The sequence below is a fragment of the Bos indicus genome, chromosome 1, assembly GCF_029378745.1.
Source record: "Bos indicus isolate NIAB-ARS_2022 breed Sahiwal x Tharparkar chromosome 1, NIAB-ARS_B.indTharparkar_mat_pri_1.0, whole genome shotgun sequence".
Lineage (NCBI taxonomy): Eukaryota > Metazoa > Chordata > Mammalia > Artiodactyla > Bovidae > Bos > Bos indicus.
Genome location: NC_091760.1, coordinates 55,139,487 through 55,211,575, shown reverse-complemented (window position 1 = coordinate 55,211,575; position 72,089 = coordinate 55,139,487). Strand labels below are relative to the sequence as shown.

The 72,089-nt window shown below is 39.5% G+C and overlaps 1 long non-coding RNA gene across 1 annotated transcript; it reads right to left on the bottom strand.

The window, feature by feature from the left end:
* Positions 1–12,289: 12,289 nt before the first annotated feature.
* Positions 12,290–68,534, bottom strand: LOC139178924 (uncharacterized). The gene is made up of 3 exons (XR_011563334.1): positions 68,454–68,534; positions 16,924–17,016; positions 12,290–16,370 (listed from the first exon to the last, which is right to left on the bottom strand). It is a non-coding gene; the product is annotated as an uncharacterized lncRNA (long non-coding RNA).
* Positions 68,535–72,089: the final 3,555 nt, after the last annotated feature.

Sequence of the window (72,089 nt, the reverse complement as noted above, 5' to 3'; positions counted from 1 at the left end):
TGACCTTGGCCCAATGCCATGGTAGATCCTAAAGGTGCCAGAGTTGGTTGATGCTTGATAACTACATCTCACAGCTTAAAAATAAGTCCCTTCTTGAAGGGAAAAACAATCAGGGCCTCTCTCGGACTCTCACACCCACAGAGACCTTGCCTTAAGAGCAGCAAAGTTAAGAGAATTTAATGAGACTGATCCCCTAATTGTAAAATTCAAGGCATGGTTTTCTTGTTTGAACTTTCTGATTTGGATACTGTTAACCAATCCCTTCTAGCTAATCCTGACTGGTACCCAGCATATATATATTACTGCATAGCAGTAACCTTGGCAGGGAAAAAAAAAAATGGCTGAAATTATTTAGAGGCCATTTCAAAATAAAATCCAGAGATATGCATAGCTAAAGAACCAAAAGTTTTCATTCTCTTTGGACCAGTTCAGCAACACAGAGCAGGTGATAGACAGGAACCTGTTCCAAGATGAGAAATGGTGATGAATGGCAGGACTGACTGATGCGGGTGAAAAAAAAAAAAAAAAAAACACCTAATTTGCACAGAAGTTAGTCTTTGTGGTTACTGAGAAAGATCAAATAAGTCTGTAAACACTTGGCATGTAAAATACTAAGGAAGAAAACACGATATGTAGAAATGCAAGAGATATCAGGCAATGTAAATCTTCTAAAAATAAATATTTTTTGTTGAATGGCAAGGAAAAAAACTTGCTGACCTAAAGAAGCTTATGAAATTTTATTTAAAAGTAGACTAGAAAGAAACAGTATACAATTTTGTGCCATTCCATAGGGGAATCAAGTTATTGGATTTTTCCCACTTCTCGTTTATCTCCTTCTGTGTCTATACCACAACTTTCCAGAGACTTTATTAGTGCTCTTGGCAACTCTGGGCACAAATGGATAACTAATGATTTCCCTGTGGAAGGGTCAAATATTCTGGGAGAGAAAGCTGAACTGGAATTTTTCAGGCAACCACCATATTCTCTCCTAATGGGGCAGCTGGTCTGCTGGAGAGAAGTACAGAAAGTTCTGTAGAGTAGTCTGTGTTCTAAAAGCTGAAAAGTGAAAACTCCTGCATTCCAGTTCCCATGGAAAATGTAACCATTAACAATTAACTATCGTAGGGAAGAATCACCTAAATCAAGTCTGCTTAACTCCTACTCTACCCGAAGTGTGGGGTTCCAAAAGGTGGCGCTAGTGGTAAAGGACCTGCCTGCCAACACAGGAGATGCAAGAGAGGTGGGTGTGATCCATGGGAGGATATGGCAACCCACTCCAGTATTCTTGCCTGGAAATTCCATGGACAGAGGAGGCTGGAGGACTATAGTCCAAGGGGCTGCAAAGAGTCAGACACAACTTAAGGACTGAGCACTACCAGAAATGCGGTGATAACTGACCTCCTGTGCACTTGTATCATTCCTAAACACCTGCTTCTATGGGGAAATGAGTTACAAACAAACAGAACATCAAAAAGACAAAACTATCTTGCTACCCAATAAGGGTGGACACTCTCTCAATTCTTAGAGCTGCAGTAGGACAAGTGGAGCAAGGAGAGGTATCCTGTACTATTATAAACACTCAGGGCTGGCTATGTGGGCATACAGTTTACGTAGTCACACAGGGATCTGTTCTTAGAAGAACCCTGTCTTTGATTTAAGGCTCTGCTATCAACGTCCTTTGAAATTTTTAATAGTTTTTGAACAGGGGACCAGTATTTTTATTTTGCACTGGACTCCACAGATTATGCAGCCAGTTATGTTAGCTCTATCTTACAATTAACAAAGTGAATTTCCATATATTACCTGTACCTCAGTTTATTCTTACAAATGCCTGTGAAGAAGGTAAGGTATGCTTTACTGTCTCTGTCTTGCTGTTGTTGTTCAGTTGCCAAGTCATGTCGGACTCTCTGCAACCCCATGGACTGCAGCACTCCAGGCTCCTCTGTCCTTCACTATCTCCCAGAGTTTGCTTAAATTCGTGTCCATTGAGTCAGTGATGCTTTCTAATCATCTCATCCTCTACTGCCCCCTTCTCCTTTTGCCTTCAATCTTTCCCAGCATTGTCTCTGTCTTGTGATTGATTGTTAGTCACTCAGACAAGTCCAACTCTTTGTCATCCCATAGACTGTATCCCACCAGGCTCCTATGTCCATGGAATTATCCAGACAAGAAAACTGGAGTGGGTTGCCATCCCCTTCTCCAGGGAAACTTCCCAACCCAGGGATCAAACCCAGGTCTCCTACACTGCAGGCAGATTCTTTACCATATAAGCCACCAGGAAAGTTCTGTCTTACAGCTATGTAAATGGAGTCTCAAAGGAAATAAGGCATTTGTTTCACAAAGTTAAATACATGATAGAGCTAAGACCTAAACCTGTGAACTCAGACTTCAAGGCAATAGCTCTTTCCATTAGCCAGTACTGCCTCCAGACATCCTGACCTGTGGTTCATCAACAGAACAATATAATATAAGGGCTTGGGCAGGTGAAAATAACCTCCTCTTCTCAGTAGATTTACATCACTGGTATTACTTCATCTCAAACTCTTTCTCTGTAAGTGACAAGATCTTGCTCTTTTTTGACAAGTTCAGGTTCTTTGTATTTCAATTTCTTATAGACCTTGAAATTTGGCTATTCAGTCATCATCTAGATTCCACAGATCGTTGTGTATAAATGGCTTTTCTCTAATAGGCAGGGTTATATCTGGGTTTCGTGTGCTTGTTTGACCCTTGACAGTACACAGAAATGATCTACGGTTTTGCTAGCTGAGTGTGTGGGATTTCTTGTAACTTTTTCTTAGCTTTATATAGTAAGAAGGGGAGTTCTAATTAGGAATCCCATGAGGTATAGCTGAAAGATGTTGAATAGCATGTGATAAAGTGCATCTATCCCTGCTAAAAAATGCCTAGGGCTATCAGATGAGGAAAAGGAGCAGCAATGAAAGATAGCAGGTGATGAGGATTACAGAAATCCCTTGAAGATATACAACGTGGCAGGAATGACCAAGGCTTCAGATCTGAAGACAGGAGATTTCTCAAGACTTCTATTTTTAAGTATAAAAACAGGCTTAAAGCTCCTGATGACAAAAAGGTTACTTTTCTCTCTAAGGTGCTTAAGACAGACAGGATCATATCTAACTCAGAAGGCCTTTGGTCTCGGGAGACAGTAATAGCAATCCTAAAGGAGAATATGAATAAACATCAAGGCTGAAGGCAAGTGAGATATTTAGTATACTATACTATATGAGAGAACAAGAAAAATCATTATAAAAATTATATACCAATAGTACCCCTCAGTTTCAGAAAACTAGTGGGTGTAAAAACAACATTTAGCTTAATATATTCTAAATCTCAGCACCATGTACACAGTACACAGTACAGAGGAAAAAGCCAGCGTTCTTGAGTCATACAGACACAGGATAGATTCCCAGTATACTTATCTCATAGTTCTGTGAGCTAGGACAATTTATTCAACTTCAATGAATTGTTCTGACTTGATAAGAAAAGGGGAGACAATAATATCCACATAAGTTTGTTGGAAATAATAAACCCTATTTCACAGTGCTTGACACAGAGTCTGTGTTCAAAAGGGGGAACTGTTATAATTATTTATTCCACTCCAAGAAAATGGCAGCCCACTCCAGTACTCTTGCCCAGAAAACCCTATGGACAGAGGAGCCTGGTGGGCTACAGTCTATGAGGTCGCAAGAGTCAAACACAACTTAGCAACTAAACCACCACCAACCACCAACCAAGTTTAGTCAGAACACTTGGCTTGCCTGAGAGACATTCTTTTCTATTCTGAGATGATTCTTTGCCTAGTAGCACAGAATCTATCATTGCTAATGGCAAAAGAGATAGGCAGATCCTCCATTTTCAGGTAACAGAATCTTAAAACTAGAGAGGAGGGAAATACAGTCTTCTTCTTATGTTTGCTCAAGTTCTGGCACTCCCACACAAAAAGTAAATTTAAAATTATTCTGCCACATCCTCCTTGTCATCCATCACTGATCCCAGCTGAATACTGGCATGGCCAGATTCCAAGACCAACTTTATTCTCAGAGGATCTGTTATTTAAGACACCACTGTGCATTACAAGAGGGAAAGCATTTTAGTACTCTGATTACATGCTGCTTCCAAAACAGAGTCATTTTGTGTAAGCTGCAATTAAACATTTACAATTCATTTAAGAGCAGTAAAAGAGACATGGTTTTAAAACATAATTGTGATGTTGGCTTTACGGGGTTTTTCTTTATATCTAAATATTTGCAATCATGTAGTGTTGATACACATGTAGAAACTACCTAAGGAAGAAGAAAATACTCCATAATTTTATAAAGAGGCATTCTGAACTTTTTACTATTGCCACATTATAAGCAATATTTAAAACATTTTAATATAGTCTAAGGATTGTATGAGTTTTTCATATTTTGAATTATGATAATTTTTATTTTTATGTGTAAATGGTAACAATCAACATCTTATTTTTCTAAAAGAACTATCATTTTCTAACTATAAACTGATGAAACTGTTTAACAATTGCTTGAGTCACTTTGTGGTTAATTAACTCTTAATTCTCAATAATTATAACTAAAGATTTTTTCCTTACAGTATAAACTTTAATAATTCTATCAAGTTTCGCTAAATCTGTCTAAAGATAAAGTTACCATATGTATGATTTGTGTCCCTTGCTTACATACTTGGCTGTTAATGTACTATACTGTTTTCAATATACAAAAAAAGCCAGCACAGTAGGACATAAGGACATCACACAGTTAGAATGTCCCAACTATGACAGAGGAATGAGTATGGTGTATGGAAAGTCTGTCTTTAAAGAAGTTGAGTTTCAAACAAATATTGTGAATGAATGTAAGAATAAAAATGGTGCTGACACTGATTTGGGTTTGTGATAATGTGTAATATTTTATGCCTTTACTGTTTGTTGCTTTATTACTAACAGAAATAATGTTTTCTTTATTGAAAAAAACCTAAAAAGTTTATCACTTCAAGTTTTTATTCAAAACCAGACCCTGACTTACCTATCCACAGTCAGCTGGATTGGAACATGTCAAAATGCAGACAGTAAGCAAGGTAGGTAACGGAGGATGTGGTTTAAATTTTGGACATTTGATATTTTAGAACCCCCTTTTTCTTTTGGTCTGCTGATTTCCACCAGATGAATTTTTTTGTAATACATAAATAATAGCAACATGAATAATAATTGATAAACTTTCACTATCAATGGTGACTCCACTTTTCATTTCATTATGGTAGCAACTGTGTTTTCTTTCATGCCTGTACTCCCTCCTCTCCCCAGTATTCAGCATAGAACTCTGACCAATAACAATCAAGTAATGAAGAAGATGGCTAGCTGGTTCAAGTGTTAAAGGGCTCTCCAAAGGGTTCACTGGTCTCATATGTGCTCTTGATCTATTAAAGACATTTTAAAAAAAGAAAGACAGACATCACAAAATTCATAGTTTAAAAACATGGGCTCTATTTCCTACTTGCTATAGGCTAAATATTTGTGTTTCCCCTAAATTCTCATGAAGAAATTCTAATGCACGGGGTGATGGCATTGGGATGGGGCTTCAGTGAGGTGATTAAGCTGTGAGGCAGAGTTCTCATGAGTGGAATTAGTGCTCTTATATGAAGGCCCACTTGACAGAAAACAACAAAATCCTGTAAAGCAATTATCCTTCGATTTAAAAAGAAGTAAATTAAAAAAAAAAGAGAAGGCCTGAAACAACTCTCTCATCCGTCCCACCATGTGAGGGTACAAGGAGAAATCTGGAACCCAAAAAATGGTCATCACTAGACCATACTGGCACCTGATCTCAGACGTTCAGCCTTCGGAACTCTGAGAAATAAATCAGTTTCACTTATAAGTCACCCAACCTAGGGTATTTTGCTATAGCAGCCTGAACACATAAGACACTGCTCTTAAGACAATGTGAATATGTGTTTTTTTAATTAATTTTTATTGGCGTACAATTGCTTTACAATGTTGTGTTAGTTTCTACTGTACAGCAAGGTGAATCAGCTCTACATACACATATATCCCCTCTTTTTTGGATTTCCTTCCCACTTAGGCCACCACAGAACACTGAGAATGTGAATATATATATAACATCACTCAATGTCATATATAAAATTTTTAAAATAGTAAATTTTATGTTATGTACATTTTACCACAATAAAAAGAGGAACTCAAAAAAATAAAAAATAAAAAAGAATGGAATGGATACTGCTATTGAGTTTGCCAGTATTTAACTTTAAACTAGTGACTTCACTTTTCTGAGTCACTTTTTCCTTACTTGAATCTTACAATATGGCCAAGATGAACCAAGATGAACTCTTGTGACCCAGCTTTCCAGGCACATTATTCTGATGTAAGAAGGACAGACCCACCCACTGCTTCATCCTCTCACCTGGTCCTGTGGCCATATTGTGAGAAAATATATATATATATATCCTTCCAGAATGAATGAAAGAAAATCATGAAAGAGACAAATGGGAGAAGACGTATGACTTGAGTTTTTTTCCCCTAATTTTGCATTAGTGAATTGTTAGTTCACATCACAGATCATATGGGCCTTTAAAAGCATCTATATCATATGCCTAAGTTAATACACAGAAACTGTCCAAGCTTGGTGAAGTGGTGGCAAAGTCAGGACTAAGGCTGGGCTTCCATCATCTGTGATAGTTACTGATCTGTAAATGGGTCAGAGTTCTAATGTTAATGTGACAATGGGTGAGATGACTTCAAGAAATTCTGCAAAGTGATATTAAAAGCCACATTGCTCAGTTTTGTGTACTTTCCAGTCATTTCTGTTCCAGTAGCATGCAAAAGTGGGGAAGAAAGAACAGCCTGAATAAAGAGAAGATAAGATGGGTCTCTCACTTTCTTGTGGCCTCCATAGATGCTATAAACCACCTTCTTATCAGTTTTTAGTAGTAACCAGAACATGTGTCAATTAACATGGCTGGGAAAAAACCTGGTCTTTAAAAAGTAACCTCACAGAGACTGGCAGTATATTGAATAACTTGCTTATGGTCACACTTAGGCTTGCCTCCATTTCTTCTCTGTATTTCTCCCTAATTTGCCCTGCATTGTTTCTGAAATATGTATCTGACCTCTAGCACTTGATTTCTCCTTTGTAATTGGGCCTATATTACTCAAGATCTTGCCTAAAGTGCCTCAAAGATTAGAATGGGGTGGTGTTGGCCTGGCAGCCACACATAGGCAGGCACTGGTAGACAAGAAGTGGTTGAGCTTCACCATCTCAAATGATCAGCAAAAAAACCCTAAGACAACCTGGTCCAGTCACACTGAGAAAAGCCAGAACTAAATCAGAGCACGATCACCACATGGCCCCAAGATAAGTGCCTCACTAGTCCTTCAGGGGTTGAGATATCTGAAGGAAATTTTAGCTTTCAAGAGCTCTAAAGGTGCAAGAAAACATTTTCAGAAACAGAAGGTAAAAGATCACAATCCCTCTGGACATTGGCATTTGGTTTCTTTTGGATTCTTATACAACTTGTTTCACAGTGACTGTTGCTTTCCCAGGTTATTTCATATATAAATTGTAATCTGAAGGATTGACTGATTTATTCAACTTAAGTTTTAAAAGCATATTTACCATGCTGCTGCTGCTGCTAAGTCACTTCAATCGTGTCCGACTCTGTGCGACCCCATAGATGGCAGCCCACCAGGCTCCCCCATCCCTGGGATTCTCTAGGCAAGAACACTGGAGTGGGTTGCCATTTCCTTCTCCAATGCATGAAAGAGAAAAGTGAAAGTGAAGTCCTCAGTCATGTCCGACTCTTCGCAACCCCATGGACTGCAGCCTACCAGGATCCTCCGTCCATGGGTTGCAGAAATTTATAGTTCCTCATCAAAATCTGTGTTCCTCTTCTTCCTGGTCTCAATTTCAGTGTGACATCTCTTTTCTAGTGAGAATCTGACTGACACAAATGGTGAAAAGAGGACACCAGTGGTCCTTCAGATGCCCTCTCAGTGCCCCCAGTCAGAAGAGTCAGGCTTTGCAAAGAGACAGGAAGGATGTCAAGGACAAAGACAAACACCTCATCCTCTCTGGGGCAAGGGAGATGGAGAGAATAAAGAGATTAGAAGAGGCCCATGTATAAATATAATATGAACTTTTAAAACAGCAAAGAAATGAAGACTATTAAATAATGAATAGTGTTGGAAGGATGAATCAATATAGAAAATATGCAAGGGATGGGAAATCGAAGGGAAGGTTTCAAGTAGTATTAGGAAAACAAATTGGCTAAGATGACTTTACAATTACTAGTTCACTAATCAGAGATTGTTTAAGTGTGTTTCTTACTTCATGTGGGTGTTCAGTTGTTCAGTCGTGTCTGCCTCTTTGTGACCCTATGGATTTAGCCTGTCAGGCTTCCCTGCTCATGGATTTTCCAGGCAAGAATACTGGAATGGGTTGCCATTTCCTCCTCCAGGGGATATACCCGACCCAGATATGAAATCCACAGCTCCTGCATCTCCTGAATTGGCAGGCAGATTCTTTACCACTGCCCCACATGGGAAGTCTGTTTCTTAGTTTACCTGTAGTCATAAAGAACCCAGGGGCAGAAGTAGCCTTAGATTTTTACTTGACTCTTTAGTCCATTACCTCTAGGATGTGATCTTTCACATATAATTTCCTTTTAAAAAATATTAGTGACTGAAAACCACAAACAAGGCAGGCATGATTCCTGTAAGAGAATGAAAAAGTTACCAAAGGGTTTTCTGAACACAAAAGAATACAAAAAAGCCAACCTTCTGTGTTTAAAAGCAATATAACAGCATTTATTATAAAGCTAAAGATTTCTTTATAAGTGACATTTTATAAATATATGCTTCTGCTAAGTCACTTCAGTCGTGTCCGACTCTGCGTGACCACAGAGACAGCAGCCCACCAGGCTCCCATCCTTGGGATTCTCCAGGCAAGAACACTGGAGTGGGTTGCCATTTCCTTCTCCAATGCATGAAAGTGAAAAGTGAAAGTGAAGTCGCTCAGTCGCGTCTGACTCTTAGCGACCCCATGGACTGCAGCCTACCAGGCTCCTCCATCCATGGGATTTTCCAGGCAATAGTACTGGAGTGGGGTGCCTACAAGGGCACAAATCTAGGTTTCATTTTTTATAATAGGTATAACTCATTAACAAACATCAATTCTAATATCTATTAACTCTCTAGCTAATATCCACAGCCCAAATGTAATTTAATGACCACAAAAGAAGACAATATTTTTGGTTAATTATATACAAAGTGAAACATGAAGTATACTCTAATAATATATATAATGCATATAATAATATTGAAGGCAGGACAATTTAGAGCCTCTCTTATTCTTAGGTATTAAATTAATTAGGTTAATCACTTTTTTTTAAGAGCTTAGAAACCTCATCAACTAGTAGACAAGCTGGAATTCTACTGTGAAGTATGTTCATTTTCAAAATTATAGTAACATTTGAAAGCACTTTTTAAAATTTAGCACATATCACTGCTTGATGATTATTACATGAAACATATCACATCCTACTGCTGCTTAGGATGTGCTGGCATTAGACGGATATCTGAGGCCATCGTGATTTTGGTCAACACCCATCCATCATTTTTTAAGATGGTTCCAGTTCACTTCATCAGTGAAAAATAACTATTCTGGTCCTCTGAAACATGGGTGGTGGCAGCTCATGTTGAATTACTATCAGATCAGATCAGATCAGATCAGTCGTTCAGTCGTGTCTGACTCTTTGCGACCCCATGAATCACAGCACGCCAGGCCTCCCTGTCCATCACCAACTCCCGGAGTTCACCCAGACTCACGTCCATCTAGTCAGTGATGCCATCCAGCCATCTCATCCCCTGTCATCCCCTTCTCCTCCTGCCCCCAATTCCCTCCAGAATCAGAGTCTTTTCCAATGAGTCAACTCTTCCCATGAGGTGGCCAAAGTACTGGAGTTTCAGCTTTAGTATCATTCCTTCCAAAGAAATCCCGGGGCTGATCTCCTTCAGAATGGACTGGTGGGATCTCCTTGCAGTCCAAGGGACTCTCAGGAGTCTTCTCCAACACCACAGTTCAAAAGCATCAATTCTTCGGTGCTCAGCCTTCTTCATAGTACAACTCTTATAGCAATAACCAATATGTGCATCCTTGTGCTTGTGAACATGTGTGTATACTTACATGTTTAGGAAAAGTTGTCTTTAAATTGGCAATAAGGGTATTACATTCATAAATGTTTGGCTTCTTCAGAAAAGCTATATCCTAATTCCTAAACTGGAATTAAGACCCTCCAAAAGCATGACTCATACTCTTCCAATTTCATTTCTAAATACTAATCTTCTCCATTCTGTGCTGCTCATCTATTTATCTCTCTGTTGGCCTTTTCTTTCTCCACACTTTTGTTCATGCTGTTCTCATTTGTCTTTTCCTAACCAAATTCTATCCATTATTTATTGCTCAGTTAAAACTCTGCCTCTTCTATAAAATGGTCCTAAAATATTTCAGCCAATATTCATCCTCATCTAGCATTGAGTTCATCTTACTAATTTTAGAATTAATTATTCACTACCATATCATAGATATATTAATATTGAAGCTAGCCTCTTAAGATGGAGAAGGCAATGGCACCTCACTCCAGTTCTCTTGCCTGGAAAATCCCATGGACGGAGGAGCCTGGTAGGCTGCAGTCCATGGGGTCACTAAGAGTTGGACACGACTGAGCGACTTCACTTTCAATTTTCACTTTCCACTTTCATGTATTGGAGAAGGAAGTGGCAACCCACTCCAGTGTTCTTGCCTGGAGAATCCCAGGGATGGGGGAGCCTGGTGGGCTGCCATCTATGGGGTCGCACAGAGTCGGACACGACTGAAGTGACTTAGCAGTAGCAGTAGCAGTAAGTGCTACCAGAAACCTAAAAAAAAAAAAAAAAATCTCTTCTTAGAGAACTGGAAAAACAAAGCAATAAGGAATGATAATTTATTTACAAAATTATAAAGAAATATACATCTTTGCATGATTAAAATGTCCCATTTCATCTCTTTCCTTCCTTTATACACAGATATACAGAGTCACTCAGGAAAGTTCCAGTAATTAAAGACATAGTAAAAACAATAAAACTCTTAAGAGGCTGCTGCTAAGTCACTTCAGTCGTGTCTGACTCTGTGCAACCCCATAGATGGCAGCCCACCAGGCTCCCCCGTCCCTGGGATTCTCCAGGCAAGAACACTGGAGTGGGTTGCCATTTCCTTCTCCAATGCACGAAAGTGAAAAGTGAAAGTGAAGTCGCTCAGTCGTGTCTGACTCTTAGTGACCCCATGGACTGCAGCCCACCAGGTTCCTCTGTCCATGGGATTTTCCAGGCAAGAGTACTGGAGTGGGGTGCCATTGCCTTCTCCAGGTAGCACTTAACACATCAATAAATACCTACTGGGCAATCAACATTAATTTAACAGATCTACAGAACCAGAATACTGATTAATACACTTAAGCCTAGTGTTGGCGCAGGTATCAGGAAAGAAATGAAGTCAAAACCATAACAATAATGAAAACCTATGTTATTTTTGGTTGTCATATCTCTCTGTCTTAAACCCACATCCAGCAATCCCACTGCTGGGCATACACACTGAGGAAACCAGAATTGAAAGAGACACGTGTACCTCAATGTTCATTGCAGCACTGTTTATAATAGCCAGGACATGGAAGCAACCTAGATGTCCATCAGCAGATGAATGCATAAGAAAGCCATGGTACATATACACAATGGAGTATTACTCAGCCATTAAAAAGAATACATTTGAATCAGTTCTAATGAGGTGGATGAAACTGGAGCCTATTATACAGAGTGAAGTAAGCCAGAAAGAAAAACACCAATACAGTATACTAACGCATATATATGGAATTTAGAAAGATGGTAACAATAACCCTGTATGCTAGACAGCAAAAGAGACACAGATGTATAGAACAGTCATTTGGACTCTGTGGGAGAGGGAGAGGGTAGGATGATTTGGGAGAATGACATTGAAATATGTATAATATCATATATGAAACGAGTCGCCAGTCCAGGTTTGATGCATGATACTGGATGCTTGGGGCTGGTGCACTGGGACGACCCAGAGAGATGGTATGGGGAGGGAGGAGGGAGGAGGGTTCAGGATAGGGAACACATGTATCCCTGTGGCAGATTCATTTTGATATATGGCAAAACCAATACAATATTGTAAAGTTAAATTAAATAAAATTTTAAAAAAAAGACCCAGAAAAACTTCTTTGGATAGTGAAATAAATACAAACCAAGCAGCCCTTGCAAGCACAATTCCAAAAAGAAGGGAAAGTAACTGACAAACATCAAAACTAAAGTAGGCAAAAAGCTCACAATGTCCCCATGCCTTAAACATATTAGGAGTATTCCCTGAGGTTAGCTCCTTGAAACTCCCCTCAGGTCTGTTTCACCTCCTTCTGGAGGGGCAGCCCTGGTGGTCTGGTCACCTCTTGGCTGGTATCACCCCCTACCTGTGCTCTCCCTATCCAAAGATCATCTCTGGATACTCCAGTGTAAGTAAGAGGCACTGGTAGAAGACTGAATATGCCAGATCAATTACAGCTCCCCTGCAGATCCTCTAGCTCAGACTATAAAGCTTCCCTCTTAATGTGTGTCCTCTGTTTGGAGAGCTATTGCCTTTGCATAAAAATTCTCACTTGAAATGAGGTCATTCTGTTTCTTCCCTGTTTTTTCTTTGTAGTTAAAATTATGCCTGAGCTTCAAGAATAACTTAAAACCTGTTCTGCCCTGGCATTCATTTTTCTCTAAGCTTTAGGCATTTACTTCTCAAACTATGGCTAAATCCTGGCACCCTACACACACACTGTAGAGGATTGGGGGGCAGCAACTTACTTTCCAATTTCTCTCATTAAACTCCATGTGGGAGCAGTCCAATGTTCCTCAGCTAGGTGAAAAACTTTCTTCTTTTGGACTGTTTCATGACAGTGTGAGAGTGTGCACTCAAAATGGACATTGAGAGAGACAAGTAAGACAAAACAGTATCACTGATCATAAGATAAATCCTTTCTAGTCATGTGATAAACATATGAACAATAACTATTTGTTATTTTATAATACTCAAAGCTTTTTCAAATATATTACTTGTGAGTTCTTCATAACTTATATCGTCATCGGGTAATAGAAGAAAAGGGGAGGATTAAGTGGGAATGATTGACTCGGCCAAGACTGCAGAGTAAGAGGAAAGGAAGGTCCTAATCCACTTTCTTTTCACTTGTTCCTTCTCTGCCATGTTGATAACTGGACTTCTGCCTCATTACCAAGAACTAAGCTCCATCTTTTGGCCAAGTTCTGATATCTAAGCTCAACCTCTGTTCTAGTACCATGTTCTTGTAAAATCTTCAGATTCCAAACTCTAGGATCCATAGTTGCCTCCCAAAGATGGGACTCTACCCCCAGATTACAATCTCTGTGGCTGAGCGTCTTACTCAAGGCAGCCCTCCCTGATTGACGTTGCCTACAACTTCCTGGAAGCTGTTCCAAGTCCTTGGGGGCATGTTCATATTCATAAACCTCCCATCCCAGGCTTCATATCACCCAGTACTAACTGCTTGCCTCCTCTGGTATGTGTTGTCTCTCAGAATCTGTGCAGTAACGTGGAGTTTGGGGGCAGGAGCGGGTGTTGTTTTGGTTTTTGCAAGATCAAACAGTCTTGAGTAGCTGCAGACATACATATCCCTCCTCCTGCCCCAGATGAGAACTGCTCCTCCTGTTCCTCAGCCTTCTGATGCTCACTGAGCCATGTCCAGTCTTGTCTGGAAATACTACAATAGTTATATTAAAGGCTTTTCTCTTAAAATTCCAGCTCTGAGGCAAGGGCCATTCCAAGCCACTTCAAAGCAGTAAAAGAGTGAGTCACAGGAGACTTTTTCAGAAGTAAAGATGGTCACCCTATAGTGCAATCCCTTAGGATTTTTTAAAACTCTTTTCATAACATTATTTCTTTCTGAGTAAATTTAGAATTTGCCTGATAATAATGTGGTAGCTGCTGCAGGATCCTACAAATATCAGTGAACAACCTTTAATAAGACATAAAAATTCTCCATATGTGTTGGGACTGGTTTCCCATAAGAACAGATATTTCACAAGAAAAAGGGCAGAGCCGCCAGCTAATCTTTAGATTAGAAGCAGGCACTAGAAGTGTTCCGGCAACTGCACAAAGAGATATCAAAGCCAGCACTTTGTCTTTTGATGAAGTCTTGCCCTTTTCCCCAAGTAATATCTAATTATTAATGCTCTTACCAAGAATAGTAACACCCGTGCCCATGTGCTCATTGTCAGGGGCCTGGAGTACAGAGCAGACACTGGCTAATAATTATAAGGGCTTCTCTATACTGTGCATAAGAAAAAAAGGTTATTAGCAGGGATTTGTTATTAGGACGCCATTTCCAGATGTGCTAAATAAGACTAGCTCTCACCCAAAAGCCACCTTTTCTAATGAACTGACATGAGCAAAAATGAGCAACAGTGTGGGTAGAGAAGAGACAGGAAATCTAAAACTGAAATACGAATCTAACTCCATCACTTATATTATTATTGAAATGAACTTGGTTTAAAAATATCTCTAAGCCTCAGTTTTCTCACCCTTAAAATGAATCCATCAGTACTTCTTAATTTATGGTTATGAGGATCAGATTAGTATATAGCATTTTGAACAATACAAAGCCATATACAAATACAAGTAACTATCGTTCTTATATGCTGGGAGGGATTGGGGGCAGGAGGAGAAGGGGACAACAGAGGATGAGATGGCTGGATGGCATCACTGACTCGATGGACGTGAGTCTGAGTGAACTCCAGGAGTTGGTGTTGGACAGGGAGGCCTGGCATGCTGCGATTCATGGGGTCGCAAAGAGTCGGACACGACTGAGCGAATGATCTGATCTGATCTGATCTGATACTAACACTTTCAGATAGGGCTTACCAAAGAAGGCCAGCTAGACAGGACACTGCTGGCAGAGAATAACAACTATACTCTTCCTGTCAGTCACAAAGAGGAAGGAGATAGATGATGGTTCTAGTAACTTCCTGTCCAAAAATAACATCATCACAGCAGGGATATTTGGGTAGCTGAGATGGTTCACATGTTTAAAGAAATACTTGAAGAGCCCTACAAAGTATCTCCATCCACACTAAAGAGTTTGAAATCTGTTTCAATAAAATTTAAATATGAATGAAATCCATGTACTTCTTTTACTGCATCGGTGTATGTGTCCTAAGTGGCTTCAGGTATGTCCAACTTTTTGGGACCATAGGGTCTGCAGCCCGCTAGGCTCCTCTATTCATGGGATTCTCCAGGCAAGAACACTGGAGTGGGTTGCCATGCCCTCCTCCAGGTGATCCTCCTGACCCAGGGATAAAATCCACATCTCCTGCAGCTCCTGCATTGCAGGCAGATTCTTTACCACTGAGCCACCAGGGAAGCCCATTTCTTTTATTATTACCAAGTAGATGTACCTGTTGGACTACAGTCAGAAATACATACTTTTCTGGCCATAAAAAGAGAGAAATTCTAACTGATTACTTTTCTGTTCCTTCTGTGTAAAACAGTAAAGAAGCACGGTGAGCATCCAGACTGAGCCACACATTTCAAGTGAAGGCATGTCTGTGATGCACAGATTTCTATCCAAAGACATTCAAATCATCTAAGGAAGCAGGTCTGGCTATGAGTTCCTCCCTAGTTTCCAAAGACATCTCAATTCAGTCACCATTGTTCTTATTTGCACCTTTTACCCCAAAAGTTATGAACAGTTCCAGATAACACATTAACTCAAGACTGAAGCTTGCCAATATGAAAATAAACAGTGGAGATTTGATCCCTTGCAAGGCACTTGCTCTACACCAGGCAGAGTGCCAATCACTGAGAAGAGACAGGGGAACAATGCAGTCATGTACCCTGACCTCAGCTAATCTCCCAGTCAACCAATTCACAAGGTTCATCCTCCATCAGTGCCACCATCATGGGTGCCGTAAGGGAGGGAGAATAAATTTATGTATTAAGAACAAACAAAGTATATGTGCATTTAAATTCCTTTGGTTGAAATAAAATCAACAACAGGAAAAAAAAAATAGAAAAGGCATCACAGCCTGCAGCCTGATTTCTGTCCAGTTACATTCTTCCCTTGGGAAGATTTTTAGCTTCTTTGAGTATGCTCTTGTAATAGAATACTCACATATGTAAGACAAGAACCCCACAGATTATGGCTATGATGGTGGAACCCAAGGGTTTCCCAGGTGGCTCCGTGGTAAAGAATCCTCCTGGTGTCTCAGTCAGTAAAGAATCCACCTGCAATGTGAGAAACCTGGGTTCGATCTTTGGGTTGGGAAGATCCCCTGGTGGAGGGCATGGCAACTCACTCCAGTATTCTTGCCTGGAGAATCCCCAAGGACAGAGGAGCCTGGTGGGCTGCAGTCCACCGGGTCAGAAAGAGTCGGACACGACTGAGCAACTAAGCACAGCCAAGGCAGGAGACATGGGTTCGATACCTGGGCTGGAAAGATTCCCTGGAATAGAAAATGGCAACCCACTCCAATATTCTTGCCTGGAAAAATCCCACCAGGCTCCATGGGGTCACAAAGAGCTGGACACAACCAAGCATTCATGCATGGAATACAAAAGTCACCTTTTTTCATGAATTGATTGATATAGCAAAAATGAACAGTATGGACTTTAAAAAAAAAAAGATGGGTCATTTGTAAATTAAAATCTGAACCTAAATTCATTGTTTACTTAATTATTATGTCTATGGAAAAGGTGTGACACTAGGGGACCCCTTTGGGCTTCTGGGCTTTAGTGATTCCCGCTATGGCCCAATCTCCCAGCTCTTCCTAAAACTTACTTTTTCCAGGATGGTGTCTTCTCTGTGTCTTGAAGAATATCTCCAGATATTCCTTTTCCTTTCTTTCTCATATGAAATTATTCACAAATGCAACTGAAAGAGAAAAAAAGAACAGGAAAAGACCTTTCTTGCCTTCTGGAAAAGATGCAGAGGAAGTCAAATTTTGTTCATTTTTCCATTTATTAAAACGAGTTATTGAGCACCTAAAACAGACATCCAAAGACTTAATCAAGTTCCTGGAGACACAAAGATGGAAAACAACACTACCTGCTGGAAAGCAAGTCTCAGTTCAGTGGTGGCGTGCAGACATATAAATAAGCTCAACCCATTAGACAAACATTATAATGAACGTGTGTACAATGGATGTGCATACAGAGAGAGTACTGAGGAGGAAATCTGCTTCTTAAAGCTTTATGGAAGGAAAAGAAAATGCTTTACTACAAGTATATGAAGATGGGAAATTAGAGGCCAACAGGGAGGATACAGCATTTCTAGGACAAAGTGCATGTGAAAAGGGACACAGTCATGAGAGTCCATGGCTCCAACAGGGACTCTGAACACTCCACAGGGCTGTGTGGCAGGGAGGAGCCAGAAAGAGGCTGGCAAGTACAGTGGAGCCATAACCTAAAGGTTTTTGAACAGTAGAATAAGGGGTTTGGAGTTTATTCTCTAAGAAATATTTCAAGCCAGGAAATGACTAGTTCACATCTAAATTTAGACAAGATTCTTCTCTAGGATATGTGGACAGTGAACTGCAAAATGGAAAACAGACTTCAGTTAGGGATTTATCACAGGAATGAAAACAATGAGGAGGTGATAGAATAAAAAGAAACAAGTGCATTTGTAAGACATTTCAGAGGCAAAACCAACAGTACCTCAAGGCAAAGTGAATACGAGGAGTGAGCAGTAGGTGAAAATCAGCAACTCAGAGATTTTTCTTCAAAACAACTGATGAAGGTGCAACACCATTAATTGAAATAAGAAGAAAAACATTTCAAGGGAAGTTGTCAAGATGAAAGATTATGAGTCTGGTTTGAAGTTTAAGTTTCAAGGGCCAAAAGCCATCTCTCTGCTATCTAAAAGCAGTTGGAAGTATAGGTCTGGAGGTCTAGAGATTACTTGGTGAAGGTATTAACTGGAACAGTATTAGCATAAACGCTTCACAGTTGAAGTCACAGGAGTGAATGAAATCATATTTTAAGAGGGCAAGAAGAAAACATTCCAGGGAACCCCAAGTAAGGAGTAGGGAGAAGAAGGAGAAGGAGGAATCTGTTCCACTATGCAGACATGACCTGTGGGTCTCCTGTCTTACACATATGAGTACTCCATGTCACAAGACTGTTCTCAAAGAAGCTAAAAATCTTCCCAATGAAAAATGTAACTGAACAAAAAGCAGGCTGCAGGACCTGATTCCTTTTCAGTTTCTTTCACTGTTGGTCTTTTCAACCAAAAGAATCTTAAATGCACATACATTTTATGTGTGTCTTTAACACATTAATTTATTCTTTAAAACCTTTGTCAAACAGAAAACTCATTGTTTCAAGGTATTGATATACAGCCACCATCTAGTGGTCAAAATTGGTAACCACAGGCTTGCACAGTTGGGGGTGAGGGGAACATTTTTTATCATTGTTTCCAGGGGATTTTAAGGATTATGTTAAGTGAAAAATAGCCATCAGTCAATGATGGAGAGCGTGGAAAAAGCATCTCTCTATTTTTTCCTGAGAATGAATTGTGGAAAACAGGAACAATTCTCATGCTATGACTGTCCTTTCGAGCACTAAAGGGAACTGTGGAATAAGACACACCTTATGCAGGGTTATCTGGCCTCAGGTAAGATGGCAACACCTGATGAGACAAATGAAAACACGGTCAGTAGCCACAACCAGTATTTAAAATCCAAACTCTTTTTATCTTGTTCTCCAGATTCTTACAGGACCTAGCCACTGACCTCTCTCTCTGGCCTCACCTCTTACCACTTTGACCCATGACCATAATGATGCAGCCACAGTGGGCTCCGTGCTATTACATGAACTTCTAAGTTCATTACTATCACAGAGCCTTTGTACTTACTGTTTCATCTCTTCCACCAATCCTTTCTACCATCCTCTCCATCTCATCTTACAACTCTGTTTAAATATTTCCTTTTCAGAGAGACAATCCCAGACAATTCTAACTCTAAACCCCTCTTCCTCCAGTTTATTTTATTCTTGGCCCTTAGCACTATCTGAAATCATATTACTTAGTTACTTGTCCAGAGAAGGCAATGGCACCCCACTCCAGTACTGTTGCCCGGAAAATCCCATGGATGGAGGAGCCTGGTAGGCTGCAGTCCATGGGGTCGCTAAGAGTTGGACACGACAGAAGCGACTTAGTAGTAGTAGTTGTTACTTGTCCAAAGAATATCTCTAATTCTACAGAGCAAATTACATGAGAGAAGGAATTTTAATGTATTGTTTGCTAGCACCTAGAGGAATGCTGTTACAGAAAAGGTGTTCAACAAAGAATTGAGGCTGAATGAACCCCAGGAGAAGTCTGGGTAGTGTCTGAACAAAAGGTGTAGCTGGGCAGAATTCAGTAATGGTGAGACCGAAGCAAAAGATTGATACACAAGCAAGAAGGCCCAGCATGGAATGGACAAATCCTGTTTATGATTCAGAAACCAAGAGGGGCCAAGCAGGGAGAGCAGAGAGCATGAACTTGAGGTTGACACAACAGTTAGAAATCAGGGTTCAAGTAACAAACTGCAAGTGGGGGAGGGGTAGCATAGAGCTTGCCGGGCTTTGTAGAAAACAGATCCTGAACCCCACTAGAAGCAATTTCTCCATCCACTAAAAAGCCCTTAGAAATGTCAGGAAGGATTTGTAAGGTATGTATTTTTCAAATTTCATAATATAGGAGCATCATCTGAGATGGGAAGTAGAAAGGACTAATCAAAAATGGAGATTCCTCTGAGATTCACTGCCATCATGTCTGATTCCATAGGTCAATGAACTCTGAAACTATATTTTTAATCAGTATACAAGATGAGTCTGGTATATTCACCTTGGAGATATATTTTTTGAGATATACCTGGTTCTAGTGATTTACTATTCACAAAACACTTCTACATAATGTCACCTATGATTCTCACCTGTAACTCTGCTGAGAAGTAGGTAGGGCAGATTTTTATTTTCAATTACTACACAGTTTTAAATATTTTATTACAGAATACATTAAACAAATATACACATGGAGACTACCATAACGAACCCTCATATACCAATCACCTAACTTCAATAGCTGTCAGCAAGTCAATTCCACTCCCCTCCACAGACTGTATAAGTTTTAATCAAATCTCAAAAATATTTCAGGTCAATGTGGATCAGAGGAGAGGTTTTACTTTTTATTTTAGTCATAGGACTGTGTGTCTTTCAGGGATGATGACTTGCCCAAGAATATATACCCGGTTCTTATAACTAAGGCCAGAACTTACCTACCTATGAGAGTGCAGATGGGGACAATTACACCCTTCAGTACACAGACTTTGAGGCTATGGCAATTCTCTAGATTTCTGTGTGTGTGTGTGTGTGTGTGTGTGTGTGTGTGTTTTATAAGAGGGTAAGCAGCTATCTCTTTAGAATGTTTTCTGTTCAATTCTGCCTAGGGGCCTTTTCAGGTCTTACTATTCTTGCGCAACTAAATATTTTATCAGCATAAATTCTCACTGTGCTTGGAAACTCTAAGCTATGCAGAAATGACTGTGAAGATGCACTAGAGAGAAGTGATGAGCCAGCCCAGGGCAAGCAAGCTGAGGCTGGCCCGTGGAACCTTACACCACCTGAAGTGTCAGGAAAACAAATGCAATTGAAACACATGCTTCCATCTGAAAATGTGGCTGGCAAAACAGCTCTGCCTTGGGCTGTTGAGACAGTGACAAATGAAATGCTGGTTGATCCCCCATTTATTTCCTTTTTAAAGTGTTTGCCGATATTGGAACAACCCTGGTTGTGTTGGAGTGCCACACCTCCAGCAGCACTGAGGTTCCCTTCACTGTACTCAGGGTCCCTCTGATCTCCATTACACTGTTTTCTACCTTTCCCAGTAATGGCCAAATTAGGAGACTGTCTAAAAGTGATTAGACAAGGATTCAGATTGGCTAAGCTGCAGGCATTACAGTGAATCCATCTGGAAAACGTGGCATGAGAGTTCTTCATTCATGGGCACATGGTCAGACTCTGTCAGGGCTTTTCTGAAGTTCTAGACTTCTCTTTTTTGGTCAGGTCCTCTTCAATATACAGATGTTTTCAGTGGCTGAAGCAAAGTCACATGTACTTCCTGGTTCAAATTTTTCCCTAACACAGCCCACAAAAATCATTGCTATGCCAAGAAGAATGAAAGCACTTAGAAAAATATTTAGCCCTTCTAACACAAAGTATTGTGTGAATCTCTACTTGCCAAACCTGTCTTGAGAGGAGGTCAGTAATTTTCTCATTAGCCTGCTAAGGAAACAAGCATACTCTTGTTCCCAAAGTAACACATGGTCAATCAATATTTGGAATTAGAACACAAACCATTTTATTCCACAAACCACACTGAGCCAAGAACAAATCTGGGTGTAAGAGTACTGTAAGTTTTGGAGGCAATCAATATGATGAGATCACTCCCTGCTGACAGGATACACATATGCATAAAGTCCAGAAAAAAAACAGGAATTCTCATTTGCGTTTAAAGCCAGACATTTGTTCATTTGAACTTTGTAAGTTTCCTAATAATGTATGAGTTGAAGGAAGAAATATGCAGAGGGGGAAAGAGAGTGGAAAACACCATGGTAAAGAAATTTCAAAGTAAAAATGCATTTGGAACATATATGAAATTAGTTTAGTCATTTTTTTAGCTCTTTCACCATTTCAGAAGAAAAGGTAAAGGTTTCAGAACACCTCATTCCAAAAATTCTTAATAAAACAGGATAATGAATGTCATGCCATAAATTTAGTCTCCAAAAAGAATATGTCAAATAAATAAAACCAGGCTATTTCGTTACTCTGACAGAGAAGATTCTCAAGATATTAGGTCAATACAGAGTCATGATAAAAATTCTATTCTTATTTGCCGTTTAGGTTCAGGAAAACATCTCTCCACCAAACACAGACACTCTAAGCCATGGCTTAGAACCATTCTTGACCACTTCACCACACTGTTGCTCATGCTACTCTTGAGTGCATTTTTATTCTTTCCCTGGCTTGTATCTTGTCAGTCTAACGAATTTTGACTGTCATTTCATCTGGCTAAGATCCAGTGAAGTCCTACTTTCCATGAAACTTTTAACACATTATATGCATTTTTTTAAGTACTTGAATACAAAACAAAATCCAAAAAGGGACGTTTGAAAAACAACCATACTCTATTCCTTAAATAGGTGTTTTTTAAAAAATCAAGTGCTCCAAAATCGTTACATACATTAAATATGTACTGCTTTTTATAGTTCAATCATATCTCAATAAAGTGGTTTAAAATGTTTTAATTCTAATAACACAGCTCAAAAATTAAAAACAATAATAAAAGTCAACTGTGATGACCTGGAGGAATGGGAGGGGAGGAAAGCGAGGGAGGGAGGGAGGAAGGGGATAGGTGTATGTTTATGGCTGATTCATGCTGCTGTATGGCAGAAACCAACACAATATTGTAAAAATCAGAAAAAAAAAAATAAGCTCAAAAAAAATCAAATGGCCTCTATCATGTCAGGGGATGGTTATTTTAAGTGACTCCTCTAATAACTTATTGCATTACCCTAAAACAAACTCATATCACCTAATTCATTATTTTTTAAGGACTTATATTCTTTTTAGAAATCACCAAGTTGATTTTTTGCACCAATATCTTTTAATTTATTTGGGGATTAGACTATCTTAATATTTATATTAATATAAAATATTAACATCTTAATATTTCTTGATGTATAATAATTTATCCAAACTTAAAGTGGTATTGATAGGGACAGAGTAAAGGGGCAAAGAAGGTGTTTAAATAGTTAATCTCACCAAGGGATCATAAGTAAAGAAAAAAATATGAGAAACCCCTGTACATTAATGAAAGCAGTCAAGAAAGCAGGTTGGCTTAACCACAAAACCAAGCAGGCTTGCTTAGCAACAAAACTATGCAACAGAAGCAGGAAACATGCCCCAAAACAATAAAACAATGGTGACATGATACCCACACCCTGTCCTGTGAGCTCAGTAAGTTAATGATTCCCAGGACCTGATTCTCTGCCCACACTAAAACCAAAAATATAAGGAAAAAGTGACATTATACTGAAAACTGAGATGATTTATCATATTTCAGTATATGTTACCACCTCTTTGCTCATTTTCAATGCACCATGCCAGCCCCAGTTGGACATGTAAGGACAAGAAAATTCCCCCACCTGATGTGGAGGAGCTGATGATGGAACCTTGACATCTACTCAAGAATGAGGAATAAAGTGGTTTTCTCTCCCTCCACACTTTTCCTTTGATTATAAAACTGTAGCCCACTAAGTGCCTGGGCGGCATCCTCTCACCCGCCCACTTGTAAACCTCACAAGTGTCTTCTAATAAATCACTTCTTTTCTATCCCTGTGCCTTTTGCTGAATTTTTTATGTGCTGAGACATAAAAGACTGAAGACCTCAGAGACACATTTCTGCAGTTTCAGTATCTCTATAACATCTTGTATAATTAACTTAGACCACCACCAATAACAACTCCCCATTTTTAAAAAATCTTGGTTAATGGAATCTCTTTCAGTCTTAATAGTTGAGGTGGAGGGATGTCTCACATCCAGGGAAGATCTGTGAGTGGTGAAAATAAGAAATGAATATTTTTTTCTTTTGAAAACTAAGTAGTATCTCTCCTGAGATCTGCTCTCTGCTCTCTGCTTGCTGGTTCTGTGCACACTGTCATTCTTGAAGATCCCAGAAGACTGTGTGCATGATCCTGGATGCAAATAACAGCTCTGAAGTTGGTTCCTAATCTCAGTAAAGACTGACTCTGAGTCTTCAGTACCAAACACATACAACCCAAAGACTTCAGAGGAATTCTTTTACAAAATGTATATTCTGCAAATAAGGGCCCATCACTGCACTATTTTTTGTAAATACACCCACAGGGGGACTAGATATTGGTCTTCAGTTAGTTTTTTGTTTTTTTTTTTTTTCTTTCTTTCAATATGGTCTGATAAGCTCTTTGATGACAGGGAAATTGCTATGGGAGATCCTGCTATGGGTGTGCCTGGGTATCAATAATGGGTTATAAATTCATGCATCAGAGGCCCAACTGTTTAAAAACATCTATGAAATAAATTGTTTATCTTCAGTTATCCATTTGCTTTAAGTCTACTTAGAGTGAAATCTTTGAAACATGAGGAAATTAGGCAATTCAGAATTTATTCTCCAAAGCAAACATGTCAAATTAATAGAAGCTTACTATTCCTTAACACTGACTTGGAATAGCCCGGTATTTTTTGAAGTCAATACAAAGAGAGACATGAAAAATTCTATTTTAAAAAAAAACTCTATTTTTATTTGTCACTTTGTTTCAGGACAACATATAAGGGGTTAAGCAGTTACTCTGGGGCTGAGCACAAAATAATAAACACAGTTTACCTTATAAAGTGTCTGCCAAGACCTTGGGCCAAGTCACCTTCTCTGAGAGTAACCCCATGAATAAAATGAGGTGAGCCTCTGGCAGCTCTGTTTTACTACATGACCTTAATGTCCCTCACCTCTGCCCATAGCTGTCTGGACCAAAGGTGGACACTGTTTTGAACCACTTAACTTCTCTCCCAGATTCCTAATTCAGCAGCCACTCCCAAATGCAAGCACGCAGAAGCAGAGGAGCTTCTAGGGTGGCCTATTCTGCCATGTAATGGAGAAGCAGAGATGAGCATGAGCACAGACAGGAGCAGTGAAGTCAGAGAAGCAGGCTCTGCACTGACCCTGAAGCTTCCCAGTGTTCTCTGGAGCCCAGCTTCATTCCTGCCCTTAGTGTTCATGCATTGTCTCTGCTTTCTTATAATAAACCTCTTTGTTTCTTAATCTAGCTTAAGTTGGTTTCTGATACTCTTACCTAATACAAAGGAGGCCAGTGGATATTGAAAAGAAAAGGGTCTTCAATATGTGTAATAAGCACGAAATTAACCCAGACACCTTCACTAAGTCACATCTTTTGGGGGTTGCAGATTCTCCCCCATCTTCACCCACAAGCTCTTTTCACTTTCAGACAATCTCCAGTCTCCATTTTATTTTACAAAGGGTAAAACTGGGAAACACATATTAAATTCTCAGTAGTTTTCTGAGCATAGAAGAATAGGGTTGCCCTGTTTTACCCTCCATAATGGAAAAGTAAACACAATGATTTCTATTAGCTAATGACTTGCATCATGTTTATGCTTTCTCTTCCTGTTTATACTATTTTTCTAAGTTCTTAAATGCTCACTGGAACTCCCTCATTGCACATTGATTCTGAAGAGAAGCTTGTTAGAGGAGGCATCACTATTTTTCCTTGCTGCTGCAGCTGCTAAGTCACTTCAGTCATGTCCGACTCTGTGTGACCCCATAAATGGCAGCCCACCAGGCTCCCCCAACCCTGGGATTCTCCAGGCAAGAACACTGGAGTGGGTTGCCATTTCCTTCTCCAATGCATGAAAGTGAAAAGTGAAAGTGAAGTCGCTCAGTCGTATCCGACTCCTAACGACCCCATGGACTGCAGCCTACCAGGCTCCTCTGTCCATGGGATTTTCCAGGCAGGAGTACTGGAGTGGGGTGCCATTGGCTTCTCCAATTTTTCCTTAAGTCTAAACAAACAAACTGACCTTCACAAGAGATTATGAAAACAGTTTCTTTCCTCTGGAACATGGCTGCGTATATGCACCATGCGGGCACTCAGTGTTAAAAACCTTTCACAGATAGTGCACTAAGGAAATTCTCATTAATAAAAAATAAAAAAAAAAAAAAAAAAACCCTAATAGCCATCAACAGCCTACTCAAGAGAAGTGATAGGGAGACAGGCAAAGCTTATGAAGGGTCTGGTCCCTTTCACATCAAGCATCCTAACATCTGGGCCAGTGCCCTAATGCTGTGCTCCAAGCACTCCACTCCACCCTGTCTCACACATCAGGTGTTAAGACTTTAGTTCTTACGTATCTCCCTGCCCTCTCTCCCCATTAACATTTAGTTTCTCAGTCCTAATTCCATTTTCTATGGTTATCCTCCCACCTTGGTCCACCCATGATTTAAGGAGGCTTGTGAAAGTATGTTTTTAAAAGTAGAAAAAAATTAATAATCAGACCCCCCCCCCCAAAAAATGTACTTAATTGTAAGAATGACACCCCTGCAGCAATTTGCCCACAGACTGAGGAAAAAGTGTCCAAATATCTGTCCAAAAATCTCATCAAATTCTTTAAGAGTGGCTACACTAAGCCTTGGATGAAAGAGAAACAAATGGTTGTCTTTTTTAAGCTCTGTGTTATTTTGGGTCTTTATCACTTGAAGCTTAACTTAGCCCTTCCAATCTCAAAGACTGGTCTCTCGCCAGATCCACCTTCTATTCCTCTCCAGCATATTTCTCCAAATCTGAGCCAGCCGATCTATCTAGTAGAATGCCCTGGAACTGACACCAGAGCAGTGCAGTGGATATGGTCTTTCCAAGTCTGGTTCCTTTTGAGTGCAAGCCTTGATTCTTCTATCAAATAGGTAAATGTCAGAAAATACACACACAAACACATGGTCCTTCCACAGAAGTCAGAGTTCAATCTAAATTGAAAACAACATATATGTTTACTGAGTAATTTTTAATGTGACTAACACCACCTAATACATTCTTTTCTTTATTCTTAATATCCATCTTTTGAGAGAGGTACTATTTTATTATTGCTATGGATCATCCCACTGTCCATGATGACTACTAAAATTCCCCAACGTTACAACAATATTCTAACAAGAAGAAAGCAATGAAGAAGAGCATGCCTGTTCCAGGAATACTTCTATGAACTGCACACACAACATCTGCTTACATCCCACTGTCTAGGATTTAATCACGAGTATACTTGCAGCAGGGAAGTCCAGTAAATTATTCTTTATTATACACAGACAGTTCAGTTCAGTTCAGTCGCTCAGTCTGTCCAACTCTTTGCAACCCCATGAATCGCACCACGTCAGGCCTCCCTGTCCATCACCAACTCCTGGAGTTCACCCAGACTCACGTCCATTGAGTCAGTGATGACATCCAGCCAGCTCATCCTCTGTCGTCCCCTTCTCCTCCTGCCCCCAATTCCTACCAGCATCAGAGTCTTTTCCAATGAGTCAACTCTTCGAATGAGGTGGCCAACGTACTGGAGTTTCAGCTTTAGCATCATTCCTTCCAAAGAAATCCCAGGGCTGATCTCCTTCAGAATGGACTGGTTGGATCTCCTTGCAGTCCAAGGGACTCTCAAGAGTCTTTTCCAATGCCACAGTTCAAAAGCATCAATTCTTTGGCACTCAGCCTTCTTCACATTCCAACTCTCACATCCATACATGACCACTGGAAAAACCATAGCCTTGACTAGACAGACATTTGTTGGCAAAGTAATGTCTCTGCTTTTGAATATGCTATCTATGTTGGACATAACTTTCCTCCCAAGGAGTAAGCATCTTTTAATTTCATGGCTGCAGTCACCATCTGCAGTGATTTTGGAGCCCAAAAAAATAAAGTCTGACACTGTTTCCACTGTTTCCCCATCCATTTCCCATGAAGTGATGGGAACAGATGCCATGATCTTCATTTTCTGAATGTTGAGCTTTAAGCCAACTTTTTCACTCTCCTCTTTCACTTTCATCAAGAGGCTTTTGAGTTCCTCTTCACTTTCTGCCATAAGGGTGGTGTCATCTGCATATCTGAGGTTATTGATATTTCTCCCGGCAATCTTGATTCCAGCTTGTGTTTCTTCCAGTCCAGCATTTCTCATGATGTACTCTGCATAGAAGTTAAATAAGCAGGGTGACAATATACAGCCTTGAGGAACTCCTTTTCCTATTTGGAACCAGTCTTTTGTTCCATGTCTAGTTCTAACTGTTGCTTCCTGACCTGCATGCAAATTTCTCAAGAGGCAGATCAGGTGGTCTGGTATTCCCATCTCTTTCAGAATTTTCCACAGTTTATTGTGATCCACACAGTCAAAGGCTTTGGCATAGTCAATAAAGCAGAAATAGATGTTTTTCTGGAACTCTCTTGCTTTTTCCATGATCCAGCAGATGTTGGCAATTTGATCTCTGGTTCCTCTGCCTTTTCTAAAACCAGCTTGAACATCAGGAAGTTCACAGTTCACATTTGCTGAAGCCTGGCTTGGAGAAGTTTGAGTATTACTTTACTAGCGTGTGTGATGAGTGCAATTGTGCAGTAGTTTGAGCATTCTTTGGCATTGCCTTTCTTTGCGATTGGAAAGAAAACTGACCTTTTCCAGTCCTGTGGCCACTGCTGAGTTTTCCAAATTTGCTGGCATATTGAGTGCAGCACTTTCACAGCATCATCTTTCAGAATTTGAAAGAGCTCAACTGGAATTCCAACACCTCCACTAGCTTTGTTCGTAGTGATGCTTTCTAAGGCCCACTTGACTTCACATTCCAGGATGTCTGGCTCTAGGTCACCACATAGCTAAAACCCAAAGGCTTTACTACTGAGAAAGGAGAGGAAACAAAGAAGGGACAACCACCAGTCTTTATCATGAGCAGATCAAAATTGATCCCGAGAAAAGCACGATGGTAAGGATGCCTGGATGACTCAGAGGAATAATGAGACTAATTTTCCCTTCAGCTCTATGTACCATAAGATGGTGAACCTGGAAATGAATAAGAGGAGTTTGAAGTTTGGGTTGTATATACATAGGAGGCCAAAATGTACAGAAAATTTAGAAGGAAAAGATGCAAGCCAAAATTTCCACCGCTACTAAACTAATCAGATATTGTTTTCTCTTTCTCTTAAGGAGAAAAAACAGCTTATCTTAGAAAACCAAGTGTTCCAATCACTGAGTCTTAGAACATAAAAACAAACCTCTTGATAGACCTTTATATAGAAGACACTAAAACATGGGACATAAGTCCTTGTGATGCTACAATCAAGTATTAAGTGGAAAGAAATTATCTTAACTGTATTTAGCCAAGGTATAAGTGAAAAGTAACCTGTCCTGATGTATTTAAACTGCCCCATATATTTATATTTTAGAAGACAAACATTCCATTATATCTAAGACAGACTCTTCTCATATACGATGAGACAGAGAACTGTTCGCCTTTCAAATTATATTCCCTATGATTGCACAGCAAGTCATTCAAGTTACTATAATAGAAAGATCAAGAACAGGGACCTCCCCCTCATCTTCTTCTTTCTGCCAACTGAAATGACACCTACCTTTAAAGATCCAGCTCAAGTTTCATCTCCCCCAAAGTCCTATTTGACTTTACTAGCTCTCATTTCTCTTCCTCTTCTTTAAAATTCCCACTACACTTAACAGCCTGTGTCCAACATTTTAAGCATTAATTATATGGTGCCTGTTAATGTTTTATGTGTATTAAGATCCTAGAGGACATGGGTGTATTGAAGTTTCTTTGTAAACACTCACGGGATACTGCATACTAGAGTAATAAGTACTAAATAAATACTTGTCGTATAATTGATTTGCTTTGTTAGAGCTTAGAGCAGACACCCAAGTGCTTCATTCCTGAACTCAAATAGGGTGGGTCCACCTGCCAAGTATCATGGAAAAGGAAGGTGGTATCATGAGCTGGTAGAGACAAAAGTGTATGTGTGTGTGCATGTACATGCATTTACATTTGTGTGTACATCTTTGTTGCTGCTGCTGCTGCTGCTAAGTCACTTCAGTCGTGTCCGACTCTGCGCGACGCCATAGACGGCAGCCCACCAGGCTCCCCCGTCCCTGGGATTCTCCAGGCAAGAACACTGGAGTGGGTTGCCATTTCCTTCTCCAATGCATGAAAGTGAAAAGTGAAAGTGAAGTCATTCATTCGTGTCCAACTCTTGGCGACCCCATGGACTGCAGCCCACCAGGCTCCTCTGTCCATGGGATTTTCCAGGCAAGAGTACTGGAGTGGGGTGCCATTGCCTTCTCTGACATCTTTGTTAATATGAATAAAAAATAGCAAAATACCTAGCTGAAGACTAGTGCTAGCATTGTGTGTGGGCATGTTTGTGTATGCAAACACAATCGGAACATACACATATTGAATGAGTGACCATTTGTGTGCTGTAGTTTGGAAGGCACTTTTTGCCTGCTTTGAAAATACCTTCCCATGCCATTTGGCTTGAAATTTCATTCAAAGAAAATAAGAACACTGTATCCAAAAGTCAGTGAAAAGGCACATTATTTTGAAGCCATCCTTAGCTCTCTCTAGAAGCTGAAAAATCATCAGATTAAATAATAGACACAGGAAAGTAAGGCCAGACTACTTGAAGGGATCAGAAGGAAATGGCTTCAGAGTTTAATCCTGCCTTCTTCAAGACCTATTTTGAAGCAATTCATCAAGGTAAAACAGGACAAAAGGGAAAAGAAAGGCATACTTCTCTGTGCCAACTAGGAATTCTGCATCCTTGCCACTCCCTTACCCTAAAACCAGCCAGCCACCTCTCTGCAGAGTTCCAAGATGGATAGGAGCAGAGTTTGAACACAGTTCTAGTCTAGTCTGTCACTTCACAGCTTAATAACTTACCCGTTCATTAAACAGCTCAGAAGGTAAGTCAGTAGAAACATCACGAATAGAATCCCTGTGCCTCCCAAAAGAGCAGAATCCTGGTCCTTTTATTTAAAGTGGGAAGATTTTTCCACTGTATTCTTGATTCCTAAAACTACAAACAACCTCCCTTACATCCAGCCTGTAAGAGTGCAGAAGCGTGTCTTCAATTTCCCTTTATTTTTCACTAGGTACCATGGTGAGAGGCAAGACCGTATAGAGATTAACAGGGGAGCAGTAGCTTTGAATCCCAACTGCCAAGGTTCAAATTCCAGCTACCGCATCTCCTAACTATGTGACTTTGTGCAAGCTACTTAAATTCTACAGTTCTTGGGTTTCCAACTTGCAAATAGGAATAATAGGGTTATTAAGAGGATGAAATAAATCCATGCAGAGCTCTTAAAACAATGGACTGGCATTATAGTAAATACTATCTAAGCACTTACTATTACTGTTACCTTTAAACAGAAATATAGGAAAAGATAATTGAACTTGAAAAATCCTGAAACTGATATTCTAGCTTCCCTGGTAGGCAATGTCTAGATGCATGAGTACTTTGTGTGTGTCTTTGTGGGCGTGTGTGTGTGTGTGTGTGTGTTAGTTATTCGGTCATATCTTTGCCACCCGATGGACTGTAGCCTGCCAGGCTCCTCTATCCATGGAATTCTCCAGGCAAGAATACTGGAATGGGTTGCCATTCTCTTCTCCAGGAGATCTTACAAACCCAGGGATTGAACCCAGGCCTTCCGCATTGTGGGCAGATTCTTTACCATCTGCACCACCAATGAAGCCCAGAGCACTAACTTTTAGGGATTAAGAAGTTGAAGTCTCTTGTCATGACTTTCATTTCAAAGGCATAGCACTAGGAGAAATAAGTGACCAGATATATAAAGAAACATGCCTAATATGCCAAAGTCTTGCTAACTCTGGTCTGTATCCCAATTTGAAAAGTTGATCAATATCACTGGAAAATTTTCAGAAAAGTCTGAAAATGTTTAATACTTTCTGAAGACCTTTAAGCTAAATACTAGAACGCTTATCGGTTACAAAGAAGATGTTTCTTGTTCTATTTTGTGATTTCTGAACAGTGGAAATGGCATTCATAACAATGTCTGGTTCTGTGGTAACCTCAGCGTCAGAGGCTTTCCATATTAAAATCAGTAGAAGTGAAGTGGCACCATCCTTGGTCTCCAGGCAAGAGGAGCAGCAAGTATCCTGAGGGTGGAGAGTTTACTTTCTTCAGTGTGATGGCGGCAGGTGGCACTGGAGAGGAGGCTGGCTAAAATTGCAGGTCAGAAGGGCACCCTCCTAAGGGAGGAACAGTGAGCAAGCAGTGCCCGAGAGGGTTAGCACTCCAGGCACAGAAGTGGCCAATGTTGGGAATGTACTTTAGAGCGGGGGATGAGAGTCATTTTCCAGATGCTGATGCAACCTCTGTATATCTGGATGGCTTAAAGGACCAGGCATATCAATTCCAAAACTTGTCATGACTCTCATTTTTAGTTTTTGTCAAACTTAGAAGCAGTCAAAATGGCATGAATGTCAGGAAATCTTACCGAGATTCTAAATGCTTATAATAAACACATACTCTGTAAAATAAAGCAGGGAGGGGGAGTGTTTTGAGATCTCATCTCTTAAGTCCAAATTAAAAGAGAGTTTTTTAAAAATAATGTTTTAGGAATAAAATAGTCTAAACTTCGGGGCACAGATGATTTCAGCCTCTATAACGTACAAGTCGGCAGAATCAATAACATGAGATTAAAGCTCTAAAGCTATTTTCAGATCTTCCTCCAGGAAACTGAGAGGCACTTCCTGAGCTTCAGATCATAAGTATCTCTCTATTATCGCTGGGCATGACTTCTTCTATTCAGAGTTTGACAGATACATAGGTAGAGAATGGGATGACAATCAAAGAAGACTTCAATTGTTAGTTCTTCACTTACTATATTTAATGACTCATTCATTTATATACTCAAATAAATAGTTTTATGAGATGCTATGCTGCACAGTTGTTAATTGCATGCATTCACCCAATTAATTCAATAAATGTGTTGAACTGTTACCTTGAACCAGGCCATTTTTAGGCACTGGGAATGCAGCAAAAGGAACCAACAAGCATGACCATTGCTTATATAATTGGGGAGATAGAAAAGAAATACATAACATTTCATATAATAAGTATTATGAAGAAGAAAAAACAAACTAATACAAAGATTGGCTGGTCATGGAAGACCCCTCTGAGGAAGTAAATTTTATCCTGAGACCTGAAGGAGAATAATTCAGTTATGTGAAAATCCAGAAGAGCAGACCTACCATGCAAAGACCATGGTATGCTGGAGAGACAAAAAGGAGACAAGAGGGCTGCTGGAGACAACAAAGGCACAGGTCAGGCTGAGGTCATAATATCTCAGGGTCCAGAGAACCCAGTAAGTAATCTGGATTTTACAGGATACCACTCAGACCTTAAGGGCCTCCCAGGTGGCGCTAGTGGTTAAGAACCCACCTGCCAATACAGATGAAAGAGACTCATGCAGGATCCCTGGGTCAGGAAAATCCCCTAGAGGATGGCATGACAACCCACTCCAGTATTCTTGCCTGAACACCATGGACAGAGGAGCCTGGTGGGCTCCAGTCCATAGGGTTGCAGTCAGACACAACTGAAGCAACTTAGCATGCACACATAGACTTTAAAGCAGGAGGATGACAGACATGATGTAACTTATGTTTTTCAAATATCATTTTGCAGCTGTATGGGAGAATATGCCTCATTGTAGTCAGTGGTGTGCCAGTAAATGTTTAACAACTAGCTATCTGTAAAATACATATTTATGAGCCCCAATTTATAACATAATCCAATTTCTGTGTGTAAATATTCCCACTATGGTCAATTTCAAGTTGCCAATGTATCACTAAAGGTGAAATTGGAAAATGACATACACAACTGGCTCTTTGAGAGTCTGAACAAGGCAGTGCCAACACATAACCGCTGACTGTAGGGGGACGGGAGTGGAAACAGGAAAAAGAGTCAAGAGGCTCCAGTTGCTGTCTAGGTAAGAGAGAAGGTGGCTTAGTAGAAGACCGGGTGATTTCAGGTGCAAAGAAATGGACAGATTTGAGAGGGTTAAGAGAAAACTGACAGAACTTAATTATAAAGTAAATGTAAGAGATAACAACAGACCAGTTCCAAATAGGAAAAGGAGTACATCAAGGCTGTATATTGCCACCCTGCTTATTAAATTTATATACAAAGTACATAATGAGAAATGCTAGGCTGGAGGAAGCACAAGTTAGAATCAAGATTGCCAGGAGAAATATCAATAACCTCAGATATGTAGATGACACAACTCTTATGGCAGAAAGTGAAGAAGAACTAAGGAGCCTCTCGATGAAAGTTGAAGAGGAGAGTGAAAAAGTTGGGCTAAAGCTCAACATTCAGAAAACTAAGATCATGGCATCCAGTCCCATCACTTCATGGCAAATAGATGGGGAACCAGTGGCTGACTTTATTTTGGGGGGCTCTAAAATCACTGCAGATAGTGACTACAGCCATGAAATTAAAAGACGCTTACTCCTTGGAAGGAAAGTTATGACCAACCTAGACAGCATATTAAAAAGCAGAGACATTACTTTGTCCACAAAGGTCTGCCTAGTCAAAGCTATGGTTTTTCCAGTAGTCATGTATGGATGTGATTTGGACTATAAAGAAAGCTGAGTGCCGAAGCATTGATGCTTTTGAACTGTGGTGTCAGAGAAGACTCTTGAGAGTCCCTTGGACTGCAAGGAGATCCAACCAGTCCATCCTAAAAGATATCAGTCCTGGATGTTCATTGGAAGAACTGATGTTGAAGCTGAAACATTTTGGCCACCTGATGCAAAGAGTTGACTCATTTGAAAAGACCCTGATGCTGGGAAAGATTGAAGATGGGAGGAGAAGGGGACAACAGAGGATGAGATGGTGGATGGCATCACCAACTCAATGGACATGGGTTTTGGTAGACTCCGGTAGCTGTTGATGGACTGGGAGGCCTGGCGTGCTGTGGTTCATGAGGTTGCAAAGAGTTGGAGTCGACTGAATAACTGAACTGAACGGAAGTGAAGAGATAATCAGAGACACATCAAGGATGAATTTCATGTTTCTAATGGGTAAAATTCCTATCAGCTATTAAATATCTCCCAGCTTGCCTCTCTCTTTCCTACCCAGACCATTTTATTTGTTTAAAAAAAAAAAAAAAAAAAAAACATAATTCGTATCTATTTGCCTCCTCTCTAAAGCAGAGAAAATAAAGAAGTTTCTTCCTCCTGCATGTTTTCTGTTCTATATAGAGATAGCCAAGAGGCACTGGTGAGAGTGAGGATGGGAGCTCTGGATTTAGCACTCATGCTCTTACTCCAGCTGTCTATGTCTGCCGCCCTTGCTCATGTCACACTTAGGTACTTTATCCCTGCCTATGTCAGGGCTTGGAGAAGGAAATGGAAACTCACTTCAGTATTCCTGACTGGAGAATCTCATGGACAGAGGAGCTTGGCGGGCTATAGTCCACAGGGTCACAAAGAGTCAGACACGACTGAAGCAACTTAGTACATATGTTAGGAATGGGATAGGAGAGGCTGGTGACCATCCATTTAGAAGAAAATGATATGATGGTGGTAAGAGAAAGTCATGCTTTTTGCCAACTGATTCCTAAGTCTATTATTTCAGCAATCAATTTGACGGAGAATATTGAGATCCTGTTAATTATTCCCAATTATATGAGGATGAGAGTACCAGATTGCGACCACTCAGGACCAGCCCAGAGGAGCTACACTGCGTCCGAGGTTGAGGGGGCGACCAAGAGGAGATACCCAGCATCCGAGGTCAGGGGTGGCGACAAGAGGACTTACCCCGCATCCGAGGTCAGGGGCGGCGGCTGGGAGGAGATACCCCACGCCCACCTGAGGCCAAGGGCCGCGGCCGGGAGGAGCAACCCAATGTCCAAGGAGCTGTGGCTGCGCGGACGCAGGAGGACCTAGAGGAGCTATCACACGTTGACGGTCAGGAAGGGCGATGGTGAGGAGATACTACTTGTCCAAGGTAAGGAGCAATGGCTGTGCTTTGCTGGAGCAGCTGTGAAGAGATACCCCATGCCCAAGGTAAGAGAAACCCAAGTAAGACGATAGGTGTTGCAAGAGGGCATCAGAGGGCAGAAACACTGAAATCATACTCACAGAAAACTAGTCAATCTAATCACACTAGGACCACAGCCTTGTCTAACTCAATGAAACTAAGCCATGCCCATGGGGCCACCCAAGACAGGCAGGTCATGGTGGAGAGATCTGACAGAATGTGGTCCACTGGAGAAGGGAATGGCAAACCACTTCAGTATTCTTGCCTTGAGAACCCCATGAACAGCATGAAAAGGCAAAATGATAGGATACTGAAAGAGGAACTCCCCAGGTCAGTAGGTGCCCAATATGCTACTGGAGATCAGTGGAGAAATAACCCCAGAAAGAATGAAGGGATGGAGCCAAAGTAAAAAGAATACCCAGATGTGCATGTGACTGGTGATAGAAGCAAGGTCTGATGCTGTAAAGAGCAATATAGCATAGGAACCTGGAATGTCAGGTCCATGAATCAAGGCAAATTGGAAGTGGTCAAACAAGAGATGGCAAGAGTGAATCTGAAATTCTAGGAATCAGTGAACTGAAATGGACTGGAATGGGTGAATTTAACTCAGATGACAATTATATCTACTACTGTGGGCAGGAATCCCTCAGAAGAAATGGAGTGGCCATCATGGTCAACAAAAGAATCTGAAATGCAGTACTTGGATGCAGTCTCAAAAATGACAGAATGATCTCTGTTTGTTTCCAAGGCAAACCATTCAGTATCACAGTAATCCAAGTCTATGCCCCAACCAGTAACACTGAAGAAGCTGAAGCTGAATGGTTCTATGAAGATCTACAAGACCTTTTAGAACTAACACCCAAAAAAGATGTCCTCTTCATTATAGGGGACTGGAATGCAAAAGTAGGAAGTCAAGAAATACCTGGAGTAACAGGCAAATTTGACCTTGGAATATGGAATGAAGCAGGGCAAAGACTAATAGAGTTTTGCCAAGAAAATGCACTGGTCATAAAAAACACCCTCTTCCAACAACACAAGAAAAAACTCTGTACATGGACATCATCAGATGGTCAACACCGAAATCAGATTGATTATATTCTTTGCAGCCAAAGATGGAGAAGCTCTATACAGTCAGCAAAAATAAGACCAGGAGCTGACTGTGGCTCAGATCATGAACTCCTTATTGCCAAATTCAGACTGAAACGGAAGAAAGTAGGGAAAACCGCTAGACCATTCAGGTACGACCAATATCAAATCCCTTATGATTATACAGTGGAAGTGAGAAATAGATTTAAGGGCCTAGATCTGATAGATAGAGTGCATGATGAACTATGGAATGAGGTTCGTGACATTGTACAGGAGACAGGGATCAAGACCATTCTCATGGAAAAGAAATGCAAAAAAGCAAAATGGCTGTCTGGGGAGGCCTTACAAATAGCTGTGAAAAGAAGAGAAGAAACAAGCAAAGAAGAAAAGGAAAGATATAAGCATCTGAATTCAGAGTTCCAAAGAATAGCAAGAAGAGATAAGAAAGCCTTCTTCAGCAATCAATGCAAAGAAATAGAGGAAAACAACAGAATGCGAAAGACTAGGGATCTCTTCAAGAAAATCAGAGATACCAAAGGAACATTTCATGCAAAGATGAGCTCGATAAAGGACAGAAATGGTAGGGACCTAACAGAAGCAGAAGATATTAAGAAGAGATGGCAAGAATACAAAGAAGAACTATACAAAAAAGATCTTCACGACCCAGATAATCACGATGGTGTGATCACTGACCTAGAGCCAGATATCCTGGAATGTGAAGTCAAGTGGACCTTAGAAAGCATCACTACAAACAAAGCTAGTGGAGGTGATGGAATTCCAGTTGAACTATTCCAAATCCTGAAAGATGATGCTGTGAAAGTGCTGCACTCAATATGCCAGCAAATTTGGAAAGCTCAGCAGTGGCCACAGGACTGGAAAAGGTCATTTTTCATTCCAATCCCAAAGAAAGGCAATGCCAAAGAATGCTCAAACTACCACACAATTGCACTCATCTCACACTCTAGTAAAGTAATGCTCAAACTTCTCCAAGCCAGGCTTCAGCAATATGTGAACCATGAACTTCCTGATGTTCAAGCTGGTTTTAGAAAAGGCAGAGGAACCAGAGATCAAATTGCCAACATCTGCTGCATCATGGAAAAAGCAAGAGAGTTCCAGAAAAGCATCTATTTCTGCTTTCTTGACTATGCCAAAGCCTTTGACTGTGTGGATCACAATAAACTGTGGAAAATTCTGAAAGAGATGAGAATACCAGACCACCTGATCTGCCTCTTGAGAAATTTGTATGCAGGTCAGGAAGAAACAGTTAGAACTAGACATGGAACAAAAGACTGGTTCCAAATAGGAAAAGGAGTTCCTCAAGGCTGTATATTGTCACCCTGTTTATTTAACTTCTATGCAGAGTACATCATGAGAAATGCTGGACTGGAAGAAACACAAGCTGGAATCAAGATTGCCAGGAGAAATATCAGTAACCTCATATATGCAGATGACACCACCCTTATGGCAGAAAGTGAAGAGGAACTCAAAAGCCTCTTGATGAAAGTGAAAGTGGAGAGTGAAAAAGTTGGCTTAAAGCTCAACATTCAGAAAATGAAGATCCGGTCCCATCACTTCATGGGAAATAGATGAGGAAACAGTGGAAGCAGTGTCATACTTTATTTTTCTGGGCTCCAAAATCACTACAAATGGTGACTGCAGCCATGAAATTAGAAGACGCTTACTCCTTGGAAGGAAAGTTATGACCACCCTAGATAGCATATTCAAAAGCAGAGACATTCCTTTGCCAACAAAGGTTCATCTAGTCAAGTCTATGGTTTTTCCTCTGGTCATGTATGGATGTGAGAGTTGGACTGTGAAGAAGGCTGAGCGCCGAAGAATTGATGCTTTTGAACTGTGGTGTTGGAAAAGACTCTTGAGAGTCCCTTGGACTGCAAGGAAATCCAACCAGTCCATTCTGAAGGAGATCAGCCCTGGGATTTCTTTGGAAGGAATGATGCTAAAGCTGAAACTCCAGTACTTTGGCCACCTCATGCGAAGAGTTGACTCATTGGAAAAGATTCTGATGCTGGGAGGGATTGAGGGCAAGAGGAGAAGGGGATGACAGAGGATGAGATGGCTGGATGGCATCACTGACTCCATGGACGTGAGTCTGAGTGAACTCCGGGAGTTGGTGATGGACAGGGAGGCCTGGCGTGCTGCGATTCATGGGGTCGCAAAGAGTCAGACACGACTGAGCAACTGATCTGATCTGATATGAGGATGCATATGACCATTTGATAAAAATCCATTTCTAACTGAGAAATACTCCATGGTGATTAAAATCTGTTTTCTGTGAAAGTCTTTTAAACACTGTCTATGATCAGTTTTTGTGTTACATCTCTCAAGTTTCAGCCACCTATCTCCAGAGAACCAAACTGTGAGTTTTCAAATTACTTTAATAAGTACGTTATACTGGCTTAACCTTATTAAGGGACTCCTTCTCCCTTAATCTGACTGACTTAATGACACTGAAGTTCAGCAATCCAAAAACTAGCAGAGCCTTCTATGGACAATATAGTCTATTTGTCATCACAGCTTCTAATAGAAACAATAGGATGGATTGAATTGCTGATGAGTTAAACATCAGAAAAGGTGAATGCTATATATATTGCAACTAAAACAAATATTTAAACTCCAGGTATTTTTTCCATCAAACCATGTTTCCTTTACTCTCCTGTTGTCCTATATTTAAGAGACAAGTCAAGTAAAGAATACTTTATCTGTTTCTGCCTTTCAGTAATCTAAATGCTGAATTTGTTATCATGATTTATTTGTCCCAATCATAACCGAAGATTGCAATACCAATATAGTTTCTTAGATGATGTTCAAATTCATCACTTGCAGAGCAAAGGAGGAGAAAAGGTCATTGAGCTACAAGCAGAAGATTTGGATTTCAGGTCTTTTATTGACTGTTGGAGATGGGCTGATCCTCCATTACTCTACCCATCTATATAATAAAGCACTTAAAAACAATCAGTTTTAAAATCCTCTTAGGTCTTAAGATGGTTCAAACATTTTCTTTGTTTCAGAGAAACTTTCATCTAGCCTATATAGATTGTGCACAATATCAAATCATGGCATGCTACCTCTTCTAACTTCTGCATCACTCATCATAAGTGCAATTAAGCTATTAATGGATCACTGCCTATATGTTATAACTCAACACAAACTAGCTCGTGAAAAAAAGGAGAGGGAGCGGGAAAGGTACTGGCTTATATAACTGGGAAGGTCAGTATGAATCCAAGGACCTAAATGATGCTCTCTGATCCTTCACTCTCTCATCCTGCTGCTCTCTGAGTTCTGACTATTTCGTCCTGCGTCAGATGGCTTCCAACATGAGAACAGATGGGTGGGGTATGCCCAGAAGTAACTCCAACATTATATCTAGATTATATATAATTTTCTAGATTATAATGCAGAGGAAAAGACTTGTCTTTCACCCAACTTTTACATATAAAATCCCAGGAAGATTCTAACTGGCTCAGAAAGATTTCTAACTAGTTCAGTCACTGTGATCAGAGAAAAAATAGGGTCAAATTCACTCTCCGATGATTCTGAGGGTGGTTAGAAAGGGTGAACTCACTATGTAGCAGTTTCACTTTAAATCTAATATATGGAGAAATGTGAGTTCCTCAGAAAAGGGTGTTCTCTTTCCAGAGAACAGAAAAGGATACTACACTGAGGAAAAAATAGGTATAAATACCAGAGTCTGATTCTTGGCTTGCCCTCACAACCAGTTACAGGATTGTTTTCATCTGAGCTCTAGTATGGGACTTTATTCTTTTTGTGGATATATTGCAGGGTGTTAGAAGCCAAACTGGATTGTCTCATCATCTAAAAAAAGGAGAGTACAATTTCATTATTTGCAACCCATGCACATTATTCAAGTGGCTACTCAAAAAATACCTGGTGATAATAAAAAGTTGCAATTGTTATTAGCCAGTTTCGCTTTACCTTTAACCTCTTTATATTATCTACCATGGCTAACTATTTTTGGCTCAAGTTACTGTGGAAGAGTGTACTGTTCCTAGATACTTAATCTGTGTCAGCTTTAGCAGAGCTCTTTCATTCATTAGGCAGTGCCTGATCTCTTCTGACAGCTTCAATCCTATAATACTCTTCCCCAAAGGCTGTACTGAAAGTCTAGATATCTCTATACATCATAAAGGTCCAAGTTCATGACTTCACTTCTTTTAGACTCTTATTGAAATTCAAAGGATCCTGGATATTTATTATATAGGATTCATCCACAGGAGTTATTATTAAAGGCTTTGCAGTTCTTGGCCAGAATTTTACACCTATGAGGGAACAAAATGTGTTTGGAATCTGAATGATGATGTTCCTTTTTGCCACTGATCCTCAGGAATGAGATATCATATGCATAAATCATATTTCTTTACTTTGTGATTTATAAATAAGATGAAAATTTTTCATTATTGGGGAGTAAGCGCTACACTAAACAAAAATGATGATTGTTTCTTTGATAACTGCCCTTCATTTAAGTGGATCATATTTGCCATGTTTAGCTTATGATGGCAATAGAAAAAAATATATATTTCCATATATCAAGTATGTGTTGTTCTATTTCTCTATCACATAAAAATATATACATGTAATAATCAAAAGGCAGTTTATAGATCAATATGTGTATCTTCAAGATACTTTATATGAAAATTAATATGAGAGGAGTGACCAATAAGAGGAGTAGGAAGACCCTGAGCTCACTGCCTCCCATGAGCACAACAAAATTACAACTGTTTACAGAGCAACTATCTACAAAAACAACATGAAAACTAGCAGAAAAGACTTTCCACGACTAAAGACATAAAGAAGAAGCCACAACAAAACCAGGAGAAGGACACAGTATAGTCAAGACTCTCACCAGTGGGCATAAGCAATCCAAAAATGGGAGGATAGGCACAACTATAGAGGTTCTCTCCAAGAAGCAACAGGTCTGAGCTCCACTTTGGACTCCCAGCCCAAAGATCCTGCACCAGGAATACTGTCCCCAGATGTGTGACTTTGAAGGCCAGTAGGGTTTGCTTGCTGGAGAGCTTGGAGGGCTGTAGGAAACAGATGTTTTTCTCTTAAAATGAAAGTGAAAATTGCTCAGCCATGCCCAATTCTTTGCCACCCCATGGACTGTATCCTCTTTGTCACCCCATGGACAGAATACTGGAATGAGTAGCCTTTCCCTTCTCCAGGGGATCTTCCCAACCCAGGGATTGAACCCAGGTCTTCCACATTGTAGGCAGATTCTTTACCAACTGAGCCACAAGGGAAGCCCAAGAAAACTGGAGTGGGTAGCCTAACCATTCTCCAACAGAGCTTCCTGACCCAGGAATCAACCGGGGTCTCCTGCATTACAGGTGGATTCTTTACCAACTGAGCTATGGAGGAAGCCTTGCTCTTAAAGGGAGCATGCAAAATCAGAGATTGGAATCCCAGCACAAAGGTTCAGTCATGTCTGACATTTTGTGACCCCATGGACTACAGCCAGTCAGACATAAATACTGGTGGCAACCACTTTGGGGAGCTCCCTCTTCCAAGAGGTCACAGGAGCACTATTCTGGAGTCCTCCTTCTAGTCTATTAGCTCAGGGACCCAATGCCACTCACCAGCAGACCTGTTTCCTCAGGCAAGGGCAACAAAAGCAAAAATATACAAATGCTGCTGCTGCTGCTAAATCACTTCAGTTGTGTCCGACTCTGTGCGACCCCATAGACGACAATGGGACTACATCAAATCAAAAAGTTTCTGAAGCAAGATGGAAACCATCAAGAAAACAAAAAGCAGCCTACTGCATGGGAGTAGATATTTGCAACAATATATCAGATAAGGGGTTAATATACAAAATATACAAAAAAAAAAAAAAACCCTCACAGAACTTAGCAACAAAAAAACAAACAACCCAACTGAATGATGAGCAGAGGTCCCAAACAGACATTTTTTCCAAAGACATACAGATAGCCAACAGACACAGAAAAACATGCTCAACATCACTCACCATCACTCACCATCATGGAAATGCAAATCAAAAGCGCAATGAGATACCACCTCATCTCTGTCAGAATAACCATCATCAAAAAGATAACAAATAACAAGTATTGGCGAGGATATAGAGAAAAGGGAACCCTCAAGTACAATATCATGTTAGTGAGACTATAAATTGGTACAGCCAGTACAGAAAACTGTATGGAAGTTCCTCAAAATAATCAAAATCAAACTGCCATATGATCTTGGAATTTCACTTCTTGGTACTTAACCAAAGGAAAAAAAAATAATTTGAAGGATATATTCATCCCTATGTCTACTGCACCATTATTTATAATAATTAAGATATGGAATCAAGATATCATATCAAAATATTCATCAGTAGACAAATGTATAAAGAAGGTGTGGCACATATATTCACAATGGAATATTACTCAGACATAAAAAAGAAACCTTGCCATTTGAAGTAACATGGGTGGTTGGGTGGATGAAATCAGTAAAGGGAAATAACAGGTACAAATCTCAAGTTATACAATAAATAAGTTACAGGGATATGCTATACAGCATAACAATATTGTCAGTAATATTATAATAAATTTGTATTGGAAGAGATGGTAACTAGACTCACCATGATGATTAATTCATACTATTTGTAATTATCAAATCATTATGCAGTATACAATGAAACTAACCTGATATTGTATATTAACTATTCTTCAATTTGAAAAAGGAAAGTTACTACTTAACAATACATTTACTAGAAACCTGGGCTGCAGTTAAAGATGAAGCCAGACACCCCATCTGAACTGGTAGTACATTTAATTCCAAGAGCAGGAAAGAAAGTAAGCGAGAACTGTGCTTTACCTGGCATTAAAAAGAAAAGGCAGGCTATATGACACACAGAGGTCAGTCTCACATGGACCAACATAGGGAAGAAGTGAGGGTCTAAGAAGATGTGTAGAAAAATGGAGGGGTCTGAAGCAGAGGTACCACACTGTTTCTCAGGTTTGGGTTCCCACTGGAAGACAAGAGTGTAGCAAGACTGGCCATGAAGATGCATTCTGTTTCATTTTCTATCTTAAATTTTATAATGCTCTCATCGAGTTTTTACACTCTCATGTTTTTTTTTTCCCCAAAGCCATGACTTTCTCATTGATCACACTGTTAATACCCTAGGTTCTACATCTGACGTTCAAAGTCCTCTAGTATCTTTACAGGGAGAAGGCAGTGGCACCCCACTCCAGTACTCTTGCCTGGAAAATCCCATGGATGGAGGAGCCTTGTGGGCTGCAGTCCATGCAGTCGTGAAGAGTCGGACATGACTGAGAGACTTCACTTTCACTTTTCACTTTCATGCATTGGAGAAGGAAATGGCAACCCACTCCAGTGTTCTCGCCTGGAGAATCCCAAGGATGGGGGAACCTGGTGGGCTGCTATCTCTGGGGTTGCACAGAGTCGGACATGACTGAAGCGACTTAGCAGCAGCAGTATCTTTACAGACAATATTCTAGAGCAAAGCACAACCACTTGCTCTTCACCTACTGTGTTTCCCTCCCTTCTTGTCATTGTTCATATATTTCCTATAAACTGGATACTCTTTCCCTCCCCTTACACCCACATTCAATTTCTAGGCATAAAAATTCCACACATTTTTCAAAAGTTTCATCCTGATATCATCAGAAGGAACTCTTCTATAAACTCTTCAAGGATGCATTTTATCTGTATTCTCTTTAAATGGCACTCAGCACTATACTGCATTTTAATTGTTGTATACATATATTTCCTTCTAGACATGAATTTATTGAGAACAGGTCTCATGTCTTAAAGGCCTACTTAGATCAACATCACTGTCTTAGGCAAAGAAACTTCCATATAAATGAAGAGTTGGATATTGTAACTTAAATTTACTAGTACTGGAACAAAACATTATCAGCATATAGCTATTTAAACTTTTCATATTTACTATATTCTGCTGACCCATCTTCCATTTACTGTCTTTTATCCAATATTTTTGTAGTAGTTCACGATGTGGCTGAGTAAAATAATAACAACAGCAGAACAGAACAGAGAAGGGGAGGTTGACACTTGGAGCCAAATTTTCAACTTTTCATTGAGTGCCTCATTGAACCTGAAAAATATCAGCCAAGCAGGAACAGCATGATACTGAAAAAAGCAAGTAGTATTTAAAACAGTGTGAGTTTATATTTAAGTAGCCACATATCTATAACATTTCAACCTTGAAGTCCTAATAATACAGTGTTCAGAAGTAATTCATCATGGCTTTTCATTCTTCTGCATATCATACAAGCAGAGGACATGACTTCCTATTGGGATAATTTTTCAGATATGTTTCTATAATGAACAGCCTTGGAAGAGAAAGTCTCCCTCCAGAGCAGAGGCAAGTTCGTTTACTGCCTATTATACAAGCTTCAGGTTCCCTACAATAAGGTAACTCAGCTATAGCATACAACCACTCTGTCTGCAGCATCTACTGAGGGATCTACATGCTGCACGTGTGGGATTTGGGAGGCAAGGTGAACTGACACAGGTATGACATTGATGGTGCTTCTTCGTCATGAGTATTAAAGTCATTTGTTTCTGATTCAGAAGGTTCGTGATCTTTTGTTCCAAGTAAAAGACACTAACTCTAGTAAAGAAAGAAGTTGGGGAGGAGGCTGCTTACTAGAATTACAGTGGGGAGATCACAGAATTTTTAAAAAGCTGAGTAGCCAAATCTCAAGAAAGATGATTCTAGGGATCTCTACAGCATGCACCTTTGAAGAGTCACTCTCTGATTCTGACGTGGAATTAATTAGCATGTTGGATGAGCCATTCATATTCTGTATATTTTAAAATCAAATTCCTGAAAGAAATTAATTATATGGTTAGTTTGGTCACATGCCCCACAGTCTATGGTAAGAAGAAGACCACACAATTGACATTCTTACCAATCAGCCTGAGTAAGAGAAGCAATAAAAAAACAATCAGACCAATAGATAAAACAAATAAAGAAACAAAAAAACAGAGATGCCCACTCCTTCTTCCTTAAGCATAAGTCTTTTTCCTATGAAGAAATTGTGATTTTCTCTTGGAAGAACAGTGATATCCCTGTAACTTATTACATTTTTCCATTTGTTTTGACTATCAGATAACCAAAAATTTAACTTAATGTTATTAACCTTACAATACCAAATACCTTACACATTGGCCCTTGTTCTTCTATCCTGACATTTTTTGAAGTAATTTTTAAGACTTTTTTATATACTTTATAAGGGGTTTCCCATAAACAATTACCATATACAGACCCCCAAACAAACGGGCTCCATGATTCCACTCTCCTATGACTTCGTATATGCTGTTCCTTTTATGTAAAATCTCTTCTCCACGTTTTCTGCCAAACAAGTCTCTACTTGTTGGGGAAGGTAGTCATGTACCTCATCATCCCTGGCTGATCATCCCTGGCACAGCAGTACAGAGCAGCCTTGGACCTGGAACGTGTCCTTACAAAGAGATAAGCAGCAGCCTTCACAGCCTGTGCTGGACACATCTCTTTGCTAGGAAATATCTTTCCCCATTCCAGGCTTGATGTGTACCTCTGCTTAAGTGTGTGTGTCATAAGGGAACTGGCAAACCCCACTACTCCATCTGTTCCCAACAGGTGGAATAAAATGGGGTCAGAGGTGTGTGTGCAGACCATCCCCATGTTGGGGGAGACCCACTAGCCTTGGGGAATGGATCAGTTGAAGGCGATCTTGCTCCACCTCTTCTCTTTGTGAGTAGCATTGTTCCATGTAGTGCCTGTGTGAGTTGTCTTTCTTACCCCAACACCTGCAAACCATGCAGTGAGTTGATGTCTGGGGACTTGCTACTCTTGGTGGCAAGAACTGTTAAGCTCTTCACTGTCCTTCACGCAGTGGAAGATGTCTCTTGCTCAACACTATTCATGGTTTAGATCTAGGCAAAGTTATTCACTGTCATTTCTGTTCCTTACATACCTTTAGAATCCAACCTGTCTTAACCTTATCTTCATTTCTTTGTTTAAACATATATATCTGCTATTAAATCAACATTTCTTTGTACAAGTCTGTATTTTTTGTTAGATCAACATATCTTTGTACAGGTCTATATCTTTTATGGAAACAGTGACAGACTTTATTCTCTTGGGCTCCAAAATCACTGCAGATGGTGACTGCAGCCATGAAATTAAAAGACACTTGCTCCTTGGAAGAAAAGCAATGACAAACCTAGACAGCATATTAAAAAGTAGTCATGTATGGATATGAGAGTTGGACCATAAAGAAAGCTGAGTGCTGAAGAATTAATGCTTTTGAACTGTGGTGTTGGAGAAGACTCTTGAGAGTCCCTTGGACAGCAGGGAGATCAAACCAGTTGATCCTAAAGGAAATCAGTCCTGAATAATAATTGGAAGGATTGATGCTGAAGCTGAAACTCCAATATTTTGGCCACCTGATGTAAAGAACTGACTCATTGGAAAAGACCCTGATGCTCAGAATGATTGAAGGCAGGAGGAGAAGTGGACGACAGAGGATGAGATGGTTGGATGGCATCACTGACTTGATGGACATGAGTTTGAGCAAGCCCCAGAAGTTGGTGATGAACAGGGAGGCCTGGCATGCTGCAGTCCATGGGGTCACAAAGAGTCAGACATGACTGAACAATTGAACTGAACTGAAATCTTTTATATTATGGCATCAACACCTACTCTGCTTCCTGACACTTATGAAGAGTTACCTGAAGGCTTATTTATTAAATTAGTAAATAAATACATGAACTAGAGCTTGCAGAGAAGCAAGGAAATCTGGATACTTCTCCTTGGAAGGTAGTTCTACAGTCTCCTTGGAAGGTAGTTCTACAGTCTCCATTTTCAAATCTTTTCCTTTTTCCTTTTATCTATTTCCCTACTACTCTCAAGAACACTGATTCTTTACTTTTTCTCATGATTTAATTATAAGTTTAATACTCAACTCTTCTTGAGACACTATATATTGTAAGATTTTCATTTTAAAAGCTAATTTATCCCCTTTTCTAATTTTAAGGTGTCCATCATGCTGCTTCCATGGTTCTATAAAATTTGGTTCATAACTTTGAGAATGTATAGTCATCATTGTAGTCAAGGCACACAGCTTACCTAATCGGTTAGTGACTAGGCTAAAACTTTCATTCAACCCACCATGATACTATCTTAAAACTTTATTTTTTCATTGTACTAAATACTATTCAATAAGCTGAAAGAAATAATACCTCTTGCAAAACTGCATAAGTTCAGACAAAACTGGAGTTATCTGCTTCATTATATACATCACAGGAAATGCCTAATATTTCCCCTGAGATTTTAATAAGCAAAACAGGGAGGTATGGAAGTTTAAAACATATAAGAACATTAATACCCACAGAAAATTGTACTCCTCATTAACGCCCTTTGAGAATTCTGCTCTGCAGCTTTGTTTCAAATAACTTTGTCAATGTTAAATAATGTTGTTTTCTTGCTTTAGTTGCTTTCTTTGTAAAACCCAAAGAAAAAAAAATTATATGCTACAATGTCACCTCTCTTTCAGAACTCATAAACAGGAAATGTTTTCTTCCTTGTTTGCCTTTTATTTTTTTTAACGATTGAAACACACTCTCTCTCTTGCTAATTGAGCCCATTCACCTGTGACAAATGCAAGCTGTGCTACAGTTAGGACAGCACAAGTGTATCAGCAGGGTCACTCACAGAATGCTCTTTGCCAGGGCAAAACTGCTGATGTCCTACCATATTCCTAGCTGTTAAATTCTAGCAGGTGAGCATAAACAAATAGCTCCATTTAGTCACAAAAGGGGAAAAGTTGAGAGGGGAGTGGAGATGTGACAATTGCTACTTCCATCCTCTTACAAAGTCAACCAGATTCTGTACAGCATAACAAATCCATTATACATGATACAGCTCCTCCACAGCAGAGACAGACTGACTTAAAGCTTCTTACTCATTTTTTAACTTAGTTTTCTATGCTGCTCCTTTTCCTGGGCTCATCTAGAACAAGGAAGTAAGAAGGAAAAAAAATCAAACAAAAATATAATCCACCGTGGCTATTCACTATAATGATGTTCTCTTTCAAAAATTCATTCTTCTGTTCTTTGTGTACCTTTTCACAGCTCAACGTGAAGTGAACTTTGAAAGCTCTTATAATTTGTGCTGCTTATTTGTTCATTATTTCAACTCTGTCTTCAACATGTATTATGATTCCTAATACATTAGAAGCAATTCTGAATTCTGAGAAAATGGATGAAGAAATGAATGAATGAAAGTTATTTTTTTCTCCCTAACTAGTCAACAAATTCTTTGATGTTAGTTTCCAGATGTTAATGTTTCCTTTTATATCTTTATAACTTGAGTAACTTTCCTGGTGACTCAGATGGTAAAGAATTTGCCTACAAGTAGGGAGATCCAGGTTCGATCCTTGGGTTGGGAAGTTATTTAGCAAACATAACTCCTTATCTTTCATTTATTAGCCATAGTTTTTAAAACAATGTAGGTTTAAATAAAAATTTATTGGTTGTACTATTTTCTAAATGGTTTTATGATTTATAAAGTCCTATTGGTTCACTGCATAGTCAGTTGAAGAGTTTTTGTAACATATTTCAGGGCTTCCCGGGTGGCTCAATAGTAAAGAATCCACCTGCTGACACATGAGACTCCGGTTCGATCCTTGGGTTGGGAAGATCCCCTGGAGTCGGAAATGACAACTCCCTCCAGTATTCTTGCCTGGAAAATTCTATGGACAGAGGAGCCTGGAGGGCTCCAGTCCATGGGGTCACAAAGAGTCAGACACAACATGACTGAGTGCACACCCACACAAACATATTTCAACTCCATCTGAGAAGCCAGTGATGCATCATTTTGTCCCTCAGGACAGAAAATGAAAAAGGTGAAATTAAACAAGAGGAACTCAAATTGACTGCATTCCTCTGACCAACAGATAGCTGGCAATTCCAGGAAAGAGCTCTTATTAATTAGACTGCATTAATTAGATACACAGAGGAAGCCCTCCTGGGGAGGAGTATGGTGGTCTGCAATGCTGCTCTCACTCCTTATCCCCAGCCACCCCACTCCCAAGGTGCCCTGACCTCAACTTGTCAGTGCTGAAACTCCCCAAGACCTAGACCATGAACTTGCTCCCAGGGGAAATGATGAGGATTATGTTGGGGGCAAATGGTTAGAGCCTGGAATAGTATTAATTATTCCTCGAGCTGGAGTATTCCTATAATCAACACTGGAAATAGGGAGCACATTTTTTAAGCTGTTCTTGTTAAAGACATAAGTCATGAGACTTCCTGAAGACTAACTGATGTGTTCCCAGAAGCTGGACGTAGAACTAGCAGTATGAAAGTACGACCATTAAAGAAAAGGGGAAAAAAAAAAAAAGGGAACTTTTGTCCATGAAGTTGATCCTAGGTGAAATCAGATTTCTGTACTAATCTTGGCATGTGAACATCAAATATTGTTGGGTGATGTGTTGAGAACAGACTCACGTCCCTTTGTGTTTATACATGATTGGAAATGGTAACCCACTCCAGTTTTCTTGCCTGGGAAATTCCAAAGTCAGGGGAGTCTGGTGGGCTGCAGTTCACAGGGTCAAAAAGTGTTGTACACAACTTAGCAACTAAATAATGGCAACGATAATGGTAAACATTCCTTATCAGATCTTGTCTCCACTCCTCTTCAAACTGCTGCCATATTAATTTGTCTTTTGGATGTTTTACTCTTATCTTTCAAAGAAAGTTTGTCTGTATCTGTAGTTGGTTGCAAAACAGAATATTGTCCATGCTAGACATCCTCTATTAATACCCAGTTACTAGTGCTGTGACAAATTTAATGAAAGTCAAAAAGAATAACTTTAAGCTTCCAGAGTTTGAAAGATATGAAACAAGAATAGATTAGCACTTATACATTTCTAAGAATTGGACTGTCTAGGAAAAAATCAAATTTTCTAAGAAAAACCAAGACACTGTTTACTATATTTTAGTTGAAAGAAGTAAATCAAATGTTGGGAAGTATATATTCACTGTTTATCATAATATACCAGAAAATTTTAGTGCAAGTAAAATTAAGGCTCCTAACCCATGTATGTTGTAGAGACAATCAGGGTCCTGGCATGGGCATAGATAACTTCACTATGTAACTGTTGTTTCAAGACAGAGGAATTCATTTATGTATTCAGAAAGTAGAACTTCTTAATGTCAAGAAAATAAACTGAGGGGTTTTGTTGTTGTTGTTGTTGTTGTTTTGAGAAGGTACCATAACTTTTTAAAAAATTAATTTTTATTGGGGTATAGTTGATTTCCCCTTCATGGATCACTGCCTTGTCATGGCGAAGGTGCTTGAGCCATATGGTGTAGGGCCACCCAAGACGGACAGGTCACAGAGAAGAGTTCTGACAAAACTTAATCCACTGGAGACCGGAGCGGAGCAGAGAGGATAGTCACTCCGTCATGTTCAACTCTTTGTGACCCCATGGACTGTAGCCTATCAGGCTTCTCCATCCATGGGATTCTCCAGGCAAGAATACTGGAGTGGGTTACCATTTCCTTCTCCAGGGGATCTTCCCGACCCAGGGATCGAATTCGGGTCTCCTGCATTGAAGGCAGATGCTTTAACCTCTGAGCCACAGGGAAGCCCCACTGGAGAAGAGAATGGCAAACCACAGCAGTATACGTGCCATGAGAACCCCGTGAACTGTATAAAAAACAAAAAGATATGACATGGAAAAATGAATTCCCCAGGCCAGAAGGTGTCCAATATGCTACCAGGGGAAACCAGAGGACAACTACTATTAGTTGTTGCTCCAGAAAGAATGAAGTGGCTGGGCCAAAGTGGAAACGATACTCAGTTGTAGATGTGTCTGGTAATGAAAGTAAAATCCGATGCTGCAAAGAACAGTACTGCAGTAGGAACTGCAGTAGGAACAGTAGGAACCTGGAATGTTAGATCCATGATTCAAGGTAAATTGGACGTGGTCAGAGCTTCCCTGTTGGCTCAGCATTAAAGCTTCTACCTGAAATGCAGGAATCGCTGGTTCAATTACTGGGTCAGGAAGATTCCCTAGAGAAAGAAATGGCAACCCACTCCAGTATTCTTGCCTGGAAAATCCCAATGGACAGAGGAATCAGGAAGTCTATAATCCATGGGGTCACAAGAGTCAGACATGACTTAGGACTAAACCACCACCAACAAGCAGGAGATGGCAAGAGTAAACATCAAATTTTAGGAATCAATAAACTAAAATGGATGGGAATGTGTGAATTTCATTCAGATAGCCATTGTATTTTCTCCTGGGGGCCAGAATCCCATAGAAGAAATGGAGTAGCCCACATAATCAATAAATGAGTCTGAAATGCAGTACTTGGGTGCAACCTCAAAAATGACAGAATGATCTTGGTTCATTTCCAAGGCAAACCATTCAAAATCACAGTAATCCAAGTCTATGCCTCAACCACTAATGCTGAAGAAGCTGAAGTTGATCTGTTCTATGAAGGCCTATAAGACCTCCTAGAACTAATGCCAAAAAAAAAAGATGTTCTATTCATCATTGGGGATTGGAATGCAAAAGTAGGAAGTCAAGAGATACCTGGAGTAACAGGCACATTTGGCCTTGGAGTACAAAATGAAGCAGGGAAAAGGCTAACAGAATTCTGCCAAGAGAATGCATTAGTCATAGCAAATACCTTTTTTCAACAACACAAGAGATGGTTTTACACAGCGACATCACTAAATAGTCAATGCCAAAATCAGATTGAATTCATTTTTTGTAGCCAAAGATGGAGAAGCTATATACAATCAGCAAAAATCAAGACCAGGACCTGAATGTGGCTCTGATCATCAGCTTCTTATAGCAAAATCCAGGCTTAAACTAAAGAAAGCAGGGGAAAACAGTAGGCCAGCCAGGTATGACTTAAATCAAGTCCCCTATGAATATACAATGGAGGTGTTGAGTACATTCAAGAGATCAAAGCTAATAAACACTGTGCGTGAAGAACTATGAACAGAGGTCCATAATATTGTATAGGAGCAGTGTACAAATCCATCCCAAAGAAAAAGAAAAGCAATAAGGCAAAGTGGTTATCTGAGGAGGCTTTACAAATAGCTGAGGAAAGAAGAGAAGCAAAAATCAAAGGAGAAAGGGAAGGGTACACCCAACTAAAGGCAGAGTTCCAGAAAATAACAGAGAGATAAGAAGGCCTTCTTCAATGAACAATGCAAAGCAATAGAGGAAAACAACAGAAGGGGAAAGACTAGGGACATCTTCAAGAAAATTGGAAATATCAAAAGAACATTTCTTCCAAAGATGGGCACAATAAAGGACAGAAACAGTAGACCTTATAGAAGCAGAAGAGATCAAGAGATGGAAAAAATACATAGAAGAACTATACAAAAAAGACTTTAATGACCCAGATAGCCACAATGGTGTGGTCATTCACCCAGAGCCAGACATTCTGGAGTGTAAAGTCAAGTGGGCCTTAGAAAGCACTGCTATCAGTAAAGCTAGTGCAGGTGATGAAATTCCAGCTGAGCTATTTAAAATTCTAAAAACAGATGCTATCAAAGTGCTCCACTTAATATATCAGCAAATCTGGAAAATGCAGCAGTGGCAACAGGACAAGAAAAAGTCAATCTTTATCCCAATTTCCAAGAAGGGTAGTACTAAAGAATGTGCTAACCACCAAACAATTGCACTTATCTCCCATGCTAGTAAGGTCATGCTCAAAAACCTGCATGCTAGGCTTCAGCATTACCTGAACCGAGAACTTTCAGATGTCCAAGCTGGGTTTAGAAAAGGCAGAGGAACCAGGGATGAAATTGCCAACATTTGCTGGATCATAAAGAAATCAAGATAATTCCAGAAAAACATCTACCTCTGTTTCACTGACTATGCTAAAGCCTTTGACTGTGTGGATCACAACAAACTGTGGAAAATTCTTTAAAGACATGGGAATACCAGACCATCTTACCCATCTCCTGAAAAACCTGTACATGGTTAAAGAAGCAACAGTTAGAACCTTGTATGGAACAACTGACTTTCAGGATTAAGAAAGGAGCAGGACAAGGCTGCTTATTGTAACCCTGTTTATTTAACTTATACACCAAGCATGAGAAATGCCAGGCTGGATGAGTTACAAGTGGAATCAAGATAGGCGGGGAAACATCAACAACCTCAGATATGTGGATGATACCACTCTAATGGCAGAAAGTAGAGAGGACCTAAAGAACCTCTTGATAAGGGTGAAGGAGAAGAGTAAAAGAGCCAGCTTAAAACTAAATATTAAAAAAAAAAAAACTAATATCATGGCATCCAGCTCCATCACTTTATGGCAAATAGGAGGCAAAATGGTGAAGGCAGTGACAGATTTCCTCTTCTTGGGCTTTAAAATCACTGCGAATGGTGACTGCAGCCATGAGATTAGAAGACGACTGCTTCTTAGCAAGAAAGCTATGACAAACCTGGACTGTGTGTTAAAAAGCAAATACATTACTTTGCTGGTTCGTGTAGTCAAGGCTATGGTCTTTCTGGTAGTCATGTACAATTATGAGAGCTGGACCAAGAAGGCAGAGCACCAAAGAATTGATGCTTTTGAACTGTGGTGCTGGAAAAGACTCTTGAGGGTCCCTTGGACAGCAAGGAAATCAAATCAGTCAATCTTAAAGGAAATTAACCCTGAATACACATTGGAAGGACTAATGCTGAAGCTGAAGCTCCAATGCTTTGGTCATCTCATGTGAATAGCTGAGTCACTGGAAAAGACCCTGATGCTAAGAAAGACTGAAGGGAGAAGGAGAAGAGGGCAATAGAGGATGAGATGGCTGGATGGCATCACCAATGCAATGGATATGTACTTGAGCAAACTCCAGGAGATGGTGACGGGCAGGGAGGCCTGGCATGCTGCAGTCCACGGGGTCATGAAGAGTCAGACATGACTGGGAACTGAACAGCAACAACATAGATTATTTACAATGTTGTGTTGGTTTCTATTGTACAGCAAAATTAATCAGTTATATATATATGTGTGTGTGTGTCTGTATATGTGTATATATATATATGTGTGCATATATATGTGAGTGTACACACACTGGGCATGACTGGGCAACTGAACAACAACAACATAGTTTATTTATAATGTGTTTGTTTCTACTGTACAGCAAAATTAATCAGTTTCATATATAAATATATATATGTGTGTGTGTGTGCTGCTGCTGCTGCTGCTGCTAAGTCGCTTTAGTCATGTCCGACTCTGCAACCCCATAGACAGCAGCCCACCAGGCTCCCGTGTCCCTGGGATTCTCCAGGCAAGAACACTGGAGTGGGTTGCCATTTCCCTGTGTGTGTGTACACACATGTATATATGTGTGTGTGTATACACACATACACACACACTCACATGTTCACTGTTTTTTTTTCTATTCTCATGTACATCATTAAAGATTACTGAGTAGAGTTCCCTGTGTTATACAGTAGGTCCTTCTTAGTTTTCTGCTTTACATATAGAAGTGTATATGTGTCACACCCCAATCTCCCAATTTATCCCTCACCCCTTCCCCTTGGTAACAATAAGTTTGTTTTCTACATCTGTGAAACTATTTGTTTTGTAACTAAGTCCCTTTGTACCATTTTCTTAGATTCCACAAAGATTTTATATTTTTATAAAAGTTAATGAGAAGATCCAACAGTGTATGAAACAGAGATAATTATATGTTATTCAATTTCTTACTGTTGATTTTAGCATCATTATTTCTTATCTTGACCTTATAAAAAATAAAACAGTTCTGTGCTTTTGTAAGTAAGTACTTACAAAAAAGTGCTTTTTTTGTAAGTACACACACATACACACATGAAAAGAAAGTGAAAGCGAAGTTCCTCAGTTGTGTCTGACTCTTTGTGACCCCATAGTCTGTAGCCTATAAGGTTCCTCCATCCAAGGAATTTTTCAGGCAAGAGTACTGGAGTGCGTTGCCATTTCCTTCGCCAGGGGATCTTCTCAACCCAGGGATCGAATCTGGGTCTCCCGCATTGCAAACAGATGCTTTTACCATCTGAGCCACCAAGGAAGCTCATATATATATACATCAGTTCAGTTCAGTTCAGTCGCTCAGTCGTGTCCAACTCTTTGTGGCCCCATGAATTGCAGAAAGTAGGGAAAACCACTAGACCATTCAGGTATGACCTAAATCAAATCCCTTATGATTATATAGTGGAAATGAGAAATATATATACATAAACATATATATATATATAGACTCAGGGTACAGTCCAACCTACATACTTTAACCTTCCAGTTTCAGAGCCATGGACAGCTTTCCTATTGTACATTTAATTCCTAATAATTACATATACAAATATATTAATAGTCTACTTGTTTTAACTATGTTAGTGGTAGAACTTGCCTCTTGTCTTTTTTTAACATTAGCACTAATGAAATCTTATCCTCAAGAATGAAAAAATTATATTTGTCATATCACCACTTGTATATTACTTCCTTTTTTGTCATTCACTTAGGCAATCAAATACCTTTGTTGAATATTTCTTTGCTTCTGTTTGCATCACCTTTATGTCTGTTCACGTCACTTCTACTTCTTCCCCTTTGCCTGCTTTTTGTTTAGCTATCATATAGTATCACAGATGCATTAGACTACACGAGAAGACATCTAAGCCAGAATTTATATCTGCTTAGTCATGAGGCTTATTTCCTCCCTGCAACTGTTTACTACCTGCAAAATGAGGAGGTTAAAACATATCAAAGTTGAACATAAAATTCTGTGTGTATGAGCATTTTTCTTAAGAAAAAGTCATTATTTATCAGCTTTTTGGAGTATTTTTTAAACCATAGCTGGTGTACCACTCAGACTAGCCAATCAACATTCACTTTTCCTTTTATTTTCTAAAATAACCCAGACAATAAGAAGAGTCATTTTCTACAATTCAGCTTCAAAAAATGTTCATATATTTCCAAAGAAGGAAAATTTCCAATGGTGTGTGTACTTAGTTAGCTTGAAACCTAATGCTGTCAGGTACAGAAATTCAGTAAGTATAACAACAAAACCCATTAGAAACCATGTTTAAATAAACAGAATATGGGTAATTTTAGAGTGCCATTAATACACTTAAAACAAAGGATGCAATATACAAAATATATTTAAAAATAAAAAGAAATACAGTGTGTTGAGGTGATAGAATACTATATAATAATGATTTTTAATCCAATTATTGATGACTTAATCTATATTACTATTAATGTTTGGAAAAATATGATGGTTGTACATGTTATTTATGTCAACATTTCAGACAATACATTTATTAAAAGCTAACATGAGTTTGCAGATGGACATATCTCCACCTCCAAAAAAAAAAAAAAATATATATATATATATACACACACACACACACATATATATATATATATATATATATATATATATATATATGGTGAAATGTGGCTTTTTCTCATAGTCTCATGGACAGAAGAGAATTATGTCGCCTGACCACCATGTAGCTTTATATGGTTAAGAAGGCCTGCCCTAAGGGACTATGTCCAGAAAGCTGTTTACTGGAATTTCACAGGGTAGGATACAAGAAATGGAATACTTCCAGTCATATCAGTAAACAAGAATTTGATAGTAATCAGCTATTCCAGATCTCCAAATGTAAATTCCTGAGCCCAAAGGGCACTCAGAAAGAATATCTATGTGATCGGGCAGCCACCAAGCTTCAGCCACTCCCTACAGTGAGCATAGAGGAACTCAGAATGTGAAAAACGCAGGATACTGTCCCCAGATAACTGAGATCATATGAAAAGAATGACTTCAGTGAGTCCAGACTCTTGCATCTTACCATACATACAAAAGCACTAAATTCCTTAACTTGGGATATCTGGTTTTCTTTAATTCACAAAATACTTTTGATGTTCAGACTACCTACCCTTTGGTGTAAACCTCTATATAATCTGATTCCTCCCCCCACTTCCTTGGAGCAGTTCTCCCAGGGTTACTTGAGATGCTATCTCCCAGGACTGAAGTCCTAAAAATTACCACAAAATAAAACATAACTCTCAACCTTAAGGTTGCAACTATTTTTTAAGTTGACAATATGATGCTAAAGAGCCTCATGATGAAAGTGAAAGAGGAGAGTGAAAAAGTTGGCTTAAAACTCAACATTCAGAAAACTAAGATCATGGCATCTGGTCCCATCACTTCATAGCAAATAGATGGAGAAACAATGGAAACAGTGACAATTTTTTTCTGGGGGGGGGGGGGGGGCTCCAGAATCACTGTACATGGTGACTGCAGTCATGAAATTAAAAGACGCTGCTTCTTGGAAGAAAGTTATGACCAACCTAGACAGCATATTAAACAGCAGGGACATTACTTTGCCAACAAAGGTCCATCTAGTCAAAGTTATTGTTTTTCCAGTAGTCATGTGTGGATGTGAGAGTTGGACTGTAAAGAAAGCTGAGTGCCGAAGCATTGATGCTTTTGAACTGTGGTATTGGAGGAGACTCTTGAGAGTCCCTTGGACTGTAAGGAGATCCAACCAGTCTATCTTAAAGGAAATCAGTCCTGAATATTCATTGGAAGGACTGATGCTGAAGCTGAAACTCCAATACTGTGGCCACCTGATGCAAAGAACTGATTCATTGGAAAAGACCCTGATGCCAGGAAAGACTGAAGGCAGGAGGAGAAGGGGACAACAGAGAATGAGATATTTGGATGGCATCACCGACTCAATGGACATTAATTTAAGCAAACTCTGGGAGTTGGTGATGGACAGGAAGGCCAAGCATGCTGCAGTCCATGGTGTCACAAAGAGTCATACAGAACTGAGCAACTGAACTGAACTGATGATGCTGCATGGATTGGAATTCTATTTTTCCAACCCTGACTCTAAGCAGGAACTGGCTGGTCATTCCAAGAGAAGTTTAAATCCCCTATGGCCACACTACACTGAATACCAATCTCTGCAGAGAAAATGTGTATACAGCCTGTTCACATTAGATAAACATAGGCACTGTACTAATTCACAGCATTAACTAATATTTTGCAGAGTATATTTCATGGAAATAAAGAACCAGTAAGCTCTACCTGGCAAATCCTAAAGAAACAACTGTTAGGATTTCATAGAGAGATTAGCAAATGATTCATACAGAAGGCAACAACTTTCTTTTATACCAACAACAACCACCAGAGTGTAATGGAGGGAAAATAGCACATTGATGACAGCAACAAAACCCTTTTCATAAAACACTTAGGGTTAGCCAAATAAGAAATATGCAAATCCTATATTTAAGAAAAGAGACAGAAAAAATTTTTTTAAATGTTTTCAAGGAGAGAAGGATGATTTGAAATTATCTCTATGTAATGTAGGAAGGAATACTGCAAAGGTGTCTTCCTCAAATTAACCTATAAATGGAAGTAAATCCAGTAAAATATAAAGTTTATTTTCAATGTTACAAGTCAATTCTAAAGTGTATGTAAAAGAATAAATAAATGAAATGTATGCAGATCACATGAAATCAAATATGACACCTCTTTCACTCTTTACCCTATATTCAGTTCAGTTCAGTTCAGTTCAGTCTCTCAGTCATGTACGACTCTTTGTGACCCTATGGAATGCAGCACACCAGGCCTCCCTGTCCATTACCAACTCCCGGAATCTACCCAAACTCATGTCCATCGAGTTGGTGATGCTATCCAACCATCTCATCCTCTGTCATCCCCTTCTCCTCCCACCCTAAATCTTTCCCAGCACCAGGGTCTTTTCAAATGAGTCAGCTCTTTGCATCAGATGGCCAAAGTATTCGAGTTTTAGCTTCAACATCAATCCTTCCAATGAACATTCAGGACTGATTTCCTTTAGGATAGACTGGTTGGATCTTGTTGCAGTCCAAGGGACTCTCAAAAGTCTTCTCCAACACCACAGTTCAAAAGCATCAATATTTCAGTGCTCAACTTTCTTTATAGTCCAACTCTCACATCCATATATGACCACTAGAAAAACCATAGCCTTGACTGAGTACAGGGTACTACTGGTGTGTGTGTGTATATACATGCACATGTGCACTCAGCTGTGTCTGACGTTTTTTGCAACCTCATGGACTGTAACCCGCCAGGCTCCTCTGTTCATGGAATTTGCCAGGGAAGAACACTAGGGTGGGTTGCCATTTCCTCCTCCAGGGGATCTTTCCAACCCAGGGATCTTATCAACTGTGCCACCTGGGAAGCCCACTCAATGTTATTAGAAGCACACAACTAATTGAATCAATGAATGAATATAGTCCAAGTAATTAATCTGTAATCTGTGGCAAATAGGTAACAAGAACCTACATATTCCTGAAAAAAAAAAAAAAATAGCATATCACATATAAGAATATTCCATGAGGTTACCCACCACCTGTTATGACAAAGCAGCATATTCTAGACTAGTATGGGCACCATGAATAAGTACAAAAGCAGAAAAATATGTGTTTAGACACCGTACAAAAGATAGTGACATGCCACAATCTTTGAAAGGAGGTAAAATCCCAGTTATGCTTGATTCTCTTCCCGGGAACAATTTTCCGACAATGGCATAGAAAGGAGGAGACCAAGCCAAATGTGGCAGTCTTTTAACAGAAACCACATAAAGACTTTACAGAAGAAAACAATTACACATCAGTATATTTCACTAATATAAATATAAAAATCCTCAACAAAATATTAACAAACCAAATCCAGAGATATAGTGAAAGTCGCTCAGTTGTGTCCAGTTCTTTGAGACTCCAAGGACTGTACAGTCCATGGAATTCTCCAAGCCAGAATACTGGAGTCAGTAGCTGTTCCCTTCTCCAGGGAATCTTCCCAACCCAGGGATAAGAGCCTTGTAAGAAAGAGACATTCCATCATCAAGCAGAACAATGACAAATACTCTAAAGAAAGTCCAAACAGAACTAGCTCATGTGATGTGGAGGGAATAATGGTTATTTAAACAACAAAACCTGCAAACTAGGATCAAGACAAATTCTGTGTAAATGTATAGAGAAAACAATACATAATTTTCTTTACAGAGCATGACTAAATCCCTTCAACTGAAACACCTCTCTGGCTACTGCTAGTACACTGAGACCCAGTAGACCATTAGTAGCCAATAGTGTGCTTAGATGGGCAAAAAAATTATCACATGGTCCCTTTACAGAATTCAGTGTTAATGAGCTTTAACTCTAATGTGTTAAGATTTCATAGGTTAAAATGTATGTGATTTGTAAGGAATAATTAAGGTTAAGGCAACAGAGAGAATGAGATGGTTGGATGGCATACCAAATCAATGGACATGAATTTGAGCAAACTCCAGGAGATAGTAAAGGACAGGGAAGCCTGACGTGCTGCAGTCTATGGGGTTATAAAGAGTTAGACATGATTGAGTGACTGAACAGCAACAAAGGTTAATCTGCAGCATTCGTTTCCAGATAAACAGCATTTGTTCTTCAATGAACCAACTTAGTTGTAAATTTTGCTTTTACTTCATCATACTTCCAGCACTTACATTCCCCAACCCCATGAGATCCAGAAATCAAGATCACTAATACAAAGCTGGTTTTCCAGGTAATAAATCTTTCGGAAAAATGAAAAGAGCCTTACTGTGTCAGAGATAACAGACCTGGAGAAATAGCCCTCACAACCAATTTACTGTCTTGGAAACTTGGAAGGATAAGAATTGCTTAAGAAAGGAGAGAATATCTATTTCAGTCTCTGAACTACCTTTCCTTTGCTTCATCTCAAATTTAAGGCATTTAGTCTAAGACTGATAGTGTTTTCATCCTGGCTATAATGTCATTCCTGGGCTTTGCCCTCCGGAGCATTCTTTGTCCTTTCTAGTCTCCACAATACATGGAGAGGGGACTGGTTAGGACAGGATGCATTGTATTAGTTTACTGATTAAAATCAGCTGGTTGTGGCTCAGCTATGCTATTCCAAAGCACAGGGGAATCTAGAAGGCCAGCAGAAAGAAAAGTCAGGGTATTTCTCCCTCCCCTTCCCACTCAAACTCAGGCAATGTCTCTGGCATTCACTGCATCTCCTATGTGGCTTCAGCTCTCACCAGACAGGTAACTGGGTGACTCCAACCCCTTGATCCCTTTAACCATGCTGTCTCCCCTTACTGCTCTAATCTAGTACTGGTGATGGTGGCTTCCTGCTGCTGCTAAACTGAACTGCCTCACCATCCCATTTGTTTTCTACCCATTTAGTTGATGCCCTGAATATATTATTTCTAATTTAAATACTTGAAAAGGTTTCTATTTTCCTAGATAGACTCTGACAATCACTCTTCATAGGAAGACACACATCAAAATAAAATTCTAAGAGTTTCCTGCTAAGAAAAAGACTAATTGTTCGTCAGCACATAGTAAGAATACGTCCCTTTAGATGGCATTTGTGGGGTTTGTTCGTAGTAGTTTTTACTTCTTTTGCTACTGGCTCTGCACTTGCTAAGAGGACACTGTGATTTCTCTTACTTTTGTTCTTGCCTGCAGGCTCGAACTGAGAGATCTACAAGTGTTGTCCCAGAACTTACTAGACCTTTTGATTTCAATACTAACTTACTTTTGTAGATGCTTTATAGCTACTTCTACAATCCTTACTGATTCCTACAAATAGTGGACATCAGCTGTGTTTGGCTGATCAAAATTCTTTCCCTTTTAGTCTGGTAAATAAAGATAGGTTTTCTAGAGTGAATTGATTCCATTAAAGGAATAAGAGAACACTCCTCCTCTCCTGACCACAATAGTGGTCATATTACCTGAGCTGGGCCAATGGGAAAAGCCTGTACTCTGACCACAGTGACTGGGTAAGTGATTTGCAAGTTTAACAAGAGGCCAGTAAGAGCCCATACTCCCACCCCATGCTGGACTATTATGACCACCATAGCCTCTTCCAATTGGATCTGATATGGCAGACCTGAAGATGCACTGCTCAGATCCTTCTACGAGGAAAACATTCATACAAGGGCTGAATCTAAAGTTATTAGTGCTTTCAGGATCTTACCTAAGTTTCTAAACTCATCTCCACCTGAGATTATGCACTTCCCAGACAGGCTGCCTCCAGCAACTGAGCAAGGTGAGGTAAAAAGGGCTCATTCTTAGGAAACTGACAAGCTAATTTTTCCAGTTCTCAGTAGGGTTGAGGCTTTGTTGGACATGAATCCCAGTTAAACTAAGAACAGCATGGCAACCCAGGACCCAGACCCCTTGGACAGAACGTCTAGGTCATGACTATAGGCAGGACATTAAAGTGAGCAAAGATGATAGTTAAGATTAAGAAAAATTTAGGATGAATACTAGAGGGGGAGAAAAAGTACCAGTTATGACCCCCACACACACACTCCCAAGACAAACTTCAGTGACAGGTGCTGTGGTTCTTCCCACTAAACGCTCTTCCAAATATAGCTTTAAGTAGAGCTGAGCAGCACAACAGGTAAAATGTAGCAAACATGAAGATCCCCTCTGAGGGTATAGCTTTCTGCCCAAGTGGACAAAGTGCAGTCAGCAGACAGTCTCCAACCATTGGCTCCTTCAGGGCCTGATGCAGTTCTGTAGTCGCTGAGATCCAACCTTGCTGCAGGTCACACACTTCCCAGGGTGGCATGCTTCTAGTAACTGAATAAGGCAGGGGTATGAAGGCCCAGCTATTGGGGCCTGTGCTGTGGGTGCTTACTTGCTCAGTCGTGTCTGACTCTTTGTGACCCCAGGGTCTGTAGCCCGCAAGGCTTCACCGTCCATGGGAATTCTCCAGGCAAGAATACTGGAGTGGGTTGCCATTCCCTTCTCCAGAGGATCTTCCCAATCAAGGGATCGAACCAGGTCTCTGGCATTGCAGGCAAATTCTTTACCATCTGAGCCACAAGAGAAGCCTGATGTGAGATAATTCTAAAAGGCCACTCATTCCAAATTTCCTTATCACACTGCTTGAAGATTTGCTGAAACTAAATTTCAACTTGACAACTCCCTCTGCCCAATCCTGTTTCCCCTCTTCTTCCTCTCACAGGTGTCGATTCCTAATAAATAGCATGGACCACAAACTCCATCTTTGTATCTGCTTTCGAAGAATGAAACCTTTGACCACTGCTAAGCACATGAGATTATTGGACCCCTGGTCATCATCTGACCAGCACTTCCAAGTGAAATTGACACTGATGACACCATCTGAGATCCATGTTGTGCTTCAATCCATGCCTAAAGCCAAACAGAATCCTGGACTTTGCACTTTTGTAAGTCAGTAAATTTAAATTATTATTATTGATACTACCTGTATATGTATCAGTTCAGTTCAGTTTAGTCTCTCAGTCGTGTCCAACTCTTTGTGACCCCATGAATCGCAACACGCCAGGCCTCCCTGCCCATCACCAACTCCCAGAGTCTACCCAAACACATGTCCATTGAGTTGATGATTCCATCCAACCATCTCATCCTCTGTCATCCCCTTCTCCTCCTGCCCTTAATCCCTCCCTGCATCAGGGTCTTTTCAAATGAGTCAGCTCTTTGCATCAGGTGGCCAAAGTATTGGAGTTTCAGCTTCAACATCAGTCCTTCCAATGAACACCCAGGACTGATCTCCTTTAGGATGGACTGGTTGGATCTGCTTGCAGTTCAAGGGACTCTCAAGAGTCTCCTCCAACACCACAGTTCAAAAGCATAAATTCTTTGGTTCTCAGCTTTCTTTATAGTCCAACTCTCACATCCATACATGACCACTGGAAAAACCATAGCCTTGATATGTATAGGGGATTTCAAATATACTTCTATCATGTATAAGTATACAGTCTTGATTAACAAAATACAAAGACCACCAAATTTATTTTTAAAATGAAAATGAAGACAGACTATGAATGTTTATGAAAGAAACAGAATTTCGTTCCACCATGTCTTGTCCTAAAAAAAGACACACTGATTCTGGGCTTAGTCTCTTCTATTCCTAACTCAGTTAACAGAAAATATGAATCTTTATCACCATTTACCTCTACAAGGTACTTGGTTTTCGACCATTTCCCAGGAAACATCTGCCCAGCTTTTAAAATGCTGTTTTAAAAAACATTACAGGCATAATAGACGGCTTCTTATCATGTGTAAAGCCCAGTAGAAAAGCAAGAGTAGTAAAAGAAATAAATTATATAGATGGATTAACATGCCTCTGCAACTGACAAGCAGGTGAGTCTACTTTCAACATACTTTATAGTCCATAGTTTATAAGCAGCCTTGAGGGATGGATTTCTTGCCACTTTATTATCTAAATACATGGATTAACCATATGAATAAAGAAAATACCTGTGGGAGAAATCTTGAAAATATTCATAAATATTACTTAAAGTTTCTATTTGAAATGCCAATTTTCAAAAACAGAAGAATGGAAAATAAAGTGTAATACTAAAATTCAACAACTACAACACACAATCTGCAATCCTAGTAGATCATTACTATTATCCTGTATTCTTAAGTGACAACTGTGTGTAGCATAGGTGAAGCAAGTTGCTCAGAGTAACGATGAATAAATCATGAACCTGAAAATTGTTGTCAGTTTCTCTATCACTGGGGTCAAGAGTAATGGCACCAGGCTAGTCTCACTGCACTGCTTTTTGGGGGAATAGACACATAAACTGTGAAGGGTCATACAATGGAGTACCACATAGCAATAAAAGGAAATGAATGAACAGACAAAGCTGATGATAACAGAAACCGGAATCATTAGACCATGAACACATTGACTGATGTGACACCCCATAGAGTAGCACAGAGAAATTCTAGGGTTATATATACCTAAATATGCCACCATCCTGACACTCTACTTAAACTTATTCATCCAATTTTGAATTGCTGATTTCAGTTTCAGTAACAGAGTTTCTCAGATTTGTCTGTGTTCTGAGATTTTGCACTATAATCAGAAACATGTATTTATAAGCAAACCAGAAAAATCATTTATGTGCTCATTAGTAATCATATCAGCTAGTAACTACATAGGTTCATGTCACCTTATGGAACAAACAGATTATTTTAAAGTGAGGTAAAAAATCAATTTTTATAAATGAAAGTCAATTTGAATTCTACTTTCAAAATTTATTTTTGCTCACTTCTCCATTCAAATCAACCCCAAAATTAATTATCTGAAATTACATAAATGTTATGCTTCCTAAATATATTCCTTTAATAAAACTTGCTATCTGCTGTATGAGTTTCTCCCTTTTCTTCTTTTTGCTCAAAGCTATTCCACTGATGGACAGAAGAAAGTTCTGCTTTCTTTTGTTTTGTTTTACTTATTAGGGTATTTGATAGAGAGTAACTAGAAGAACAAAAAGACCAAGTAGAAATCATTCAGAGTCAGGCCCCCTTCTCTGAGCCAGACATCATTTATGAGGCTTGCTAATCCAAGGCTTTACTAGAAAACCTTGATTATTAGAGGTTTAGGACTCTGAAAGTCTTGTTAACAACCTCCCTAAGCAGACTGAGAACTTGGGAAAATTGCAATCTCTTTCTAGACTGCATTTTAAACAAATTTCTCCCTGACTGTTTTTCAGAGCTAACATATTTCTGTGCTTGGAAAATTGAACAAACAACTGGATTCTGGCCTTGCAAAGGTCTCTTCTTTGTTCAGGATGGTGGCATTTCAGCTACCACAAGTCATCCACATTTTGAGTCTCAGAATTTCCCAGGCCACCCTTGAAAACAAGGTCAGACATATTTCTGTGAAGAGAAATGATGTTCCCCATGCTAAATTAAAACAACTCTGATGGCCAACAGGCACCTGAAAAGATGCCCAATATCACTGATTACTAGACAAAGGCAAATCAAAACTACAAAGAGGTATCACCTCACACCAATCAGAATAGCAAACATTAAAATGTCCACGAATAATAAACGTTGGAGAGGATGTGGACAAAAAGGAACCCTCCTACATTGTTGATGTGAATGTAGATTGGTACAGCCACTCTACAGAACAGTATGGAGGTTCCTTTAAAAAAAATATATATAGTTATCATATGATCCAGCAATACCACTCCTGGACACATATCTCAAGAAAACTCTAATTTGAAAATATATATGTGTCCCAATGTTCACAGCAATACTATCTACAGTAGCCAAAATGTGGAAGCAACTTAAATGTTCACTGACAAAGGAATGACTAAAGAAGGTGTGCATAAAGGCAAGGAACTAGTACGCAGCCATAAAATAAATGAAACAATGCCAGTTGCAGCAGCATGGATGGACCTAAAACTTATCATAGTAAGTGAAGTAAGTCAGACAAACATTATATGAGATCACTTATATATGGAATCTAAAAAAAAAAAAAAAACCATATCCAAAACGGAAAGAGATTCACGGACACAGATAACAAACTTATGGTTACCAAAGGGTCGGGAGCTGGAGATGAGGAGGTAAATTAGAGGTTGGGATTAATATATACACATTACATTTCAAATAGGTAAACGACAAGGACCTACCATACAGCACAGGGAATCATATTCAATATCTTATAATAACCTATAATAGAAAGAATCTGAAAAATAGCATATATATATGTGTGTATAACTGAATCACTTTGCTGTACATCTGAAACTAATATCACACTGTAAATTAACTGTACTTCAATTTTTAAAAATCCATTTAAAAATTCATGATGACCTCATATGCATTAAAACTTCACTCAGAGCAATATAATTTTGACTCCCTGTTAAGAGAAGGAACTGAATCTTTCATGTACTTTATTCTGTGTGAGAGCTAAAAAAAAATAGTATTACTTATTAACAGTGAACATAATTATGTAATTATTACAATGCTTCCCTGGTGGCTCAGCTGGTAAAGAATCCGCATGCAATGAGGGAGACCTGGGTTCAGTCCCTGGGTTGGGAAGATCCCCTAGAGAAGGGAAAGGCTACCCACTCCAGTACTCTGGCCTGGAGAATTCCATGGACTGTATAGTCCATGAGATCACAAAGAGTCAGACACAACTGAGCAACCTTCTCTAGGCACTATTACTATGCTAGACACATCATAAGTGTCCAATACATTCTCATTGATTGACTGACATGTAAATGAACTGTGTGATTCTTTATGATATTTTATAGATTTGATAGTTCAGAAAAACACATTATTCATTCAACAAATAAGCAAAAGTCTAGCACCTAAATGTCCAGCTCAATTGTTCTGTCCATCCTTTGGTGTGGGTGAGAGGCTATTTAACCTAGATTCAACTGATCAGAGTTATGTACACTTGACCTTCCATAACACAAATAAAGCAGAATTAAGATAGGTACAAAAGAGAAATGACAAGTCAACATCCAACTCCCAAAATCTACACAAAGAAGCATTTTTAGTACTGAACTACCTGATGTTCAAGTATCTGCAGAAAGGAAAAAAGGGACCTGGTTCTGGCCCTATAGGACTTTACAGTACACAAAATTCTAATCTCCAGAATCAAAACTATTAAAAGATAAGGTAATTGTGATATACAAAGTTTAAAGGTGAAAGTGCTTTCAGTTGAAGCTGATTGAACACATGATTGAAATGGATGGGAGGAGAGAAGTCAGGGAACTTGTTCACTTACCCTGACACAGGGAAGAAGTTGTTGGGTTTTTCTTTTTTTTTTTTTTTTAACTGACATGCCGCCAGACCGCCGCGCGTCCCGTCGGCCCCGCGCCGCCCCCGCGCCGCCCCCGCGCCGCCCCCGCGCCGCCCCGCGCCGCGCCGCCCCGCGCCGCCCCGCGCCCCTCCTGCGGCCTGTTGGGTTTTTCTAAGTGTTGTTTCAGTTTTATTTTGTTTTTGCCCTTTGGTGGTGGTTTAATTGCGTCCAATTCTTATGACCCCATGGACCGTAGCCTGCCAGGCTCCTCTGTCTATAGGATTTCTCAGGCCAAAATACTGGAGTGGGTTACCATTTCCGTCTTCAGGGATCTTCCCAAGCCAGGGATTGAACCTGCATTGCAGGGTCTCCTGCATTGCAGGCGGACTCTTTCCTTACAGGTGGATTCTTTACTGAGTAAGCTATAAGGGAAGCATTTGCCCTTTAGTCTTTGTTTAATCCTCATACTCTGTTTTCAAGAAAGAATCTTTTTCCTAGAAAAAAAGCTCACCAATTCAATATTGCTAATTTATCTGTACTTGAAATGCCATCTGCAGGATATTAGATAATTATCCTTTTTAATGCCAAATTTACATAGGCTGGCCAATTTCTTGGTTACTTAAATAATACTGCTACCCTTGGATAAAGACTCGCCTACATGAAAAACAGTTTTACTTTTGGTCACACTGGTCAGCCCAAGTTGGAAAAGGTATAGAGAAATACTCTAAACACTGACTTCCTGACATTGAGTAAATTTCATGAAATCCTAAGTGGTTATTCTAATATTTGAATAGGAAGCTATACAGACATTTCTGATAGACTCACTGGCACTACTCTTGATCAGTACTGAATGAGTTGTTCACTGGCAAAACAGAAGCCACCCTATGAATCATGGATGTAAAGGGTTTTATAAAGAATTAAGGGCTTATACTTTTCTTAGAAGAAATGGGAGAGCAGAGATCAGGGAAGCTTCCACCAAAAGTTAAGAGAGCTGCCTCTAAAAATTAGAGGGCTTGTCTCAGCCCCAAACACTAAAGCTACTGATAAAAGATTTTGTCTAAAAGATGCTGCAATTCTATAGTATCTCTGGAAAGATCCAATGAACTGACTTTAAGTGAGTCCACTTAGCTGTGGTTCTCAAGGGCTCAACTTTTGAGAATATGTCCTTTCATGGGAAAGCTCAAATCTGGGACTCCACAAGAAAGAGGATTCTGGGAAATATAGTTCCCAGCTTCTTAAGCTCAGATGCAACTTTAGACAAGAGTGTCAGGTCCCCACTGGACTGCAAATGGTGCAATACAAGTCCCCCTCAAAATATGCTTCACTTTCTAAAATACTGTTCCTGATAAGATATTACTACCTTAAAAGATATTACTTTAAGACACTACCTTAAGATATTCCTACCTTATTACTACCTTTATGTTCCATTTAAAAGAGAAGAGGAATCTGAGGAGAAAAAAGTGTGAGAAACACACCATATTTTAACACTGGTTTGGAAATTAATAATGAACAATAGCATAGAAAAGTACTAAAAAGCTGAGAAGAAAAAGTAAGTCTGACTTCATTTAACCCGACACTTCATACTTATTGGATCAAAGAGTTCTTTTTCTTTTCATGGAACACTTCTTAATAAAGTTCCACAGTGAGCCATTATATAAGCCCTCATTCTAACGGATGTTTTCAGCATCCTTGAAGATTATTAATCAAACTGTGGTTAAATGAAGCATACGAATGAATGAATTTATCTCTTCTCCCTTCTGACACTCTACTGAAATCATAGTATTGGTATTTTTAAGGCATAAGCCCCCAAAACCAAAAGAACTAGAAAGAAAAACATCAAAGATGACAGATTTCGACAGTTTTGAAAGATAGATAATAAATGCAAAATTAGTGACTAGGGAATGTGATTTAAGATATTTAACAATCAGCATGACCTGTGTAACAGCCAATCAGAAGGGAAACCAGGAAAATTTAGAGCTAAGTCTTGGTAGCTCCCTGCTGGGCTAGATAGTAACACTTTCACTGATGGATAGTGGAGAGCTGAAAGCCCCAGGGAGATAATTTGGGGCTATGGGAGGTAGGGAATACTCAGTAGGTTACGGTTTGAAACTATTTATGAATTGATGCAGAAGTATTTCAGGAATTTAACAGTTGGTAAACCATTCCAGGAAGAAGGCATTCAGGTCAGAGTGGTGAAAGCCTTAAACTTTGTATGTATAAAATACAGTCTGAGCCTGTATCACAGTGACTGTGACCGTAATAGAAGAAGTTCTATTGGCATGCATGCCAGTGCTTTATAAGCTATAATATGCTATCCACACATACTATTTGTTAAATATCATTACTATGTTAATATTTCTCCTTTATAAGCTAAAAAACACTAAATGCATACTATTTATTATGTTAAATATTGTTAATATATGATAATATTTCTCCTACAACTGCCAGCATGGTGCTTGCTTCTTAAAATTAGGAAATTACTAGAAAATTCCATACCCTTTTTTGCATTTCCATTTTGTTTCATGTTCACAAATAAGAACAAAAAAGTATATTTACAGCAAGAATATATGCTCTAAGTGATTCCTCAAATGTATTCTCAGTAAACAAAGCTAATCTCTCTTAAACTGGCCCAACAATCCTAATACCACTAGGATTCCTATCAGAATAAACTCTTACCTTCTGGAATCACCTTTCCTCAAATATGAGTAGCTGCTCCTCCACTGTCACCACCTTTCCCACATGTACACACACAAATCATGTACCTGCCTGCCATCTCTGCCTCTCCTGACTCTCAATAAATGTGTGTTGGCTCTTTCTTCAACAAACACATGCCCCAGCAACTTTAAAGGGCTGCCCACAAACTAAGAGAAGGCAATGGCAACCCACTCCAGTACTCTTGCTTGGAAAATCCCATGGATGGAGGAGCCTGGTAGGCTACAGTCCATGGGGTTGCAAAGAGTCGGACACGACTTAGTGACTTCACTTTCACCTTCACAAACTAAAGACTACTTTGAAAGGTATGGAGGGAAATCTTTGTTTTTGTTGCTTCACTCCTAAGCTTTCATTATTATTATTATTTTTTTAATAGAACCTACTGTATCCAGGATTCTTGACTTTACTCTGAAAAATTACAGGAAAAAATTAACATTACTATTTAGCTAAAGATTGTTAAGGCTGAATACTTGACATATTCTCAAAATTAAGTAACAATAATTTGTAGACATCATTAGACATTTCTAGCTACTTGTAGAAGGACAACTCAGGTAAAAGTTTAAGTGGGCTGCTGGTTGAAATGGAAATCTGTTTTATTGTCCTTTGGATTCACACGTTAATTTAACCTCAATAACTCTGTTAAACACTAAACAGAATTCTTTCTCTCCTTTTTTTTCTTTTTTGATCTTTTAAAATTTTATGATTATACTTTGGCCATACTGACCTCTCACAATCCTGCCATCTCACCTCTCATGATCCTGCCATCTCATCCTGCTGAAAACACAAGATGCCACTGAACTATTTATTGTCTAAGCTTTCATATTCATGGACCAATTGCCCCAAGAGATTTTTTTTAAAACTTTATTACAAGGAATTGGCTAGTACAATTGTAAGGGCTGTACATAGTAC